The sequence below is a fragment of the Chamaea fasciata genome, unplaced genomic scaffold (genome assembly GCF_029207755.1).
Source record: "Chamaea fasciata isolate MVZ Bird 193981 ecotype frontalis unplaced genomic scaffold, bChaFas1.0.hap1 SCAF_7, whole genome shotgun sequence".
In the NCBI taxonomy this organism is placed as follows: Eukaryota; Metazoa; Chordata; class Aves; order Passeriformes; family Sylviidae; genus Chamaea; species Chamaea fasciata.
The window spans coordinates 59,598,715-59,668,861 of NW_027094092.1; the positions used below are offsets into that span (position 1 = coordinate 59,598,715).

The following is a 70,147-nucleotide window of genomic DNA, read 5'->3' on the forward strand; positions in this document are numbered from 1 at the left end:
GCTGGGGCAGCTCATGGCCTCGCTCCCAGCACAGTCAGGTCACGGCTCAGCTCGTGCAGACAATGCTCAGGCCACTTCTGCTGGAGCAGGACCAGCAGCAGCAGCTTCTGTCCTCTGCCCACTCTGGTCTGTGGCACGAGAGCAGCCTGACAATGCCCTCACCTGTCCCTGCGCCAGGACTGCCTGGACCAGCCAGGAGGAACAGCCCCAGGTGAGGCCTCAGCACCATTTCCACCATGCAAGGAGTGGGAGTTGAGACACAGTGGATCTGTCAGTGCCGTTTTGTGCAGGTGTGAAATCCTAGAATGGTTTGGCTTGGAAGAGACCTTAAAGATCACCTCATTCCACCCCCTGCCACGAGCAGGGACACCTTCCACTACCCCAGTCTGCTCCAAGCCCCGTCCAGCCTGGCCTTGGGCACTTCCAAGGATCCAGGGACAGCCACAGCTTCTCTGGGCACCCTGTGCCAGGGCCTCACTGCCCTCACAGGGAAGACACTCATCCCAATAGCCCATCCATCCCTGCCCTCTGGCAGTGGGAAGCCATTCCCTGTGTCCTGTCCCTCCATCCCTTGTCCCCAGTCCCTCTCCAGCTCTCCTGGAGCCCCTTTAGGCCCTGCCAGGGGCTCCGAGCTCTCCCTGGAGCCTTCTCTTCTCCAAGGAAACAGCCCCAGCTCTCCCAGCCTGGCTCCAGAGCAGAGGGGTTCCAGCCCTTGGAGCTTTTCCAGGGCCATTCCAGCAGCTCCAGGGGCTGGCAGGGGGCAGAGGCTGAAAGAAGGGTCCTGGATCCAACACAAGGAACTGAACTCTGCTGCAGCATCCCAGGATTTCTCCACAGGGAACAGAGCCCAGCAACGGGAAAAGCTGCTGCAGAAACAGCCAGGATGGAGCAAGAGCCCAACCACAAGGCTCAGCCACAGGCAGCTTTCTCCGTGCTGTCCATGCCAGGAGAGCCCCAGAGCTTGATGGAAACTGGAAGCTCACGGACAATGGAAATGTTATTACAACTTCTTCGCAGGCCTATCTGGAAATTCAGTCCAGACTCTCCAAATGCTCCCGGTCAGGGAAGTCAAGCACATGGTGCAGTCCTTCATCCTCAGTTCTAAACACTGAACTTTGTAAATCCAACACTGGACTGTATTTTTTTTTTTTAATTGCTTCTTAGGAAAAAAAACCCAAAACCCTAACATTCATCAAACCTTGGCTTCTCCCTGAACCATCCCATCAGGAAACAGAAATCTGCATTTTACAACTGTTACGTGGAAAAAAAAAAAAAAAAAAGCCTGCAGGCAGCTGAGCATGGCAACACTCAGAACCAACCCACTTCTGGATGCAAAAGCTTGCTCTGTGAAACAATTTTTAACAGCAATGCTGTGCAGGAGGGACAGTTCCGGCAGACAACGTAATAAATGATGTATAAACCAGCCCACGCTCCCCAGCCAGCCTGGGGGGAGGGCAGGGATGGGGTAAGGTAGACAGCAAGTTGTCCTCTGGATTTACCTGCTCCGAGAACCTCGTGATATTATTTTATCCTCGTTGTTCCCCTTGTTCAACAAAAAATGACCAAAATCTCACACCCTGTTCTAAATAAAATGACCTCACTGGCCCCTTATCTAATTACAAAATATTTTCCTCTGACGCTCCATTCCAGCCTCGCAGGGACTTTCCTCGCTGCTGTCAGCCTCAAGTTTTCCAGAGTCTTGGGTGGAGGGGCAGGAAAGCAGCTTCTTTCCCTTTTCCCCTAATCAAAATGAAGCTGAAGGCCTTTGATGCCGATGGCTTTGGCAGAACAACAGCCTGGAGGTTGTTTTGCTGCTGGTCCGGGCGCAGCCGAGGGAGCAGATGGAAGTTTGGGTGAAGCCTGTGCCCCGTTAGAGGATGAAGTCAGGGAGGGATCCCGCTTTTCCTCTCCCTCTTCCCAGCAGATTACAAGGCGGCCGCACCCTTCTTTTTAGATTCCTAATTTCATTCCTCCTGGTTGTCATCATGTCTGCAGTGCAGGGAGGCTGAGCAGCTCCGGGGGGGGGTAGCTCTGACACCCGGTGGGTGGCAGGAGCAGGTGAAGGCAAAATATAAAACCAGCACATCCTTTAAACCGCCCTGCAAAGCCTGAGCTCACCAAACCCACATTTCAGGCTGCCAGGGCTCGATTTTCCTTCCCCCACTGTTAAAGAACAAAAGCCTTCAAACCTTCTTTTGTCCTCCTCAGGTCCTAAAACCAGGCAAGTCACTCCCTGTGAGCCCAGGGCCAGGTGGAGGTGGCTAGCTCAGCCTGGCCCCCACAGCCAGCAGTTTTCCACACCTTGCTGATCCAGCACCGAAGGATAGAGAACAGGATGAGCCAGGCAGGGCCACCCCATCCCTGCCCTTTCCAGCAGCTCCCTGGGGTTGGCAGGGCAGAGGAAATTCCAAGGTGAGCCCCATGGGAAGGTGGCACCGGCTCTTCTTGCACCAGGTCAGAGATTTTGGGCTGCTCCAGGTGGAATGGTGAGAGCCAGGAGTCCATCCATGCCCTGAGAAAGGGCAGAGGAACAGCAACAGCACCAGGTGTGGGGAGAGAAGGGACGCGGCCAGGGCAAAGGCACGGCTGCCACGCTCCGTGGGCTCCCTGCAAGACGGCGGCTGCTCCCCTGACTGAGCTGGATGCAGCTGCTGGACTGGCCAGGGGCCATTCCCAGGCTTCCAAACCATCCACCCTCCGAGGGGTGTGAGGGAGGCTGAGGTCTGGCTCAGAGCAGGGCAGGACAGGAACGATCCAGGGAGATTCTGCCAGGGATGCCACGCTCAGCTCCCGTTCTCAGCGCGAGGAATTGCCGTTCATCCGACACAAACCTCTGCAATTCCCCTGGGAAGCACCGACCCACAGCACGGGGAGGAGAGGCCAGGGCCTGCAGCAGAGCAGGGCAAAGCAATGCAAGGATTCTTCTTGCAAGGGAAAAATTCCATACAGAGCAGATAGGAAAGCTTCCAGCACATCACAGAGCCAAGGCAACTCCACTCTCATCCTGCTGAACGCACACTCCATCCTCGAGCATCCAGGGAACAGGGCAGGTGCCCACACAAGAGCCAAGAAGCAGAAGGAGGAGGAAGTTTTTTGCAAGCTTTCCACACCTAGCACCAGAATTCCCAATGGAAGGAGCCTCTGCTACTCGCAGGGCTGGCAGGAAGGAAAGGAAAAGCTGGAATCTGTGAATGTTACAGCAGGGAGTTCTCCAAGTACTAGATCTTTGGGGGGTTTTTGTTTCTTTGTTAGTAGGAGGACAGGTTTGCTAGAGAAAGCACACTGCACATCTGAACTACAGCACAGCACCAAGTTTCTGCCACGTGTTTTACAGCATTTTTATTTTGGGGCAAAAGTCTTACAAGAGAAAGTCTGGTAAGGCAGATCTAGAATGCACATTTTATTTATGTAAAAAAAAAAAAAAAAAAAACCAAAAACAAACCCAACCAGACAACATGGGTAAGGTTGACAAGAACTTTTTTTTTTATATTCTGACTATACAATAATATTCCTCTCTCTTTTTTTTTTTTTTCTTTTTTCAATCCACTGCCACGCTACTATAATGGATCTGTTCTATAGTCTAAAGTTTCAGGTTGTCCAGTTAAGTTGTCTGCAGCTTCTTTCAACAAGTTGACCTTTACCTATTTAGAGTTTCTTCTCAGAAACATTCATATATTATACAGGATATACAGATTTTGAAACGAGACACTTAAAAACACACACACCTATAGCCGCAACACTGGGATAGCTGCATTGTAGGGGTTACCTTGTTCAGCCAGCTGTAGACTCTGTATGTACAATTAGTTTTTATAGTGTTATTTACAGAGATGGACTAAAAGCTCTCTTTTAATCTAAAAGGTAAAGGCTCTTGTGTTTGAGTATGTGCAGTTTCATAGCCCTGTGGGGGAAAAAAAAAAAATCACGACAATTATATACACTGTAAACAGCACAAGGCATGAGAATCTCCTCCTCCTCCTCCTAATCCCAAACAATCTTGCAGGAAAAGTATTTGTGCACTAATATTCCTCTTCCACCTCCGCTCCTGCTCCTCGGGTTTTCTTATGGATGGCGCGGTTAAAGCTGTGACAGGCGGGGACCCAGTGATTGTCATGGAGACCCAGCTTACAGCCCGGGATGCCCTTCTGGGAGCGGTGACAGCACATCCAGTAGCCAGGCCCGTAGGGAAGAGCCTGGCAGTAGGGCTTGGGGTGCCACCTGCACAGGGACACGTCCCCCTTCACGTATTTCTTCTTGCACTGCTTGCAAGGGTCTTCCCGGTAGCGAGGGTCGCGCACCCAGCGCGAGTCCGCCGGCCGGATGTTGTAGTACTCGATGATGAATTTGAAGTAGTAGCAAGTGCATTTTAGGGCCACCAGGCTCCTGGTGGGAAGCAACCCGAAGATCTTCACGATGATGTGGTGAGGCAGGAAGGCCATGTACTGCTGAGGCTCCAAAAGCTGCTGGATTTTAAACCTGGTCTCCAGAAAGTCATGTGAAACCTGCCGCTTTAGGCAGGAAGCATCAAGTACTTGCAAAGCCCCTTCTGTGGGAGGGACAGAAGGGGCCGATGGCTCTGTAGGGACACTGCTTCTGACACAGGATCTACCAGATGCCAGAGCATCCTCATCCTCGTTTTGGGCTACCTCCCCTGGCTTCTCCTGGGTACTCTCCCGCCGTGGCTGTTGCTCGTGAGCAGCAGGCTGCTCGCCCTGGAGGAAAAACAGCCTCCCTGGGAGTGAATCCTCACCAGAAGCAGAGAGCTTCTCCTTCCTGCACCCCTCCTCTGTCTTGGTGACTGATATACTGATGCATAAGGGCTCCTTCCTAGCAGGATGCTTTGGGAAAATTACAGGCTCTTTCGACGTACAATCAACAGTCGCGTTCTTGCTCTGCAAGGGATCCGGTGGCAGCCTGGCAGCAGCTGGACAGGGGGACAGCAGAGCCCTGGGAGGCTCAATCCGTGTCTCAGTGTCATTCCTGCCAGCTGCCATCGCCAACACCGCGTGGGCAAGCCCCGAGTTCACATTCCCCACCCGGGTATCCAGCCCCGAAGGAAACGGCTGCTGGGCAGAGGCACCGCCATCCCACAGCTCGGTGTCACCCAGAGGGCCACGGCCACCTCCATACCCAGCCTCTGCCACCCCCGCCTCCCCCAGGCCGTCCCCCTGAGCCGGGACCCCCTTCCCCACCTCTCCCTCGGGCTGGGTGCCGCTGGCCAGGAGCACCCTGCCGACGTTCCTGCGGAAGCTGTTGTTGCGGGAGAGGCTCCCGGCCTCGCGCTCGCTCTGCCGCCTCAGGCACTCGGACTCCAGCCTGGCCACCATGTCCAGCACGCGCACGGGCTCGCCCTGGGGCTCCGCCTGCGCCTCGCCCGGCGGGAAGGGCTCGGGCAGGGCGGCCCTGGGCTGGGCGCCCAGCCTGGTGGCAGAGGTGGCGGCGCAGGTCTTGGCACAGTCCACCAGCAGGGCGCTGGCCCGCTGCTCCAGGAATGCCACCATCTCGATGACCGACAGCGAGCGGCCCGGGAAGGCGCCGCCCTCGCCGCCGCCGTCGCTCCCAAAGTGCACCGAGCAGTGCTCGATGCCGCAGGAGAAAGGCTCCGGCTGGGAGCACCTGGCGTTGGCCTCCCTCATTCTTTCCAGTTGGATTTTGGCTTTTTTAAGATCCACCGATTTTTTCCTGCGTTTGGCCGTCCTCCCGTCGATGTCCCACGTGCTCTTGATTTTCATGGAGCCCGTGCGGGTGTTGCTGCTGCACTGCTGGGCTGCGAAGAAGGCGATTTTCTCCTTGGTGTTGCCAGGTTTCACCACAGCCCAGACGTCCAGCGGCCCTTCCCCTTCTTCTCCCTGGTGGATCGTGGCAGACAGGGCGTTCTTCTTTTCCCTCGCACTCGGACCGTCCGCTGGGCCTTTCCCATTCATATTGCACATAGTATTTGGATAAATAATCCCCAGAAGCTTTTGAGATGGAGTCACGAGGGAGGCTTTTGGGAAAACGCTCAGTTTGGTGCAGTTGGTGTATTTTTCTCCTTGCGCCGGTCCCTGGTGGCCTCGCAGGGAATCCTGGCTTATTTCTGGGGATCGCTCTTTCTTCTGTAACTTGAGATATGGCTTTAAGTGCATACCAGAAACCCTGGAAAAACAGAGAGGGAAGAAGTTATAGTTGCAAAATACGCCTGTCTGGAATTAGAGAAGGTGGCCCAGAGCAGGCACCAGCCCACACCTCAAGAGGAACCACATGAGAAAGGAAAAGAGCCACCAAGGCTGCAATATCCACCCCTGAAGAACTTCCTGCAGTAGGAGAGAACTTCCCAGTAGAGAAATCTGTTTCCAGGCAGTTGCAAGGAGAAATCCTACAGTTTAAGTTGTATCAGTTGTCAAAACACAACTAGTGGTTCATTCTTGAGCTAGAGCCATCCTTCTGTTCATTCCTTAATCCAGTTGTAAGGCACACATGGGTCACAGGCTTTATCTGGACATCAGCTGCCACCCACACTCTTCTCAGTAGCTAAAATGCGCCTAAAGCTCAAAAGGGAAATTAGCAAGAATAATTACATTAATCAGAGATCCCAAGGGATGTCTAATCTCCTGGTATCACCCAAAATCACACAGTGGGTTGGGCTGGAAGGGACCTTAAAGCTCATTTTGTTCCATTTCCTTCCATGGGCAGGGACACCTTCCGCTATCTCAGGCTGCTCCAAGTCCCATCCAACCCATGACTGGACGCTTCCAGGGATGAAGCAGCCACAGTTTCTCTGGGCAATGAAACCTTTCCTTTAGCATATCAATAATGGCAAATCTGGTGGTTTTCCCATAAAGGTCCTTACATTGTACATCAGATGCCACTCTCAAAGTGACGGCAGCATGACATCCAGCTGAGGACACCCACTCTCAGAGATGGGATTTTAGAATCAGGAATTCCAGAGCGGTAAAGGACCCCTTGGATTCTGCAGACACTGCAGCACAGCCCCAGACTCCTCTGTCCTGTCACCTCCACAGCCACCTTCCATTCAAAGCTCAGGAACACCAGAACCCGGGTCACTGCCACACAGGGTGCAACCATCAGGAGACTCCAGGCTCTTCTCCCAGGAGTACCACATAAGCACATTACAGAACTAACTATAGATTGTATTTCCACGGTAATCTTTGAGTTGTTGCACTCAAAGGCCTCCTCTTCAGGGATGATCTGGGCTCGAGAGCTGAAGAGCAGCAGGTTCAATGCCACGTTCATCGTGAGCTGACACAGGCACCTTCAGGCACTGAACATGTTTCCCTTGAGAGCCAACACCAAGAGAGTTGTTTAAGTATTTCAACGTTGTAGGTTTCTAGCCTAAAACCAGCTTTTAACTAAACACCTCAATTTGTTGGTCTATAAAGTCCAACATGTTGCCCAAGCAGAGGAAACCTCCAGCACCAGCAGCAACAGTGCTGCCTAACCACTGCTTTCCCTGGAGGTTTGGTTCCTCCTTCTGACCCTAGTGACAAGAAAGGAGGGACAGGCACAGAGATTTTGGGGAGGTACATCAAGAGGAAGGGCTTAGTTCACCTCTCTGGTCCAAGCAGGGCTTTGAAGGCCAGGAAGCAGCTGCTGGAAAGGCAGATGTGATGTTCCTTCCCTCTGGATTTTTTAGGGAGACCGTCACCATGCTCTTGCAACCAGACAATGCCAAAACCACCTGCATCTCACCTAGAGACTGTTGGAGGCAAGAGATCTCAGTGCTGCAGATACACCTACCCAGCCCCTGGGTTAATTCTCTCCCCCTGCCTCCTGCGTGCCAATTCCAGCTCGTTGGAATTAGGTCACCTCCCAGTTTAGTCTCCTCTGCAAAATGCAACTGAGCTACTTTGTTTGCCTCCTCAGTCGGATGCTAAAAACTAAAATAATCTGACAAAAATAGAAGTTCGGGGCATTGAAATAGAAGCATGGAGAGGAAAATGGGAAATGGGGGCTGCTGGAGTTTGCTTTGGCCTCATTTTTCACAGGGGCTGCCTCATTCTGGTCGTACTTCACAGTGAAGCAGGGTCAGGCCACTGATGTGGCCTGGCCAAAGCCCAGCCCAGAGGAGCAGCAGGTGAAGCACTGCAGCAAAGTGCTGCAGAGAACAGTGCCTGCAGCCTTCCCCTCCCTTCCCTTCCAGAAGGACATTTCCCAGACTAGAGAGAGAAAAGCTCCACCCCGGGGAGGAAGAGGTGAATACAATTAAAACGCGACTTTGCATGCTGAAATCTCCAGAGCCAGGAGCAGAAGATCAAATTTCATTCATGAGTTTTTCAATGCCAAGGTGTTTGAAAGATGAGCTGAGCTTGTTTTGAAAAGGCTTTCTTCGAGTAGTTTTCAGGAATCCAGCAGGACAATCAGCTCAACACCCTTCATTAAGAGAAGCTGCAAATGGAGGTGAGACCAGGTATTATATGATTAAAACCAGAACCAAACTGGTTACCCCGACAGGCTCAGGGGACATGTTCAGCCAGCAGAGTCGGTTCAGCTGCTCCCAGCTATTTCTGGTCTATGGAGAAAGACAAAGGGTAAAGTTCTGCCTCACCTATTACAGATTTCTTGTTTAAGGTTATATTTCCTATGTTTCAGTTAGTCCCTGGCTAAGCCAACAATACCATTTAAGGTTGAAAAGTTATAATTTACATAACGAAATTATGCCTTAGTCAGAACTTTTACTGCCAGAATAATTGCCTCATTTGAATTCAGCATTCAGTTCATTGCACACGTTTTAATGGATCCGGAGTTAAAGTAAACCTTCATCTAATAACTTCAGACAGCTATAAAGAGCACTGCAAACTCCACAAGACCAGCTGCCTCCTGCCTCACAGTTTTCCAGCAGCAGGGAAGAGAACTTACATTTTAAAAGCCATCTGAGCAATGGGCCTTACCTGAAAGTGTCACTTGGAAAAAAGAGGCCCCCACCTCACATGCCCTTTGCTGTGGACATTGAGAATGAACTTTTAGGCAGCCACAGCTTCTTCCCTGCATGTCAGCAGCACATTTCATCTCTAGCTCCTAGAATTAGAACAAGGCTTCCCAGCAGAAATTGCTTTGAAGACGAACCAGAGCCCAGTCCCCACCCACAGACTCTCCTGCTTCTCAGTGCTGGCAAGCAGAGAGCTGTGGCAGCTGCAGGTAAGCTTTTAAATATTTAAAACCACCAAAAATAGTTGTTAAAAGGTGAAGTCACATATTCCCTATGACACTTCATTCCAGAATAATTCTGTTTGCTTTCCTCCACCCTTTAAGTTATCAAGCTCTCTAATTTTATCTTTAGAGACAACGACTCTTCAGAAGTCCACGGGAGCAAACATAAAAGGTTTTCAATCCCAAATGTGCGGTTTTAAATTGCTGATAAGAGAGAATTCTGCCAGGAATGATCAGCCCTGAAACAACGAGCAGTGCTGCCTTCATACTGTTATTCCATCCTTAAGCTGATGAAATAAAGGGGCCAGTTTTTCTATTTCTAATCAGCCGTGTCTGAAAAACAGGATACTTGCACTGCTGGAATGACACTGCTGTTTTTATAAGTCGTAACTACAGCTTGTTTCCACTGCAGCTTTATCAAGTTGGTTACTACACATTGTTGATACAGAAATATATTCCTTTGTATGAGCTCAGAGACTCAGACAGCCCTCTTCTCCCCACCCAAGGGAAGACCCATAACCCACTGGTGGGCTCCCCATCCCTGAAAGTGTCCAAATCCAGGCTGGATGGGGCTTGGAACAACCTGATCTAGTGGGAGGTGTCCCTGCCCATGGCAGTGGGTTGGAATGAGATGGCCTTTGAGGTCTTTTCCAACCCAAATCACTCCATGATTCTACTTGCCAAGCTGGCCAGAATCTTCCAGCATCCTTTTGTATTTATGTACGTTCTAAATCACAGCAGCCTAAAACAATAATATATTTGCTTTAGTGGAAACTCCGGAGTTGGAGGAAAATCTGTTAGAAAAGAGTCAGTTTTCACAACTCCTTTGTAAGGTCCACAGAGAGCCTTAATTCCCCTTGCAGCTCCCAGCTCAGGGACTCTATGATGCCCCTGTGAAGCCAAAAGATTTCCTCTGGCCAGCAAGAACAACAACGACACAAAACCCTAATCTTCACAAATAGCATATTCACACTGCAAGTTTTCTGGGCAAAGCACCGGAAGGTTTTATTAGGGTGAAAATTTCCATCAAAACCCCCAAGTTTCCTATGGACTTCTCCTTGTAAACACCAACTCCAGTCGACAAAAGCTCCTCACGTTGCTGACTGCACACCCAGTGCCAACTACAACTCTGAAAAACCCCTCAGGACGCACTAACACAAGGCAGAAGAAAAAAAAAAAATCAACAACAATAAAAAACCCCACACCTCTTGCAAAGCATTCCTCTTCCCTGGCATCCCAGTTCTCTGTCCATAGAGTTTTCCTCCTCCATGAAGAACACTGACAATTAGCAAGGACTGAGCACTGAGTGGGAGTTAACCACGGTCAACCACTTGTTATTTCTGGAAGAGCTTGGTGGGTCCTTTGGGCTCCATCTCCACTACCATTTCCATCCCCTTTGCACTGCCAGGGCAAGGCAAGGCAGACAGAGAGCTGCTTCAAAGGCATTCCATGGATTCTGCCGGGGCGGGAAAGTCCCGGCATGGAAGGAGCTCTGCTACTCGTGGAGTTTGCTCTGGAGCATGGCAAGGGTCCAAGCTCAGAGAAAGGAGGGTTGGGAAGCTCCAGAGCAGGGGCGGGTTTGACTCTAGCAGCTGTGGAAGCATCTGATTTCCTGAAAACCCATTCCCCTTGGAGCAGCAATTGCTCCTGATCCACCTCCCAACACCTCCAAAATGCCTCTTACAGCAAAGGGAGAGCCAGCGAGGATTAGAAGGGGGTTTGAAGGCAAACAGAAGGCATGAAGCTGCTGAAGGAGAGCTCTCTGCTCCACTGGCCAGCCTGGGGCAAGTGGAAGAATGCCAAAACCGTGGGGCAGAGCTGGCCCAGCAGAGCTGAGGAGTTAAATGCACTGTAAGAACCAAACTCCTAATGCTGGGTCCCTCCCCAGCTCGTTCACCTGCAGCAGGTGTGCAGATAACCTGACCCTGGGGGAGACAACACCCAAATACAGCTGCACACAGCACAGCCAGAAATTCCATCCCACAAAGCCCATCACCTGCAGCACACAGAGGTTTTGGGTGACAGAACGCACCCCAAGCCCAACAAAGACCACTTAGAGGGCTCCCACCCATCAATGTCTTGAACATGTTTTACACTAAACACACACACCCCCCTCAGTAAAGCACAGTTGCCTTGGCTACTTGCTAAATTTTGTACCACTGCTTTGCCAGGCTTTTGTAAAAAAGCACTTACCATGAAGGGAGAGATGTAGCAGCAATTCTGTGCTGAGCCTCAGGAAGCTCAAAGCCCTGCTTCCCAACCATACCAGATGAGACACAGAGATGACAAAGCAGAAGGGAACAAAATAAACCAAAATATTTGGAATTCAAGGTCATCAGCTGCTCTAGAAATGTGTAGCTCAGACATGATGGGATGGCACGCGTGGCTGTTGCGGGACAGGATGAGGGGAAATCACAGAGGGACAGCAAGAAAAAAAAATCGGTGGTACTACAGGGCCTCTGCTGAAAGCTGCCCTGAGAAGAACAGGTAAGTGACAAATGTCCTTCTGGAAATGTTTTACCTTTATTAATTTGTTTCCTGATTTATGAAGTGCAAGAAGACCAAGACCTTTCTTCATATCACAGTGCAACAAATTTCTCGTGTTAACGAACCAACACAGAGTGATGCTATTTATAGCCTTCATTTTTGTGCATACGTAATGAGAACACAGGAAAGGTTGCAGAAATTAACCTTGGACCACAAGATCAGTAACAGGCTCAGCATTCAAAAGAAAAAAACAAGCAAAAGTAGAGCTGAAGGCAAGTTATCAGGTTGTCCTTTTGAAACTCAAGACTGAAAGAAACTGGTTCATGAAGTTCATGGGGAGGATTTCACCGCACACAGCATTCTCCAGGAGTCAGAAGGTGTTTTCATTATTAAGAACACATCCCAAACAAGATCCAAAGCAACTCCAACTGGATGCGATCCTTCTTTGTGAAGGATACCAGAAGCAGACACAAGTTTCAGGTCACATCACTTGGAAACTTCTGTCTTAGAGATCAAAAAGTCCAGGAATAAACATGAGAACTGGTGCAGCGTTAAGTCACTGCAGAGATATGTAACAACAAAGAAACAGTGAAAGGTTTTTTTTCAGTTTGTGAGAGAAAAGAGAAACAGGGATGCAAACAAGGGCAGGGCAGAGATCAGGAGTACAACACAAAATACCAAATTTGACTTTGCACCATTTTTAAAGAGGGGAGGTAAGGGTGATGGTGAGGGCAAAAGCCCAGGCGTTAATCTGAACAAGAGCATTGGCAGCGGGAGGATTAGAGAGCTTCATAAAAATTGTGAGGATTGGCTCATCCCAGTCTCAGAATCCAAACCAGATAGGCTCATGCACTGCAGGCCAAGAAACAGGATTTATAAACCTCTTGAAAGGCAACAATAGGAGATAATAAACATGTGGCACATTGGAGGGGGCACTGCAGGGGAGAAAGAGAAGGAGAATGATCACAGCCTCTCCAGGGCTCGTATTCTGACTCCAATATAAAGGTGCTTTGCAAGCAAAGAGGATTAATGTGACACAGAGAAAAAGGGGGAAGAGGGAATAGTTCAATATGCCAGACTAACCTCAAGGTTCTCAAAAAAAAGCCATCTTTTTAGACCAATCTACTATATCTTCCTCACATGGACTTTAGAGAGCACAAAGAGATTTACTGGTTAAGACAGATTGGCAGAGGAATGGGAAAACAGACAAAGGAGCTGGCTTAGCAGCAGACAGCCTCAGGTGATGCTGAATAAGAAAATACCAGCCTGGAAACCAAAGACATGCCTCAAGAATCAGCCCTGGGAACATCTGATTTTGTTAGGAATGACCTCAGGACTAATTCTGCACCCAGAGAAACAGAGGCAGTTCCAAAACAGAAGAGGCACAAAGCTCCAAGTAACAGAAACTGAGGAGGGTTTTGAAATGCAGGCAGTGATGCACCAGCAAGAGGAACATCAATTAATTTTGGAAGTAACTGAGGTGAACTGGCCACCATAGAGACATCCATGAAATAGGGAAGTGGAGGTGATGCTGTGACAGCAGTGAGAAGCCCTCCAGCCAGAGCAGCTCCAGAGCACAGCACACACTTTAACCAGGACTGAGAATATTCTGTGAGGGGCTTCACACTGAGAACAGCAGCAATTGCTACTCAGGAAGCTACTGGAGAACACTTGGGTCACTTAGCAAAACCACAGGTGAGGGTTACAACCCCCTTTTACAGAATGCAGAAGAAGAGGTAAACCACTGAAATTAAGCAGCGGTCCATAGGCAGAAGGAAAATAAAGGAACAGAAACTCAAATGAGTTTATAAACTGTCATGAATGTTCAAGCCTGGGAATAAAAAGAAGGTTCCTAATTGCACAGCAAGATCTGTCATCTTCAGTAATGGCTTAATCTACAGGAGGAGAGAAGAAAAGATGCAAGAAAAGATGTAAATGTTTTTAGGCTGGACTAAGTTCACAAAAGGGATTATGAGATCCTGCTTGGGAAAGTAAGGAGCTGGGTGACCCAGGAAACCTTTTCCAGCACTAAATTACCATGAGACTAACATAGCAAGTATATGCTGTCTACACAACCACAAAGAACAAAGGTTAAAAGTTTGCTTTAAACCCACACAGCCTTTGGAAACCAAAAAGCTGGCGCTCTTCCTCCAGACTGAGGAAGTTTAAGAGCCTTGGTTTCAGAAAAAGAATTAAAAAAACCCCCATACACATATATTTTGAAGTAGTTTGAACTCCAACAAACTGGCATGTCCTTGCATTTGCATGAGGACAAGTTGTTCTGCACGGTGTTCCTCTAAGGAGACACAGTGAGAGGCGTCCATTTAATTGTCACATAAGCACAAGTGTTTGAAATCAATCGTGCATTTCTCCTTAATAAGAGACACAGGAGAGTGAGCAATGCAAAATCTGAGCTTAAACTAATCTAATTACTTAGTCCATAGTAAGACAAACCGCAACAATGACTGCCAGCACTTCCACTTGCTTTAAGCTGCCTGCATGTTTTAAAGCCTACTCTGATGAGCCTTTCGCCAATTAAGTTTTACTTCAAAGTCATGTTTCCCAAACTAATTTACAGCTGTTGCTAGAAAACCCAAGGATTTCTGCAAGTACACTACCAGCTGCAGTGAATCTGTAGTTGTCATTATCAAATAAAAACGTCAAAGAACATTTCTGCCCTTAAGCCATTACAATGTTTCGCTTAAACGCTCCCTGAAAGTCAGAATTCAGAGCAAACGTTTGAGTGACAGCACAAGACAATAGGAGAGGACAAGGAGAAGGCTGAAATCAGTGCTGAATCCTCAGCTGGAGGCAGAGCAGGAGTCTGTTCGTACCGTTTGACTTGATGGAAGGTGGAGGACGTGGAATTCAGCGGTTCCCTGTGGAGGCCAGCTCTGCAGGAACTCTTCATGGTAACGACCTCTCCGGCTAAGGCACGTCGTCGTCACAGCCAGTCCATCCTGGGCTACACCCCAGGCTCCCCCATCAGCTCTGCCTGCCCCACACTCAGCTTCACCGTGTCTCTGCCACCTAAAAGCTGAACAACAAGAGAGCTACGTGAGAAGATCACAAGCACAGGTGATCAGGACATGGAGTTTCCCATGAGAGAAAATCGATATATAAATATATACAAACACAAACATGCTAGGCATGCATAGATATAATAAAAGATACATATTCAGATATAAAAGAACTTAACATCATCATGCCAGTATTGCAGCTGGAGTCCCTGAACACCACCAAACACAAATGAACACGCCCCACCACAGCCTGTCTGCACACACAAGAGTTTTTTTCACCTTATATCCGAATGCAGCGCTACCTTGGCACCTCCCACGGAACACGCTGTCTTCCCAGCTCCGTGTAAACAGGACGCACAAGATCTCCCTGCTTGTTAGCACCACATCAGGCTTTGGAGGGAAGGAGCTGCTAGCAGTGAGATTTGAGGCTGCCAAGGAGTTACGTTAGCTCTCTAATCAAAATAACGTGGTGGATTTTATAAAAGGACAGAAAACATGTCACCACGCAGCCTCCAAGTCTTGTGAAAACTGCCCTGTCTTTGCATCACATGCAGATAAGAACAGATTACACCAAAACAAAGCTGTTCTGCAGTATCTCTTGTTCTCCCCGGGCTGCTGCCTTCTCCACCTTGTCCTTGGAGCAGACACTCTTACCGGCGCTTTAACGCACTTTGATGGAGAAAGAACAACAACCTTCAAGTTGGAACATTAAAGGGAAGAGTGACACAGCAAAAGAGCCCTGGAAAACCTCAAATACTCCAGCCTGAGCTGCCAGCAGATTGTTTTAGAGACCGTTTGCTTCCTCTCTAGAGGATCGTGCACAATGATGCACGTAATAAAGGAATGCCATTTGAGGATGCTAACTATGGAGCTGTGTCCCCAGGGGAGCTGTGATTTAGTGCAGCAGGTTGTTCTCTCCTTTTCAGCAGCTCTGCCCAGCGTTCCTACTGCTGCCCTATCCCTGCTTCTGCAGAGACTGAGCCTCTCACATCACCCCCTTCCCAATGCCTCCCAAACAGAAGAGCCCCCACTACAGCCAGCTCAGCACTGCTCGGCCAGTGTGGTCCACAATCAATGCTCCCATTAAACGCTCCTGGCCTGGAAACCCTGCTCATGGTAGCCAGGAAAACGATGAAGGATGAACTTTCCAGGCAGGAAAAGCAGAAGGTGGTTTAGATCCACCTGACTTGACGTCTGCTACAGCAATTTCACGGTTTGTCTAATGATGGCAAATAAGAGGTTAAGCGTTTGCCTACATTTGAGTAGCAGGAGCCTAAAATAATATATAAAATATTATATAAACACATTCCAGTCTTCATGAAGAAATCTCTGCTGAGCTCTACACGAGGCTAAGAAATGTGTGGGGTGGAGGAGACGGAGGCAGGGCAGTGGCAGAGCAGGAGGAGGAAAGCATGTCCTCTGCTCCAGGGATTCGGGAAGACCAGGAATTAGGCTGCCACGATCAGCAACGGCAGAAACTGAAGCTTTGTAGTTAAACACCATTTTCATCAGACTACCCAGAGTCTCTAACAAGGACCTACCTCTATGAGTGAAACCTAGGCACAAAACCAGCTGTTTCTGATGTTCTCATGCTGTAAAGACATATATATTCACAAACAGTAATTCACAGAGAAGAAAAAGCATTTGCCCAGTGCTTTAGGAAAATCAAACACAAAATCGTTACTTTCTCAGGAACCATCACTAAGAGGCACTGAAATTCTGACTTTTCTCCAAGCTTTTGTCTGGCTCTCCTTCTGGCTTTACTAACACTAGCATTTCAAACTCAGCAGGAACTGTATCACAGAAACATGATTATATCCACACCCAAATAAATGCAACCACACCATTTCAACAATGCCACTCACTTTTCCAATAGCTTAAACCCTCTCCATGGATCCCTGGTTAAGAATATCACACATCTTGCCCTAGTCCCACACCTCTGAAGATCAATTGAGAAGTGAAAGATAAAAAAGCCAGACAAAACTGAAACCCAAAGATATCTTGTTTGCAGTAAAGAGCTGGAGAAACAAAACCATCAAGAGAAGTGGTTCTGGTCAGGAGCAGCCAGAACCCTGATCCAAGCACAGCCATTGTATGGTGAGATTTCATGAGTTTAGGAAGGGACCAGCAACTACTAGAGGGAAGCAAAAGCTGACAAAATAGACACAGCCAAGTTCAGATGTGCACTGCAGCACAGCCCCAACCACAGCTCCATACAAAGCATGCTTTTTCCCCCCCTCTGTAGCTGCTGGGCTATAGAAAAGAGCTGAAATAGACTATTAATGCCAGCAAGCTCCTGACAAGTTCCTACTGTGTGAGGAGTAAAAAGCTGTGCTTGTGAATTAAAAAAAAAAAAAAAAAAAAAAAAAAAGAGGAAAAAAAAAACCAAAAACCCCCAGCATTTAAGCTAGCAGATATACTTACTGCCTTTTAACTACCACTGTTTCTGTACCAAGGCTGATCCTTAGCAGAAGGAGCTGCAGCCGATTTAAGTTTTGCACAGAGTCGGGTACAGCCCGAAAAACTGAAATACAGATGCACAGAGAAACAAAACAGAAGAGGAAGTTAAAACCCTAATCGTGTTCTTCTCCCTCTCTGAAACCACCCCCAAACATATGCCTTTCTGCACAAGATGTGGGAAGGACTTGGGTTTTGGCAGCAGAAAGCATCACATCCTCTCAGCCGCGGACGGCAGCTCAGGGAACAGTCCCACAAAATTCCCGGTCTTATCACCAGGTCTGAACACTGCTGCAGCTTAGGAAAACAAATGTATCAACTCAAGCAGGCTGCAGTCAAGGTCTCCCAGTCTGTGTAGCAATTCACTACAGCTCTTGATATTTTGATAAGTGCAAGTGCAAGTGTGTTTTAGCTGTAGCAACAGTAACTGATCAACAAACCAGTTCAAAGGGTGGGCACATCCTCTCAGAAAATTTACTTTCTTGAAAGGAGGCCTCGGGACTGGATCTGAGCAACAATCGCCCTGCTGGTAAAAACACGTGTAAAAACACACTTGCCCACCCCACCTCCACGCAGGGCAAGCTTTGGGATGTCACTCTGGATCAGCTGGGCAAACAGCACCAGCACACTCAGGATGCAGAAGGAAGCAGCAGCAAGTGTTTCACAGCAGAGCTCTGAGGAGTTAACACCAAAAACAGTCATTTGGGGGGGGGGGAAAGTCAGTGCTGAGGCTTTATAATAAGGTAAGGGTATTTGTTTTCTTGCAAGAACTGGGTTCCATGTCCATTCTCCCACCATGGAGCTCAAGCTTAGGTTACATGACCCTCCTCTCCAAGAGAGTAATTCACCAGATATGAAATTCTGCCATCCCCCAGCCAAGTCACCCCTCAGGATACCTATATCAGCACCAGATTCTCCTAAGCTTTGGCACAAAGCCTTTCCTCATCCCAACACTCCCACTGGGAATGATCCACAGCAGCTCCCAGCCTGGCTCTGACACTGAGGTGATTGACACCCCAGGTCCTCGGCCTCTTAGACACCTATAGGAACATAACCATTTCCTTTTAACTGTTCTTCAGGTAATATCTACGTAGTTAAAACACCTAAAGAACCGTCTTTTAACCCTAAAGGAGCCATCACAGGCATCATTTGCCTTGTGAAACCTTGTGTGCTCAGCTTCCCCTCTGTTTGATTGTCAATCAGATCTGATATCATCTGATCTAAAGGCAACGAAACTGCCACAGGGGCTCCAGCTGGAATTAATGTGGGGGAGCTTCCTTGTGTCTACTCCCACACCAAAACCAGCTGATGGCATTTCTGCTAGGCACCAGGAAGCAGAGCCCTTTGCTCATTTCCCCACCAAATTCACTCCAGCCCTTCCTTCTCAAAGCTCCTCCAAGCTCCCATCCTGGGATCACACCAGACAGAGCAGCAATTTAAGTGAAAACTGCAGATTCCCAGGTAAGCAGAATCAGCAGAGGCCACAAGGATGATGAGGGTCTGGAGCACCTCTCTTATGAGGAGAGCTGGGCCTGTTTAGTCTTTCACACCTTCCCCTTTATCAGCACTGCCTTCCTGTCTGATTTCTCACCTGAAGCCACTCAAGCAGCTGGACTAGGGCAGAATTAACCCCAAGCGGCTGGTTCAGCTCCCTGAACCCACTTACCCCTGACCTGGCAGGAAGTCACAAAGCCCAGCAGCACAAAGTTCTCAGAAACCCAGACTGGACTCAGCCATTTCCAAGCCACACCTGGAATCACGCTGGAAAATGTGTCTGCTACAAAGTGGATTTTAGGTCCTTTCAGAGGAAAGGAGGACTTCTGAATGCACAGTGGGCAAAATCCAGAGTGTTTCAGAAACTGGGAAATGAGCATGTAGAGCTCCAAGGCAACATCTGACTCCTCACTGCTGTCAAACAGCACTACTTGCTGTACTGATAAGCATGTGAAATGCTTATTCCAACGAAACACTACAGGGAGAACCTGTTTTCCTTCCAAGATCATGTCAATAAAGCTTGAAAGGCTCCACATTCATGGCTCACATGTTTTCTCTCTAGGTGGGGTAAGCATTGGAAGGACTAAGTTGTCCCCTCAAAAGGAAAATCTCAGAAGGGAAAAAGAAAATAAAGACAAGCTCTGCTGCACCCTCTTAGCCCTGCATGAGTATTGGGAAAAATAATATGACAAGTCTTTCCCTTGTTCAGCTATTCCTGAAAGGTTTCAGCTGCCTTGCACAATTTGGGTAAGGACATCACTCGCTGTTCAGCTGGAAAGAAGTTAAGAACTGGCTCATTAGACTCGTTCTGCTTGATCCAAGAGGAAAACAAAACCAGTAAATCCCTCACTGGGCAGTGCTGCTGCAGCTCTGGTGACAAACACACGGGGCTCACACATCACTCTGCTTTCTAGAAAGCTGCCTTGGCACCCCTTGGCACCGTCACATGCCCTGAATGACAAAGTGGGGTGAGCAAAGCTCCCGTGAGTGAGGCTGTGGCTGCTGCACCCTCCCAGGGCACAGGCAAAAATCCTCCCTGAACACACCACGCTGAGGCCACGTGACCCTCTGAATTATTTAGCCTATAAAACTACTTCTGTTTTGCCATGCAGATTGTGAATTAATGAAAGCTCAGCTGAAAGGCTACTTTCTTGGGGCGAGAGGAAGGAGAAAGCTTCCAGAAGCCTTCCTATTATAGAAGCAATAGAGCTGGTTCCAAATATAGTAGAGCAGCACTCCCAGAGCTCTGGAGACGTCGTGCCCTGGTTTTGTGAGGCTGAGGTCTCGCTGGATTGCTCCTGCACATGCAAAGATGGGCAGAAAGGACTGCAAGATGCAGAACTGACGTGAAAAGGGAGTTTCAGGACAAACACCGGAGGCAGAAACCCAGACTGCCTCTATGAGAGATCAGCCTGAACACCAGGAGAGAGCCAACCTGCCCCACTTTAGAGAAAGCCAGTCAAAACCAGCAAGAAGAATCTCATCTTTTTCAATAACACAAAATAAGCTTGCTAGAAAAGATTATTATTATTATTATTATTATTATTATTACTATTACAACCCTGACGTGACAGATTAGGATTGTCACCAATCATTTCATCACCCTGTTTTGCCTGTGGTAGCAGGGATCCTGGCTGGAGAGGTGCACTTGACTCACTTTGGCACGCAGAGGGTGGATTTGTTTTTGCTGTGACAGCTCATAAAGTGACCATCACATGCCCTGCCTGACAGAAATTCCTCACCAGTTCACCAGGAACAGTTCGTTAGTGATCCAGCAGCACGGGATAACGATCCACTTTAATTCTTCAAGTTCCCTTCTCCTGTTTCATGGCAGATCTTGTAACAGGACAGAAATAAACTCAGTTGCAAAACTGAATACAAGTGTATCTTTGTGTATTTCTGCGACTGTATACTCCAGCATAGGCCTGGCCTATTGATTGGAAAAGAGTAACAAAGTTAAATGTCACCAGGAAACCAAAAAATCTCCTACAGGACACGACATAGGAAGAAAGGTCCCTGCAGCAGGGCACAAAATGAATAATTGCTCCTGCACATCTCTCCACGGGGTATGAAATGGCTTCTAAAATAGCAGAACTGACTTACAGAATCTAAAGTACAACTGACTTCTAAATAGCCAGCAAATAAATAAATAAAAAGTTTTAGAACTCTGCTAACAAGGAAAACCCCACAGTGGGTGACTCAAGGTTAAGCACTAATTTCATCAGCTTTGAAACTCAATTCACTGAATGAAATATGGCTTTAACAGGTTTCTGTGGCTCTAACCAGTTTGGACCAGCCCTTGGGCTGCCAATTCTCCTTTCTGAGACCACCTCATATTTCCCCATCACAGGTCCAGACCTACATAGTTGAGCAGAATAAGAGGTTTGAGTTTTTTGTTGGTTTTTTGTGTTTTTGGTTTTTTTTGTTTTGTTTTTTTTTTTTACTTCTGTGGAATCTTACACTTTAACCAAAAGGTTACTTTGCGTATTTCTCTGTCCTATACCAATGTGGACACCTTTTCAGCACAAAAGAACCCCAAAAACCCCCAAGCACACCAAACCCATACAGACATGCAAAAGACTCTAAGCAGAATGAGTTTTGTCCACATGGATTCATTCTGCCAATCAGTCCACTGCAGGGCTGAGAGGTTACAATATCCATTAGGCATCTCTAAAGCGTCCAGATTTTTCCTAAAGGTCTCCAAACCCAAATTCAGCAAATCTTACTCATCAGCAGAAACACTAGATAAAATATAACAGTACCAAAAAAAAGAGTTTTAGAAGTAATTGTGCCATTACTTGCAAATATTTGGATAGGCTGAATAAGGCCTTAAGCAACCTGGTCTAGAGGGAGAAAGAAGTTCCTGCACATAGCAAGAGGTTGGGATGAAATGATCTTTAAGGTCCCTTCCAAACCCTTAACATTCTGTAATTCCAGGATTTCTGTCATTCAGATGCCCAAGCTTTTTCTATCATATTCCTGAACACGTTCTATTCTCATACAAGAGCATTTTCTGCTATTTTTAGTATCAATGTCTCATGAATTGTCATAAAATCTTAAATCTTTTCAAACTTTTGCTCAAAGTAGGCCACTGCTGGTGCCCCAATGTCACACTTCCACAGAGAACTATCTTCCACCTCGCAAGGACAATGCCAAAATGCTGAACTCAGAAATCTCAAATTTATAGGTCAGCAGTTTACAAAAAAAGTCTGCTCTGCACTTAGGCAAAGAGCTATCCAAGTATACCCAACTTCAGGACAGATTTCATGCAGAAAGAAGTTCTTCCACAGCACATTTTGGAACAAAATTACATCTGCAAACTTCCACCAGAACAGATTCCTTAGGAACATCTAAAAACAACTCACCCACCCACAAACAAACAAGACACACCACCGCCCACACCCTCTGAACAAGCTTTGGATTCACTGGCCTTTCCAGCCGTGTCTTATAAAACAAAACATAAAGCTCCTAAAGAACCAGTTATAATCTAAGGCCAACAAAACAAAACAAAACAACAACAAAAAAAGAAATCACTAATTAATGTCAGGTTCTAACAAAGCTTCTACTGGAAGAGGTCAGGGCTACCCCAGACCCTTTCCAGCCAGCTCCTCATGTCCCATCACAGGACGTGGTTGAGCCCATCACTGAACCAACTGGTACCACAGAGGAAACATTTAAGAAAGGGTGAAAAACACCTGACAGAGAGACAGTGAAGAAAAACCCCACCAAGGCAGGGAAGGATAAGGGGCACTCCATGGCAGACCAGGTCATGCCCTACAGTGAAACTGCAGAGAGATGTTGGTTTTATCCTTGTTTCTTACTATTATTTTATTATTCTAGCCATCAATAAATGATGGGTTTTTGCTTTGTCCACCACAGCAATGAGTAATCTCATGAACTTTATCCTGACCTTTAAGCTCTCTTGGCAGTCCTTCAGTGACATCTCCAATTCCAGCCTCTGGCAGGCAACAACCTCCTCTGCACCCATCAGGTGGGCAGATGGATGTGTCTGTCCCCTGCAGCAGGGAGCCACCCCATACAATCACTCACAGCTTATTAATGTCAAGTTTTCAGGAAGGACAGGAATATTCCTCCCTGCATGGAGAGCGACCACTTTCCAGTCCCCCTCTTTTATTCACTTCTGACTCCTGGTGAGATGTGGTGCAGACCCCACTGGGACCCCTGATGTAGGGGTGAGTTCAGACTTCCCGAGCTCTCTGAAAACATCCTATTTCATTGAACCCTTAAAGGTTCAGGTTGGAAGAGACCTCAAAGTCCACCCAGTTTCAACCTCCAGTCAAGGGCAGGGACAACTTCAACTATCCCAGCTTGCTCCAAGCCCCATCCAACCCGGCCTTGGACACTTCCAAGGATGGGGCAGCCACAGCTTCTCTGGGCACCCTGTGGGGGGAGAATCACATCCCTCGACCTGCTGCCCTGGACTCAGTTATCCCTCTGGACTGCGAGCACACATGGCTGGCTCACAGCCCTCTTCTCATCCACCAGAACTCCCAAGTCCTCTGCAGGGCTGTCCTCAATGACTTCTTGTCCCAGTCTGTACTCACACCTGGGACCGCCCTGGCCCAGCAGCAGCACCTTGCACCTGGACTTGTTGAACTTGATGAGGTTTCTCATTCCCATGAACGCCACACAACCTTCATACGTTCTCAAACAACTCCCAGACCTGGTGACACAGCTCCTCAATGAGGACACACCTTCTGGAGAGGTGACTCTCAGCCCCAGTTTCCTGGACAGGGAGCAGCCACTCTTTACAACCAGAGGCTTCCAGAGCTCTATTGCCCCCAGATCTCTTTGGGAGGGACGCTCTGACATCGTTGGAGCTGCCAGGAACGAGCACCTCTCCTACAGCTCCAGGCCTGCAGTGTGAAGTCATGCAAGGAAAGAAACAGGACACCAGGGTGTCCCAGCCAGCAGCACAAAGCTGGAATCCTCACCAGTGACAGGAGGAATAGCACAGCGAGGCAGACAAGACTCACACAGCACTTGGCACGACCCCTCGATATCCATCAGCCAGAACCAGGCACCTGCAGAGCTCATCCAGGCACAGACAGAGCAGCAGGAGCACAACAGGGAGGGAACAGGACATTGCTGAGCAGGGCTGAATGATCCCAAAGCAGCATCAGGGTATTTCCCCACCCTGAACTGCTTGGCAGCTTGTAAAAAAGCGCAGAACCCGTTGAAAGGGACCAGAAAGGACTTTGAACACCCAAAGCACAGACACGGCCAAAGAACTCAAGATGAAGACAGAAGGCAGCCAAGAGGACACACCAAAAATCCTTCCCACACAAAGTATCACCTGGGCTTACAGAAATTCCCAAGAGAACGTTATACACAAAACATCTGCAGAACCAAGTCAGCTTCAAATAAACCCAGGGGTTTTGACTGGTAAACTGCAGCAGAGTCCAACATTAAATACAGTATCTGATTGCATGAATGTTTCAAAGGACTGTTTAAAATCTAAGCTGATCTGGAAACTTACCAATTCCACAGATCTTTAATCTTTTTCGTAGCTCTATTTTGAAAGATTTTTCCCCCCATTAATAACTCAAGAATTACTGAAGTAAAAAATAGTTTGATATTTTCAGAGCTTTGCAGTCAATACACCTAGCAACTGACACAATTAAAATTTCAGAAATCCTAAGCATAGCACAAATTCCACTGTAATTCATTCTTAAGGAAAAAAGAAAGGCCCCAAAATAGCACTGAAATTTCAGTAAAGGACAACTTCTGCACGCTTCTGAACTATGACAACTTCTGCTTTCTGCTTCTGCCTTTCCCTTTTCACATTTCCTTCTCAAAATTCAGTGGCACAGACCTATAAGGAGACACCAGAAATAATTCTAGTGCAATTCTTTCCAGTTAATAACAACTTTGGAAGTATGAACTTTTCTAAAGTCCACCGAAAACATCAGACTGGGGTTTGTTTCACAAGAGTTGAAACTTTCTTTATGAAAAAACACAGAAAACAAAATCCTAGAATGGTTTGGGTTGGAAGGAACCTTCATGATCACCTTGTTCTAACACCCTGCCATGGGCAGGGACACCTTCCACCATCCCAGGGTGCTCCAAGCCCCGTCCAACCTGGCCTTGGACACTTCCAGGGATCCAGGGGCAGCCACAGCTTCTCTGGGCACCCTGTGCCAGGGCCTCCCTACCCTCACAGGGAAGAATTCCTTCCCAATATCTAATCTAAATCTCTTTTATTTTAAAACTGTTCCCCCTTGTCCCATCCCTATCTGCTCACGGAAAAAAGTCACATTCCCTCTTTTTCCCAAGTCCCCTTAGGCACTGGAAGGGGCTCCAAGGTCTCCTCAGAGTCTTCTCTTCTCTAGGTGAACACTCCCAGCCCTCCCAGCCTGGCTCCAGAGCAGAAGTGTTCCAGTCCTCAGAGCATCTTTGTGGTCTCCTCTAGACCCGCTCTAACAGGTCCAAAAAATAGCTTTATAATCAAAACAGAAAAGGAAAAAATACCTGCATTGCTCTCTAACCCAATATTCCCACTGCTCCCTCCAGCACAAACAGTATTTTCTTCTCAGAGCTTCCCCCTCTTGGGCAAAAAGGAGAAAATATGAAAAAACCCCACCAAATCTCTAAGAAGTGAAGCAGAAAATAAGGACCCACAGCTGTGGTTTAGAAGGGATGGTTTAAGTGAGGTAGCTTTGGAGCTGGGGATTGTGAGTGGCCCTGCTGTGGAAATCCTCAGCACTTTACGGACCAAATGTGCCACTCCAGAGCTCTCACTTACCACTCTGGCTTTCAACAACCAATTCCCTCCCAAAAGCCAGCTCAAACACCGAATGACCAAAGCAAACACCAATCTTGAGCCCTCACCATTTGACATCTCTCACCAATCCTCTATGACCTTACAGGAAATAATTTCAAACAGCTCTCTCAAGAAAATAAGTTTTGAGCCTGAGTTTTTTCCATCCTGAGCCATCCCTGCACTATTTCATAGCTCTGATAATTATACCACTGACTAAACTTCCAACTGGGAATAACTGTTTTTATCATCACTATTAAAAACAGTCCCTCACACTGCTAGGAATCTGGAAATTCACTGGAGCTGCATCCCACCCTTTGGCCTCTCAAAACACTACAGAGCAATCAAAGTATGTGCTGAAACCAGAGGATCCCTGTGCTGAACAACTCCTGTAATTTCTGGGTAACTGGAACTGCTTCCTAAGCCAACCATGGAGGCTTGGTTATTGATTTTAGAGGGGCAAGTGGCACCAGAGCTCTGAAAGTCAAGGTTTTCCATACTGGACTGGGAAAGTTCATTTACTTTTAGAAATGAAGCAGTGACATGCATGCTAAAAAGCTTCTCACATTCACTTAGTTTTGTAGTTTTTAATGCTTTTTTAAAAATAATTAAAAGACAAAAGATGATCTGGAGTTTTCCTTTCCTAAAAGCACATTATCTTGGTTTTTACACCTTGGCCAGAAGAGTGACCGGCAGCTCTCAGAGAAGCAGCGAGATGCAGGAAAACAAGAGTTGAAAGAAAAGTGGATTTAAAAAACAGCTTTTAATTATCTGAAGGTACGGTTGCCAAGTAGACAGCAAAGAGGCTGTGCATCACTTACAGATGGGAAAATTCCCCCAGGTTGATTTCACAGCCAATTACAGTGGATTAACCTATTAGGACGAGCAAAATAGATATTTTTATTTTTCTTTTGTGGATGCAAGTTTCAACAGCTTGAAAAATCATCGCCACTGGTACTTTGATACACAGGATCAGCAATCTGTTTTATCACACTTCAAGTCATCACCATCCATAAACACACCCCAGAAAAAACCTCACCCTCTTTTTTAATGCATCTTCTGTCATTACTTCCTTCTCAGGGAACGGTATCTCTCTTGGCTCCCCACTTTGAGTATCACTTCATATATCAATACTTCTTTTGCTGTTGTTAAAGAGAAGCATCGAACACCTTCAAGCTGTTTTACACACACCTTTGCACTCACATTTATTATTATATCTGCCAGATGCCACTGTAAAAGGCATTTGTCAAACAGAAAAGCAGCAAAGCACTGATTTTCAGCTTTTCAGGATCCCTCAGCTAAATCCTGGGTGTGCCTACTTTTGTTTGGTATCAAGTTCCTCCTGCTGGCTCCACTGCAAGAGCAAACTACAGGGATAGTTAAGTTTTTCCCCACCACCAAAAACATCTGTTCCTTCTCCGAGTTCTGCAGACTTCCTTCCCCTTGACCATATCACAAAGCCTCTCTTTTCAGCAAGGCTGCCTTCTTGATAGTCCATCACCATTATCTTCTTGTTCTCTGCAGAGCAGCTTGAATCACTGGGTCTCGCAGAGCTTCCAGTCCTTTCAGCTCAAGGCCAGGATCTGAATTCAAGCATCATGATTTACACAGAGGGTTGTTAGGCTCCTTTCCCTGACTCTTTTTTAACACTCCACAGTTTCCTGTCCTGGGAAGCAAACAAACTGCGACAAGAAATGCCAGTTTCTGTTAAATAGCCTCAATTCCTGTGACACCGAGCATTTAAAACCATTACCTTACTTCCAAATCTCACACTGTAACAGCTTTTATCCCACAAAGTGCAGAGATGAGCAAAAATTCCTTGAGCACCAAGGAGTGTGAGCTGGTTATTTGCTGCATCTCCCAGCACTTCTAGTTAACATTCAGGCTTGGCACGACCCACTTGAGTACACAGCACAATGTCACCCCACTGCTCAACCTAAAGGCACTTTTTTTTAAAAAAAAAAGAAATAATTTTATTTTAAGGGTGCATCAGCTGCTCACTGAAAGTGGGAATGCTTCATTTAGCACACGCACACTTGTTAAACTGCTCGCAGCATGCAAATAAAACCCCACATTGTGCAAAAGTCATTCAGTCTCCCCATCCGCAGATATGAGCCGTGGAACCGCGGCCAGGAAAGAGAAACTTGGAACAACGTGCAAATATTTCAGTCCCTTATTCCCAGTATTCACATCCCAGGCTAAAGCCCACAGCCCTGTCATGCTGAGGGGTGACCACGTTGGAGAATCTGCCCTGTGCAATGGGTGGGAAAACGCCCATTATCTGTCTTGCCCCTGGACTGCACCCTTTTATTTGTAGTTATTACTGCAAACTGCCTTTTTTTTTCCAGACAATGGTTGTGTTATTATAGGTACCTTCATGCCCTGCCAAAGCACATACACACAGCAATTCAGAACAATCAGCCTTGTTTTCATGGGAGCAAAGGTTGCAGCCAAATGAAATGGGTGGAGAACACATTAAACAATCTTGGAATCTGCTAATAGGATATAGGAAAATGTGACCATAATGCAGATGCGGAGTTCCCCTTTCACCTTCCAATGTTATGGATAAAATAAAAGCTTTGGAAAACCAATTAAACTGTTTGAACAACATTAAGCAAGTCAAAGTGTTCTCAGGGTCCTTACAAGACCACTGAGAGGTTCTTTAAAATTAAAACAAAGCAGTGCCCCTTCAAAGCTCTGAAACCAGAGAGCATTTCCCACCCCAGAAACAATGAACTCTTCCACCACCTGTTTGAAAGATATAGGAGACCTGCAAGTCATCTGCTTGTCCATGGTGAAGAGAAGCTCATCAAGACAACTGCTCCTGTCTTAGAGACAAAATCAGCCCCTCCTCTAAGAAGGGAATTTTCCCACTGAGGCACCTTGGCTGGTCAGCTGTAACCTGCATTCTCCCTCGTTTGCTTTTGAGATGTGCATTAGTCAGCTTTCTCCTCCACAAATCTGATTGTGCCTCTGCATGATCGTGCACTGAAGTCATGTCCTTGAGCGTGTGACATCAGTCTGTTGCCATGGCAATACACAGGGCAGTCCAAAATTCAGTATTATGGCATCACTGCGGGATCAGGCAGCAGAACAAGCCGACGCCTGAGAGCTGGTTAATGCAGCACGAACGGCCAGGACATTTCAATCTAAATGTTAAAGTGTAACTGCACTTCATCACAATATTCTTCATAAATATGCCCAGAAGGCTCAAGAAAGACAATCCAGAAGGTCACTGAATTGAAGAAACAGGCAAAGCATCATGCATCACTAAAAAGAAGGGCAATATGTTTCCAAGGATGGCCACCAAGTATGAAGAAAGCTTAGTTCAGCTCTCTGAATAGAAACCACCATCTGTTCCTAAGGCAACACCAGAGCTGCCTAAAGACATCATCCACAGAGGAACAGGGATGGCCCCTCAGCTCCCCAAACCAAGTGTTAGGTTGCACCCGGTTTTTCTGGAAATCAGAGACTGGAGGATCACAGCACTGTCATCCCTTTCAAAGGGACAGCATTACATAAGACACAGTTCTTCAATTCCAAGCTTTGAAGCAAAGATCAGCGCATCATTAACCCAACCTGTAACAAAGCCATGTAGTTAAAAAAGGGTGGTACCTTCCAAGAGATGTTATTCCATGTAGGGTTAGACATTACAGTTGTGTAGGTTCCTTGCACACTCACGAGAATGGCATTTCTGAAGAGCAAAAGGGAAGGAAAAAGGAAATTAGTGACACAGTAACGGTGTTAACAAGCACTACCCAGCTCCTAAAACCCCAAGGATCCGGTTTGCCCAGAGCAAAGGGCACACGGGAACAACAACCCACGCTTTGCTGACGTGGAGAACCACCAACTGAAGATCTTCAGTGCTGACTGATCGAGTACACCCCAAAAACAGCCCAGCAAAACTACAGGTAGCTGGGCAGAAGCCAATTCGGCACCATAAGAGCTCAGGAAGCACAGATAGCAGAGAGGAGAGACCGCAAAGCCTCCAGAAGCCACAGTGGACCCCGTTCTTTACCCATTCCTCTGTACCCATCAAGCACACATGTTTTGGGGTCTGGGTGTGGATTCCCAGTGGCTGCTCTGACACCCAAATTCCTCAAGCCCTTGGAGTGCCAGTGCTCTTGGACGTCAGCTTCCGTGCAAGGCAGCCCCTCCCCGTACGCTCGGCTGGTTTCATTTCGCCTCCTTCCGCTTTCCCTTATTAATCCACGCGTCTCCAATAACTCAGTCAACACTTCCTCCTGCAGAGCTGACCTCCAGCCCTGCCATAACCCCAGATCCACCCACAGTTTCTTAATGCTGCCATTAACCAGGCACATTTCATGTTCTCCACACGGATGTAGCCCTCACCCACTTCCAACCCCTCCACCCATGTCCCTGGCTGTAATTACCCCAGCCCTCGTTATCTAACACCCAACACAAGCCTTGGGGCTGGGATCAACTGTTTGTTTGGCTCTGCAGTGTCACACACCCCAGTGGTGTTGTATAAATAAATTCCACAACCTGTTGGAGCCTGAGCTTGATCGAGACTTGAATTATCCCAGTTCCCAAGTGACTGCTGCAAATACCTTCGCTCACTCCCCGCTCGCTTTACGCAATCGGCCACCAAGGCAGCTCCAGGGCCAAACACCACGCCAGCCAACTGCTCCCACAGAGCACCACTGCACAGAAAGCAACTTAAATCCCTCCACTTTTCAATATAAACTGCAGATTACAAAGGGATGAGACAGGCAGAAGCACACAGCTCTTAGAAATGTGCCTCCGCTTGTCACCGGAAGGACAAATTCCACGTGCCAGTGTCACCTCTCAGCCACCAAAGCAGCCAGGCTTTGCCACAACCCTGAACACTCAGCAGGTTACCCGGTCACAAGCCTGAAGTACCAGGGAGGATGTGATTCTGGAAGCAACTTTGAGCCAAATGGATTTCAGAGCAAAATAAAGCCAGCAGGCTTCATCTCCATGGAGCTCCTGCAACACAACATAGCCTTAGCAAGTCACTCAGGGCAGAGGTCTTTCTTATTAAGTACCTAGTAAATTCAGATTAAAGTCAGACAGCTTTTCCCCCTCCCTCATATAAAAATCAGATGCTATCCAGCTCCAAGGAATCAATCCAGCTCCTGCAATAAGAAAAACCTGCTCACAGCTACATGACACCACACACGATCCACAGGATTGTGGCCCTTCAGGTACTCATTAAAAACCTTTTCCCTAGAAAAGTCTCCAGTAACCATTCGCCTTCAATTCATTTTCTGCAGTGAAGATGGATGGTAACCAAGTACTGGATATGGAAGCACGTGAGAAGTCCCAGTGCAGCCCTCCCAGGTCATAAACACACCAGTGCAATCCCATGGACATTGACCAAGTACCCACCTGCTCCCATGTGCTGATTCCAACATCAGAGGGGCCATCAAAGCCCTGAGCCAGACACCAGGAAGACAGGAAGGAAGCACCAAGGCACTCCACGACCATTAAAAAGAAAACAGAAGCCAGAGAAGAGCCAAGGCTGGGTGTATGTGATGGTGTTTACAGGTGGAGGAACTCTGGCCACTCACAGCAAGGAGCTGTGCTTTGCTGATGCTTCCTGACTACCCAGCCAAACCTCCTGTCCATAGGTGAGTCCCTTTCCACCTGGATTACCTTTGGAGCAGCAAAAAAGACATCACAGCCCATTTTTTGGCTTCTTTTCCCTACAAAGTCTAGGCATCCAACCTCTTAAAAAGGCAGCATGGCACCTGTGCTCCCACGAGACTCACATCCTAAAACCTTCTCCTAAACAAACCATGAGCAGAGAGCACTGTGAGCCAACACCCCCAGCAGGTGGGGGTCAGGCAGCCCTGCCAGGTTACACTTCAGGCTAGAACCTCATTTTTATTCAGGCAACACCAATCCAGCCTGTCAGCCTCCTGCCCCTGCAACATCAGGGGCCAGCAAGGCATTCGGGAGTCTGATCAGCTACAGACTCTCAGGAAAAATGTTATTTTCCCTCAATATGAATAAATGAACGCCTCTTTTCACAAAGAAGGTGATGCAGCCCATCTCATTCAGTAAGTCACACTGTTCCTACCAAAGCGTGGATCCACTACAGTACACAATGCACAAGTTGGTTTGCAAAGCATGTCTGGGCCTTTCCCTCTGAAAGCCACCTTAAAAATGTAAAACTCAATTAAGGGGGCCTTGTACTCTTTAATCCTTTGAAATTCACCTTATTTATCCCCAGAGCTTAATGCTGCAGTTGGATCTACACAATCGACCAAGTTAGAACCAAGCCTGAACTCACAAAACTATTAACTTTTACGAAGTATATTACATTTTCTTTCCCAAAACGTTGAACCTGCTAAGAAATAGCTGCCTTAATGCATTCCCATCCTCCCATTGTCCTGGAGTGAGTTAGCAGGCTTGCAGCAAAACACAGGGAGAGCCAAGCACACTCTGCCTCCTGGCCAAGCAGAGCCTGCAAGAACAGACCCCCTTTGGGGCAGCGACAGTTGAGGTCAATTTAATGGGAAAACAAACTACTTTTCCATTCAAGTCCAAAGCAGAGACAAAGAATTTTATGTGGCTCAGATTGCACAGTCAGCTGTCTTTTTAGGAACGGATCAGATTTAATGGTTCTGTGGCAGCCCAGAAAAAATGAGCCTGAAGAGAGTTTAAGGTTTGGCCAGCACTGCACTGTGCAAAGTCCAGGCACTTGTCTGGGGTGCTCTTGTGGCCTTAAAATTGGTACCTTCAAGTCATCATCATCAACAGCAGTTCCAGGTATTTCATGAGACCCTGGCAGAGGTTGCCCAGAGCCTGGAAATGTCCAGAGCCAGACTGGATGGGGCTTGGAGCAACCTGGGATAGTGGAAGGTGTCCCTGCCCACGGGAGGGGGTTGGAATGAGATGGGCTTGAAGGTCCCTCCCAACCTAAACATTCTGGGATTTTATGATTTCCCAGGGTTCAGCTTGGAATACAAATTCACTTGTACCCCATTTCAAAGAAAGGCAAAATCTCTCTCCCAAGCTCTGCCTGATAACTCTCTTTTGCATCACGTGGGCTGCATTTAGCACCATTTCTACACCAGAGAAGCAAACTGAGGCAATGCTTCAACGTGACCACCCTCACCACAGGGACTCGTATTCTGAAGCAGCAGAGAAGTGCTCAGGCTCTTTCACTTGACTATTTCAGGGCCTAACACAGACAGAGAAGCTCATTAACATGTATTGCTATGGAAAGGAACAGAATCCAAACCTTCACTGGTTTATATCTAAACCCTCTGAGACATCTAATGTCAAAGCTAAACAGATCCTCACCTGGCAAACATTTGGAGAGCCTTCAACTGAAGCTTCCAGGTAAGGGAATGCAGTACTTAAGGATATTTTTGCTCCATACACTGGGGACATACCTCTAACACAAAGCCCAGAGAATCATCATGACAGCTGCAAAAACAACTTTTGTCCTGGCTAACACTCACATAACGAAATTACAGTTTCACTCCAGGGAAAAAGGAAAAAGCACTTAAGTTTTGTTTAGATTGAAGTGCTGTGAGCCACGCCACTTATCTGCTATCAGAGCAGATTGCAGGGCTGCTCCGATGATTATTCTGTAATGAAGTAACTGGAATTGGAAGGTATGCAATTAGTCCTATCTCCTCCTCCTCTGCCACCCCCCTATCAAGAAGAAAACCAGCACAGACGTTATCACCTCTCCCTGGAGCTCTGCTACCCTCATCACTTAAAATACCCACAAAGCAAAGTAGGGCTGTCACTTACAAGCTGCTAACAAGCCTGCCTTGGCCCTGACTGGCAGCAAAGGTGATATTCTCAGCATCTCCCCAGGAGAAAGTTACAGGGTTACCTAATGGGATGCTTTCTCAGGTACCCACACACACATATATATTAAGCTTAACATGCCTGCATTTAGCTATTTTAGTAAAAGCAAACCACTTTTGAGAGGGGAGACAAAAAAAAACAACCACTGCTGCTCCTAGTAGCTTTAGGTTAAAGCATCTCTCAGTAATCCTCCTGGGCATGCCCAGTGGGAAGGGAATATATTAAACTCAGGACACAGGTATCACTTGCTGGCACTCTGGGTAGTTTGACTGACTCCAGCCTGGCTCATTTTACCCGGGTCATTTACCTTTCCTTCCCCTAAAGAGCTGTGCTTTATGTCTGCAAAGTGGGATGTTGCAGCTTTCCCATAACTGCAGCCAAGGGATGGAAGATGCAAAAAGGGCCCAGACAGCCCACAGCCAAATGGAAACTCAGTGAATCTCTGATCCCAAACTGCAATTCTGACAAAATACAATCTGACATTTATTCAGGCTCAAAAGCTCACTCATCTCTTCCCCTCCACCCCAGTGATACCCGTTGGTCTAATTAAAGACAAGGCTTCTCTCAGCAGCCTCTGCCTTACACATATCCCAGGAAAGTCTCTCTACCTGTGACCCAAGGAACACAGGGGAGAGCTAGGAGATAGGGGCCATTCCCCAAACCCTTAAAAAGAAAATAAAAATATAAATATTAAATTAAAACACCCTTATAACCACCATGAAAGCAGCATTAACAAACTTGTTCTGTATAGGTCCATTAGAGATGCAACAATTTTCACTCAGTGAAATTCACTCAGTTGAGTGACTTTCACTCAGTTTTCACTTGTTCCTCAGCAATTTCTTTCCTAAGTTCTTCCCAACTTCTGAAAAACATTTTCCCAAAGAAAATGGGCCATCCCTGCAGGATGCACTGGTGCCTTCACTTTGCTGGATTCAGTCAGGTCAGGGATGAAGCTGTGTTAACCTCACAAAATCTATACACAACCCTTCCCTCTGCTTCATACATCTACTGATCCAAAAAGAGTAAAAAGGGCTAAAAAAAAAAAAAAAAAAAAAACAAAAAAAAAAAAAAAAAAAAAAAAAAAAAACCTTTAAAGGCAAGAAGAGTGTGCAGAATGCTGCAGAGACATTTGCTACAAAGGTATGTAAACTGCTGCTCTTTATCCTACAATTTACCCCATGGCCTCCAGCTGACACATCAGCTGACACCATCTTAACAACCCCATAAGTAGCTAAAGCTGAACAAAGCAATCATCAGAAAAACTGGTTTAGTCCACTGCTGGTGGCATCCCATGTCCTCTCCATGGAGGAAGCATGACTCAGGCTGCTCTGGGCTCCCATCCACAGCACAGGGCTGCAAAGCTGCGTTAAAAAGAGAATTCCCAGTCACTTCTTACCAAAGTCACGTCTCCAACTCCCTTCTGCTGAGGGACCAATTCGAAGCGAGTTGGTTTATATTTTAATATGACTACATCTGCAGTCCTACTGCATCTAAAAAAAAAATTCCATGAGCACTTTAAGAGAAATACAGGAACTTCTTTTTTTTTTTTTTTTTCATTTAACACCATGGAAGATGGATTCATTGCTATCAGTAATCCTCCCACAGCCCCAGTTTCAGAAGCGGCAGCAGATTCACAGAGATTTCAGCCGCAAAAACAAGCGCTCTTTGCATCATTTCATTCATCTGTTTATTAAGATCAAGTTACCTCATTTAAAAAAAAAAAAAAACCAACAAAAAAAACCCAAAACACAATAGTAGAGTGTCATCCTTCTTTAGAAAGGAAATTAAGTAAAAAAACCACAAGGAACTAACAGTCTGTCCCACACCTGTTGGCAAGCTCTGGTGCCATGATGGATAAATGGAGGCATATAAACTCATTTTCAGGCAACAAGATTTAAGGATTTTTTTTTTTTTTAATAGAATTCCCTTACCAAGTGCCTCAAGGTACCATGTCTTGCATGCCCTCAGTGATCAGCAGTGGATCCTCCTCTCCCCAGCATCAGGACATGTACAGGAGGTCAGGAAGGGAAACCAATAGGAAAAATCACAGCAGACATCATGGCAAAGCCAGAGCTGCCTTTCAGCAGGAGAAAAAGGGGCAGTTTTGCATGTACATTTACAGGGAGCTTGTCCCAACCTCAGGAGTCAGGGTGGGAAGAAGCACAGAAGCTCTGAAGACATAAAAACATCAAGAGGCACAACACAAGAGCAAAGGCTTCATGATGGAAAGGATTTTTAGACTTTGCAATAAAGGTGAAGCTCAGAACAAAGATCTCAACGGAGAGTTTCATAAACTAAAAGAGAACTGGGGTGCTCTGGAAGCGCATGAACATAATCCACAATGCAACACCAGCCACTATCACTGATGCACAAGTCCTGCTTGAACCCAGAGCCCAAACCCTTTTTTTTCAAATATAGCCTCCAGTATGACACAACTCAGAGAGCCAGACCACAGGCACAGGCCATGAGCTTGTCTTTGAAGTTCAGATACACCAGAAAATTACTTCACCTCCCTAAGATGCAGAGGGGATAGTGCTGCCTTTGATGCTACAAGACGTTTTGGTCTTAAGCTGCCCAAGGACTTCAAGTTGCTCTCTGGGCTGCAGCGTGGCAACACCCAAGCCTACACATACACACGAACATAATTATGCCTGGTCTAGACTTGGGGGGAGGGAAATAAGGAAAAAAAAAAAAAAAGAAAAAGTATTTTCAGTGATGTTAGCATGCAAAGAAAATAATAGTACATACAAGGAAACCTCTAGGGTGACTTATGAAGAAGATTTTATGCTTGGCTTTCTGCCAATTAGAGAGTCTGGCAACATAACCCCGTTCATCCCGAGGAAGAAACTGCATTTTTTAAGTGGTCAACGGAGCAAGAGGGATGAGGAAAGAAGGACAAAGACTCGAGAGTGCAACAGCACAGAGCAACACAGAAAGTTACTGATGGTACTGAGACAGAAAGTGGGCACAAATAATTCAAATTTTATAATTAATCCAGTCTATTGCCTCCAAAAGAAAATCAGCATGTAACAGCTGACTCCGAATGACAGCATTCCAATAAAGCAGACAGTATTTTTTTGCTATAAAATTCCAACTGCTTCAATATTTTACAGATTATCCGCCTCCACCGACTGCCAACCAGCAAAATCAGCAAAAGGTGGAGGTCACAAAAACAAAAGCAAACCAAGTGGAAAAGGCATGGCTAGACACCTTGGGAAGCTGAAAATGTGTCAAAATACTGCCTTTGTGTAAGAAGGAACATTTAGGAGCTATCTGCAACTATGAATTTACATCCAAACTCTTTGGAGCTTAAAAAAAATTCACATAATAAGACCAGCTTCTACCAGGATAAGGACCAGACTTGACATGCCCCAGTTTCCCCAAGGTTACTTTTGGAAACGCATCTACTCTTAAAATATTTCAAGTGCTCTTCTCACACTGCAGAAGAGCAACCAAAACCTACCTTCTAATTTTACTTTTTTAGAATTTTTTTTTTGTTGTTACAAGAACTTAACTTTAACACTTTTTTTTTAAATCTGAATGACAGAAGGAATTGTGTGTCACATTGCAGGCTGAAAGTCGGTGGAAATGGCAGCAAGCTGCTGTTGCTTATATAAGGTCATTGCAAGGAAAAGAAAAAAGAAGCTACTGAAGCTTTCAAAATCAAACCCTGTAAAACACCAAAACCACAAAATGAACCAGAAGTAGCTTAGGAGTTGCTAGGGATGTTTAAAGTTAATAAAAATTCTAAATTAAATGGCTGCCGCTTTGGTTTGCCAAAAAATTATGCAAATTTCCAAAGTTCATACATAGTAATTAGCACAGCAAAAAAGCAGGTCCCAAATAAGTGATGAAGTTAGCCTCGCTCTTATTTCTCCAGCAGATGGAATTAGCTATGTGTGAAGCTAATTTTTTTGCAATTGAAGATTAAACATATTATCCTGAATATCAATTCTGCAAGTGCAGCACATTGGAGACATTCATGGAAGAGCAGGAATATGCAAAAGCCAGCCTGAATCCTTCCCTTCCATCATTCTCAACAGGACACTGAAGAGGCTGGGGGAGGGTTCACATATTTAAGACATCGTTTTTCAAACTGATTGCTGACAACTGGGCTGAGACAAGTTCTCTCAAAGTACATTTAGAGTTAATAGTCCAAACAGGTTTTTCCAAAGAAATAAGTCTGCCTCCGACTAAAAATACATCCTCTCTTGATGTGCTAATTGACAGATCACAAAAAGTCACCCAAACTGCAAGTCCAAACAACATGTGTCAGCACAGGCTCCTGGGTTTGCCCATTCCCTCAACAAAACCAGGTTCAAAGGTGTGTCCACCACACACCGTGTGATACAAATTCACCTTTTCCATTCCTATTATGGATTTGCCCCTGACTTCACACTTAGAAAGACACAACCTTCCCCTCAGCCCTGGAGCTTTTCAGCAAGGGTTGAGCCTCGTGTGTGCCCTTGACCAAAATACTCCACCGGTGTTCCGTTTTCTCAAGTTAATTTCTTGACCTCTGCAGCCCAGAGTTCCTCTCAAAGACTCTGAAAGACCCAGCAGTTTTTCCTCTCTTGTCAGGCTGCATTTTATCTTCCTTAGAACAGCACAAGCCATGAAGGCTCATATCAACACATCCATCCAGTTTAGGGGGCACCACCCAGGAGTCCTGAGAAGGTGCAGGCGAAAGGCAAGCAAAACCAAGTTACTGCACTAATCACGAAGAGAGTGGATCAGCTTCTTCCCAAACACCAGCTTCCAACCAGAAAACTGGTAAAAGAAGTAAAAAGAAACTACAGGTCTCTTCTTACATGAATAGTACTTTCAGGCAGCCCAGAAGAGATTTCTAGAATCTCTCTCTGTTAGACAAAGAAAGCAAAACTTCCATAATTAAAGGAACATAGGGAGGGGAAGGTAAAGTTTAATGTTAATTTCAAAGTCGACTAAGCGACACCCTGGATTGAATACTATTAACCAAAATTGTACAAGTTAAAAGTGGATGTACTGAAAGCAGCAGAAACCCTGCCCGCAACAAAATGAGAGTTCTCTTACAAAAATACTTCTGTGGCCAAATGAAACACTGAGTTTAAATAAGAAAGCAAGCACTTACACCTATCGTGCTCTCCCCCTCTTCCTTCTCATCCAGGGAGTCTCATTTATCTCAAAGCAATCAAAAGAAAACGCTTTGATTTTTTTTTTAAGTCAGAAAAGTTGCAGAAATTACAGCCCTGTCTGGCACGAACAAATCATATTTCTGAAACCAAAAAGAAGATTCTCCGAGTTAGGGGAAGGGCAGAAACAGTCCTGAATAACTTACTTTGCATAGCCCGATTCCTGCCAAAACAGTCCTGTAAATCCCATGGTAGTTCAGATAATTTTCATTCTTAGAGGAAAGAAAAAAAAGCTAGATTGTACATTAGCAACATTAATTGTGTGATATGACCTGAATGATGCAAGAACAAGTAGTTAAGTGAACCACAGCATCTGCTGAATTTTTAATCACTAGTTGTTTTGCTGCAAGGCAGAAGAGCACTGTGTATCGGCTTCCAAGCCCTGCACGGAATGGCACATTAGGACAGCAAGATTTGAACTGGCAGGAATTCTGCCTCCCTGCTACCCAAATGCCATCACTTCGCTGGGAACTGCAGACAGAGCAGCTTCTAAAGCAGGATTATTTTTTAATCACACAGGGAGAAAAAAAAAAAAAACCCTATTTGCTGCACCCCAAGATAGCAGTCAGCCATTTCTAATTTTTTTTTTTTAAAGCTAACACTTTATTAACAGCCATTTATGTGTCTCTCTGTAGAGTTTTTTTCTCCTCCCCAAACAGCTCTAAGCAGTCATGTGGCTGCCCAGCAGCAACTTGCTACCAAAGAGGTGGTTGAAGCTGGGATGTGTAGGAAGGTGATCTATGTAAACATTCCTATTAGCCCTGTACTGCAACAGGAGGAGCAGCTGCAACATGTTGGGGCACACCTGAGCTATATTTAATCCATCTCTCCCTGCCACCCATTGCAATGATGCTGCAGACACCCAAATTCGGACAGCCAGGTCACGGAACCACTGATGCTCACCCTGTACCTACACCAGACAGTCCTGCTGTAATTTCTCTTTGGGTGTTTGACACCCCAAAACAGTTAAACAAACCAATCACCGTGCCTACAGTGCTAAATACAGCTCCAGTTATGCTCTAGGCATAAAATTGCAACAGCAGGATTAGCAAGTGATACAGCAAATATTCCCCTTCCACAATAAAGACCCAAAAAAAGGAGAAAAGTTATTTGGGGAATAAACACTAAATCCACAACTACCATGTGAATTCCAAACACAAGTCCCACAGTCACAGGCAGAATCTGAACTAGGGACAATTATTCTGTTTCATATTTTAGGGGTGAAAAAAGGACATCTGAAAAAAAAAAAAAAAAGAAGGACAACATTCCTACATTAAAGAAAGACATACTGACTTTAATAGACTCTAAGTTTAAAAAGTTAATAGAATCAAAATAGCTTAGAAAACAAGGCCAGTAAAATATGGTACAAATAAAAGTGGAGCAGCCACACATACCAAAGCAGCATTCCTGTGCCCTCCTTCCTGCAGAGCTTACAGAGCTGGGAAGAGGATCTCTAACCCATTACTTCCACTACACCAGTATTTCCTTCAAAAGCTCAAATCTATGGATAGGAACATCCATTGATAAATCCAATGACCAAATAATCCACAAGAGACAAAAAAATCCCAGCAGACAAGGGCAAGAGAGATGCTTCCCAGGCTATATTATTTTTCATGACAGGTTTAGGATCAGTCCTGTGTCTTCCTTACAGGCTCAACCATCAGGTCCAAGAAAAGCTGCTCTCCTCTCTGAAACCTGCAACAGGAATATAGAAATGTGCCCTATCTGCTGGGAATGCAACAACCTCTGTGTGAGGATTATACCAAAATGCTGCTTTGCTTATGCTACAGGGCAGCAAGAAGTGAAAATAACACGTGGTGATGAAGGTGTTAACACCTGGAACCTCAGGGAGTGTTAGAACCCAGCCATCCACTACACAGTGCTCACCTTCACATCACCCAAACCTAAGCTGGCACCTCCACACCCCAAAACCACGGGAGCTGCACACCAGCCTGTGAACACCGTGATAAGCAACCGCAGCACAAGCTTCGAGATGAGCTTCCAAATTTAAGAGACACAGAAAGATGTTTTATAACCTCTAAGACACTCAGCTGCAGCTTAGCACTTAACAAGCCACTCACAATTCTTCACAATCCTTCTCCAAACGGAGGAAAGATTTTAAAGAGCATTTAGTGCAAGTGAAACATCCCCAGCTTTCTCCTCAGCCTCTGCTCGCTCTCCAATTAAATACGACAACTTAGTCATACTGAGCATGCAGGATGATTTTAAAACAGTGGTATTAAATCAAATCCCACAACTTTTCACAGCTATTAAATTGTTACTTTGTCATTAGGAGGGGAGATTTCGATAAGCACGATGCAATTAACAGACAGTGCCTTTGTTACCAGGCTGCTCGTGATGAAGCCCAGGCTCCTTGACATTCCATTTCTTCCCCTCAAAGGCTCTGTGCCACAGCAAAATTTATGGGTTTTAGCATGTAAGAGGTGAATTGGGCAGGTTACCTTCAAAATCAGTCAATAAGGCCCTTTCACTCAGGCTGGGGGGAGGCGGGTGGCTGCTGGAAAGCAACACAAGGCGCTCCCTTCCCCCTCCCCTCAGGACCCAAAAATGCTGCGTTCAAAACACTCCCATCCCCTGCAGCAAGGGATTAGCCATTTATTAAAAAGGAATCAAAACACTGTAAAAGGCTCCCAGTTAAGATTTCAAGAGGGGGGAAAAAAAAAAAAAAAAGAAAAAAGAAAAAACTCAACCAACATTAACACCGGGAGAACCAGAGCCACATCAGGAATTCTTCTGGGCACCGAAGAACAAGCAGCTCAACACACAAGCAGGATGTCGTTCGTCCCAAAGATGCTGATCAAATGGCTCAAAAGGAGGTCAGAATTAGATTAATTCTTTTTTTTTTTTTTCCCCTCAGTCATTTTGCTGCCTCCACGCTGAGCAGTAACAGCATGCACAACCGACAGGCATTTAGACTTTGGACTTTTAAGACAACTACCTACCTCCACGCTTGTTTTTTAAGGGGTTTTTTGGCTCTTCTCTAGGGGTGACAGACAATTATAATGGCCAATTATGTAAAACCTTTCATCCGAGAAAACACGAAGCACTACGCAAACACTCATTAAGACTCTCGGCTGGAGCCTGCGCCGCACGTTCGCCTGTTCCACAGCTCCCTTGGATATCTCCAGCCACCAAAACTGGACGCCGAGCGCTGTGGCAGGGCCAGGACAGCGCCCAGCAGGGCAGAGCCAGCCCCTGGAGTACTTCCACGGCCTCGCAGGCGGGTTTTACAGCCCGCACCACGCTCCGGGCTGCTGCGGCTCAGCTTTGCAGCCCCATCCAAGCCGGTTCTTTAAAAGCAGAGCAGAGACACGCGGCTGCTGGGCGTTGTACGAAGCACCTCGCAGGACGAGCCTCAGAGCCACTTGTCCGGCTGACCCAAGCAGATTTTTTTCCAACTGGGAGCCGCATGGCACAAGTCAATAACCTCGGTTTACTGAAGAAATTAAAAGCTACGCTTATTGTTTCGAGTAAGGCCTTGGAGGAAGTAATTCCGAGAAGAAATCACTTCCACTGTAATTGTACTTTTAACCTTTCCTTAGGTTCTTACGCCATCCCCACGTGAAGGCGTTATTCAAGAATTACCACAGTATCTAATATTGGGACACCATGTAAACGTGTCTCATTAAAGCTCTTTTCGGATCACTGTTTATGTTTAGCGAGTTCACAACCCCTCCCTTCTGAAGGGCGGCTGATCGATGCATGAACCACGGGGGGAAGCCGTGCAGAAAAAAAACACAACGAGGAAGTGATTGCAACTCAGGAGACCAAAATTTGGGGGGGGAAACACGCGGTTTGGGGGGGTGGGGGAGAGGGTTGCTTTTAAAAGAAGGTCCGCGAGAAGACTGACCCGCAGGACGCGGGGGGAGCTCGGTCTCCGCGGCCACGCGTGGGACGGGCGCGTTACGCAACCGCGTGGGAGCGGGGATGCTCCGCGCCCCGCACGGTGACCGGGGACACGGCACCGCTCCCGGGAGAGCCGCGGCAGCGCTGCCAGCCGCGCCGGGGAGCGAGCACCACAAAACCCCCCACCCCGGGAGGCCGGGAGCGGGGCGCGGGCGCTGGGGGAGCACCGCGGCCAGAATAAAGCGAGAGGATCAAATAAAGCCAAGCGGAGCGGGGACGCAGCGCGGTGCCCTCGGCGCGGCCCCGTCCTGCGGGCGGCAGCGGCCCCTCGGCGGCCCCGCAGCCGCCATGGCCGGCGGAGCGCGGGCGCTGCGGGCGGGCCCCGCTCGCCGCCCGCCGCCCACCTGCCCGCACCGCGCCGAACCCAGCGCCCACCCGCCCCTGCCGCGCCCGCGGGAGCCTACCGGGAGCGGGGCCGGAGGACGGGCCGTGGCGGAGCCGCCAAGCTCGGCTCGGCTCGGCTCGGCCGGATCCCCCCTGCGCCCGGCGGCGGCGGGAGGAGCCGGGCGGCCGCGCCAATCCGGGGCGGAACGGGGCGGGACGCGGAGCCGCCGGGGAGGGACGCGGAGCCGCCCCCGCGCCGCGCCAGGCACCGGCCGCTCCGCCGCGCCAGGCACCGGGGGCTCGGCTCGGGGCGCTTCCCGGGATCCTCGCTCCTTGCGAGACCCTGTTGGAAACCAGCGAGTTCCAAGGCAGCCCCCGGCGCTGGCGACCCCGTGGCTCCCCCGCTCTCGCCGGTGTGCCGGGCTTGCAGCTCACCGATGAGGTTTAGCCACCAACGTGGCACTGGAAGCCACGGGGGTGCAAGTTCCCAGCCCGCTGCGGGGCACCGGCAGCTTATCAGTGGATTTAGTCTAGTGATAACGAGCTAGAAATCTATAAGGTCCTCTACAGGAGGCCAAAAAAATCGTTCGATAAACCTCCTGGCTTAGAAACCTACTGAACTCCCGACTGCAGGGCCAGAAGAATCACAGAATCAATTAGGTCGGAAACGACCGCTGAGATCATCGAGTCCAACCCATGAGGGAACGCCACCCTGACAACCAGATCATGGCACTGAGTGCCACGTCTAGTTTCTCCCTAAACACCTCCAGGCATGGTGACTCCACCATCTCCCTGGGCAGTTCATCCCAAAATAGCTGCAGGGAGGTCACTGGGAGTGTCTCTCCTTACTAGAACCCCACCAGCATGGTGCCAGCCTTGTCAGCTTGTTTTGCCAATGTTTCCTCCCCAGCAAAATCACTAAATACCCTTTGCTGTCATCTGGCCATGGCAGAGGAAAACATGAGCTGCTGTTCCTGCTGTAGATGTATCCACAGCAGTGGTTTGTCATGCAAGTGTCATCCCAGCCATCTTCTCTGTGCAGTGCTCAGGAAGTCTCAGCCTGCGGGGAGAAAGAGAAGGGCACTGGAGAAATTCTCTGAAACCAAAGGTATTGAGAACAAAAGACAAACACACTGGGAAGGCACTGGGAAACATTGGGAAAAGAGGAATTGAGTGGTGGCATCAGATGGTAATTTGAACCTAAAAGGGTTTCTACAAGAAGGAGCTTCCCCTCTCCTTAAATGATTTTGGCACATCGTTTCCACTGAGATGGAAGCAGGCAGCCAGCTGAAAAGGCCTGGTTCCTTTCCAGCCCAGGGAACAGCAGAAAGCTGTTCAGAGGATGTTTGGGTCGGATATCAGGAAACGCTTCTTTCCCCAGAGGGTGCTGGGGCACTGCCCTGGCTCCCCAGGGAATGGTCACTGCTCCAAGACTGCCAGAGCTCAAGAAGAGCTTGGAACACGCTCTCAGGCCCAGGGTGGGATTGTTGGGGTGTCCTGTGCAGGGCCAGCAGTTGGTCTGGAAGAATCTTGTGAGTCCTTTTCCACTCAGGATATTCCACGACCCAATGACTCCCTGACCTGCTGGAGGACAGCACTACTTTCTCTATACACTGCTGAGAGGAGATCCTTGAGACTGTTCCCAAGCTAAAAGCAGCGCAAGTGTGTCAGCACAGCACTGTGCCGTGACAGTCCTGATGAGGGGCAGAGCTCATTAGCCGAGGCCCAGGATCACATTCACACGGTGTCTCAGATGGCTGAGATGAACCTCCCAAAGTCTCTGGAGGCCCTTTTGACACTGGCTGCTGGATACAAAGCGAGGGTGGGAGGGAAGATGAAGGTAAGTTGAATTGCTGAAGGTCAATTATTAGATCAGGACAGAAAACAGCCCCTACTGTTCTCACCCGTCCAGTGCTTTCTCCACTGGACTGTAACAAACCACAGAACAACAACGAGATTTCGCTTCTGCTGACACAGTGGTTTCCTGTGTTCCAGGGGAAAATTCTATATTTTAGTATAGGACCAAATGCAGATGGAAAAAAAAAAAAAAACCTATTTACTGGCACAGCCCCACGGTTTGGTGGCACACGCAGTGAGATGCAAGATATCCCCAGATGACTTAGAGGGCAATAAAATATGTGCCCGGTCACGCTAGAAAAACGCCCCACAAAGATACGGCCCCAATCTTTTACTGTAAATTGATAAAGACAGTGAACTGCCATTTGCTGCTAAGTGATTCCTAATGATTAAACAACCTTTCTCCTCCCACCCCCTCGGGGCATTTAGTCATACTATAAGAAAGATTTTGCACATTGCTTAGCTTAAATGGCCATCTGGCCCTTCTGCATTTCAGTAGCCTTGAACATTAAAAAAACAATAGATAAAGAAAAGCAGTCCTATCTTATCGAGACCTGGAGAAGTTGAACTGTGTCAGAGGAAAGAGGATTAACCAAGTCCTTACAGCTCTTTTATTGTTTCCATCTTGATTAGCAGTGATATTCCTCACAGCTTTGTGTCTCTAAACCAAGAGAAGAAACTGTCCCTTACTGGCTGTATTCATTTTAACCATGAAACACAACTCCAGCAGTTCCATCCGGCTTCCACAGGAGGTGTTCTGCTCCTGGGCAATGGAGGCACATGCCAAAAAAAGATACAGGTTTTCAGTCAAAATTTAAAAAAAAAAAAAAAAAAAAAAAACCCACAAAAAAAAAAAAAACCAAAAAAAAAAAAACCCCTGGAATTATTGTGCGAGTAGGGAAGAGGATGCTATTTTCAGAGGAAAATGTAATGGTCTTGGCCTAACTCAGAAACCTGCTTCCTGCTGCTGAGACTTCATCTAATCCCACCCCACTAAGTGGTTTCTTCATCTGCTTTTGCTCAAGGGGATAAAAACACCATTTCCCCAAAGCAACCCACTCAAAACCCCTGGAAACAAAAAAAAAGTTTGGTCTCAACTCAGCTTATGATTGGCTTATGGTTGAATCCAGCATTTCTTCTGGGATTAATTCCCACTCCCCTCTTCACCATGGAAGAAAACTAAGAAGGGTTGAGTCTGTTTGGAAAGAAGTGTGATATCCTTAAGAATGTGGCCTTGGGCTTTGAAGGAAGAAGGCAGCCGAGGATGCTTTCACCTGCAGTGCTGGAGCAGCTTTGTGAGTGAAATCTGGAGCAGCAGGGAACATTTGGTGCAAACACCCTGTAAATAACAGAGGATGTACAGATATGCTGAGGTAAAACCACTCAGGCTGTGTTCCCAACTGCCCTTTGCATGCTGACATTGCTAGTTTGCATTTTTGTGAAAGCTGGCAGCTTACAAATGTGCTACAACATCCAGCTTTTGGGTATCAGCTGCCAGAGTGCAATAGAATCTCCAGAGTCAGGTACCTCACCCTTCTGTTTATAGCCCAGAGAGAGAGAGAGACACTTCCCAAGGGCAAGTGGAAACTCCCACCTGGGAGCAGAGAGCAGAGAGAAGGAAACATCACATGAGGGCTGTGTTAGAGTCACTTTGCACAGCCAGTGTAGGAGTTTCCATCAGCTCAGGATCCTACACTTTGGGGTTTAGGAGTCTGTCAGTGCTCTTTGAAGGATTGGAGCAATAACAATTTCTGTTTAACACCGTGGGTGTCAAGGTTGCATTTGATGTTATTTGTTGTGTGTGCTGATCTGGGTGGTGGAGAAATGCCCAGGAAAGGGAAGATACTCTCCAGACTCATCCAGGCGAAACAACATCAAACATCTCTCTCTACCTGCTTGGACCATGCCCTCCTCCCAGGCTGAGGCACTGGGGGGTGGCTTCCTCCCATTCCTGGTAAAAATGGGCTGCAGAGCAAAATAAACCTCACAGAACAGAGCAAGAGGCTTTACTGTGTTCCCTAGTTGCTCACACACGGGAATTTCACTTCTATTTTCTTCTCCTAGAATTCGTTCTGGTTTTTAAACTAGCAACAACTTCAGATGAAAAGCCTGAGCAGAAGTGGGCAGAGCAGTCAATGCATCATAATGAATTTGCTGTTCAATACTTGACTGAGAGGTTATCAACTAAATTTGGCAACCTGTGCCCTCTGCAGTGTCTTATTTTGCCCCCAGAAGACTTTCTTTGCATGCAAGTGGCTGTGGGGTACAGCTTTATAACTCCATTTACCTGTACTTTCACCAAAAACATGATCAGGAAATGTAATTATTTCAGGGCTAAATCTGAGGATAGATTTCCCTACACACTCCATATTGCTCTTCATTTGTGCAAGGGTGGGGAGAATCATCTTCACAAAGAACAATATTCCGTGGGAAGGAATGAAGAGCAGAAAGAGCAAGTTAGCAGATTGCCACCTAATGACCTCCTCAGTACAAAATGTATGGGATAATGACAGTTACATTGCCAAGAAATAAAGAAATTCAAATTGGTTCTCAAAGCTCCGTGGCTAAAATGGGATATTATCATAAAATCATCAGGTCTGTATGAGAACAAGGAGTTTAACCTTTCAGGCATGGCTAATATCTGCATAGGATAAATGAGTTTAGAAATTCATATCCCTTGTTTATTTCTATGAAACAGTAATATATTTATTCCTCTTAGCACAATATTTCTCTTAGCACAACAAAATCAGGAGCCATCAGGAATTTGGCTGGAAAACACCTGACTAGAGTGTTTTATCTGAAGTGACATCACAACACTTTAAAATCTTGGCGTTACTCAAACGCACCGAGACCCTCATGGTGACCTGAATATTGTCACTGGGAGGCGCATGCAGCACGTTAAGGAAACCCATTCTGGCTGTAACTTACCTGGCTCAGGTAACACCTGCAGAGGTGCCCAGCAAACCCAGGACTGCTACTCGGGTTCCTCAAGGGCCCATCATCGCTCCTGTTGTTATTTGAGCTCCCGAGATTAGGCCCAGGCTGTAGCCAAGCTTCCTAAATTTTGTATTCACACCCAGGACAATGGAAATCACAAAGGTGCCAGTCCAGATGCTCCGAGGAGCAAACAAGTGTTGTTTCAGGTATGGAGTAAGAAAAAAAACCCGAATTTTAGTTGAAATGATGACACTTCTAAACTCACTTTCTCCCTAAAACTCGTGTTTCAGCATGGCTCACATCATTGGACTATATCCTGGCATAAGGTAAAATTGCTGAATGTCCTCAAATTCCACTGCCATGGGAGGAAAAGTGGAGTAAGAAAAGTCAGCAAACACCGAGGACTGCATTGGACTGGACTCTGTACACTCCACAGACCTGAGCTCCTGTGGTTCCGTTTAATTGGATCCTTTTCAAACCATCACTTTGGCGGTGCTCAATAACCTCCATGCTGATCTTTTATTACCTCCAGCAAATAAATGACCGCGGGATTAGGCTGGGCGGTCAATATTTGTAACCTTTGCTGTAACCTTTGTCAGCCTGTGCAGAAACGGGGGGTGACTTTTCCCCGACTTCTCTCCAATCTGGGACGCCCACAGCCACTCACTCTGATCGTTGCCGTGGGGAACAGCTCTGTGCTCTCACTGCGGTGCTTAGTCCATTCGCTGCTGTCTTAAAATCGCATTTCCATACAAAATTACTGATATACCCGTGTAACGTCAGAGGGGAACCCGCATTTCCAGGCTGCTGGAAGGGCACGGCTGTCCTCCACCGCTGACCACCGCTCCTGCTGCTCAGCACTTTCCCCTTTCCAAACACTTTTTTTTTTTCTTCTTTTTTTCCCCTATCCAAACGCCGTCCCCATTTTCGCAGTGCCACCAAGCGGATGGTTCCCCCGTTAGCATTTGAATTTCCCAGGGTACCGCTCATAAACAAACACAGGATTTCTCCAGTAGCTGAGAACGGCGTTAAACATCCCAGCAAACCGCGGGGTTGGTGCGATGCGGGTATGGCAGCGTCGTTAATAAAAACCACTCTAATAATAATGTGTTTGTGGCCCTTTCAGAACAGCGGAGACGCGGCTTCGGCTCCTGAGGAGGCGGCACAGTGCGGGTATTAAGGTGTGGACGCAGACCTTGTGGGCTCCTGGAGTGAGTGCAGGGGAGGACGACAGCGGGACCGGAGCATGTCTCTGATGAGGAAAGGCTGGGGGAGCTGGGGCTGATCCCTGTCTGTCAGTGTCGGCAGGGACGGCTCAAGATAGCCCAGGTTCTGTCCTCAGAGATGGACCAGCAATGGCACCAGGGGAACGAGCAGGAACTGATGCCCACAAGTTCCACCTGAACATGAGGAAGAACTTTCCCAGCTCTGAACAGAGGCCAGAGGTGATGTGGAGTCTCCCTCACAGGGGACACAATCCTGTGCCCTTGGCTCTGGGATGACCCTGCCTCAGCAGGGAGATTGCACCAGACGAGCCATTGGCGTCCCTTCCAGCCTTGTCCGTTCTGGGATTCTGTGGGTGCTGGGAGGGATCATCACTGTCCCTGGGTCCCGGTGTGAGTGAGGGCTTTGCAAGCCCAAACCGGTGCCAGGTGACCGCCGGGTTGGGCTGTCCCCGGAGCCAGGTGACCCCCGGGCACAGGTGACCCCCGGCGCCACCTAAGGGCCCCGAGCCCCGCGGGCCGCCAACAGCAGGTCTGGCCCCCGCGCCCTCAGCGGCTTCCCCTCCCTCAGTCCGCCAGCCAATGAGCGGCAGGCGCGGGCGGGGAAATTCCCCGAATAGCCAATAGAAATTAAGAGCGGCCATCGGGCTACCAATAAGCAGACCGCTGTGGTGTTGCGGCGCTGCCAATCACAGGCCGCGGGTGAGGCCAATGGGAGGTGGCTGTCCGGGGCTGGCCAATGAGGGTTGGCGGGTGAGATTTGAAAGCGAGGCGGGGCGCGTGGAGGGCGCTGCGCGGGGCCGGGGCCGGGGCAGGTAATGGCGGGCCCGGCGGGATTGGGGGGCCTGGGGCGGGGTTGGGGAGTCCTGGAGGGGTTTGAGGGCTCCGAAGGACCTAGACTTCCCGGCAATGTGCTCGCTAAGGGGTCCCGGAGGGCGGTCTCGCCTGGCGGAGGGCTGTCAGCGGTGCTTTTGCTCTGGGTTGGGCTGGGAGCAGCCGAAGGCGCTGGCGGGAAAGGGGCTGAGGGGACGGTCCTGAGGCGGCCCCACACCGCGGGGTCTGGGGGTGAGCCCCACAGGCTGCTCCGAGCCCCGCGGCCAGGCTCGGAACTGTTGAGTCCGGGTTTTACCCAGTCTCTACCCGCTTTAAACGTAGCGATGTTTACTCTTCCTTCTCTCTTTTCTCACTGTTCAAGCTAAAAAAGCACCGAAATGTTTCGATGCTCATATTGTCTTTTGGTTCTTAGCGTGTTGCTGGTCAAAATGTCTCCTTTCCTTCGCTTTATTTATCAAAATAAACGATCAGCTTTAATTGTTGGCGCTGTATGTTAGCCAGTCACAAATCTTTTGCGTAAGCCCTCTGTCCCTTTCTTGCTGATAGTCTTCACTTGAGTTTATGCCAATTTAAACACCGATTAATCTTCTAGGCTCCTGTTTGCCAAGATACTCCACGGGCACAGTAACCTGGGAAGAAAAGGAGACAGGTATTTTTGTTCTAAACGCATCTTTGGGATATTGAGCATGACACACATTTTTGATGAGCCCACAGATATCACTGATAACCTTGCTGTACTTAACGTGTCTAAGGGTAAATTTAGGAACTTTGTCCTGGAAAAGGATGAGTGTAGAGACTTAACTGCTGCTTTGAGGAGTATTTATCATCCACTGGGCTCAAAAGCCTGCTGCTTCTAGGACACAGATAGTAGAGGTGTATTCCCACTGTTTTCTTTATGGCTTTCTGTAATGCCTTGTAATTACTAACAATTCTGTAATGACTAATTCTGTAATTACTAGCAGGATCAGTTCACATATGATTGTTGGAGATGCTCATGAATTAACCTCCCTTAATCCCTTAAATGTAAAGCAGGGCAAACAAGACCTATGAACTGCAGTGGAGTTTTTTGCACTCATCATTAAGTGGCATTTTTAATCAAGTTCTGAAAGCTGGAGTGTAAGATATTCACAAATCAGGTGGTGCTGGCATGAACCAGCTCTTCCAGGATTGTGTGGAAGAGATCCAGTCCCTGATTTGAGTTTGGATTTTTATTCCCCTTTGCTCTTTAACTTCCATGGACTGTTTTTTCCTCTCCTGCAGCACTGAACATATCAGAAAAAAAGGAGCAAAATGCACTGATTTAGGCTTCTGTCCAGTATCTGTTCTAAGCAATTCCAGGAGGTTGTGCAGGTGCTGTTGGTGCTGTGCAAGTTCCCCCCTCCACGAGGTGGGGAACAGGAGGCTGCCACTGCCAGCACTGATGGCATCTAGACAGGCTTGGGCTGTATTCCTTCTTCCAACAGCTCAGGTTCTCTCCTTGGCTGCTTTTCCCATGTGTAAATATGTAGTTTATTTCTGCATTATTTCTATTTCACTGCTTTTTCTTCTAACATTTGGGTTTCCCAGGCTGCTGGTTGGGTTTTTGGCTTTTGGTAGCACATAGATGGGAAGGGGATGGGGACTTTAAGAAATCCTGTACACCCATTGTCAAGGCTTTTCAGTTCAGTTCGCTGATGGTTCCTTCATGCTGTCCTGAAATGAGGAGCCTCAGTAAATGACTAATTAACCAGTGAGTTAATAACTGTTGGGTATTTAGTTTAGCTCTGTCCCCCTGCTTACTGTGAAGCTGCTTCCTGTTAGTGGTGGAAGATGAGATGTGTGAAAGACCATGGCTGAGGTGGAAAACCCTTGACAAGTCAGGTTTCAGTGGGGATGCAGGGGATAACAGAATTCCAGAAGGATTTGGGTAGGAAGGGACCTTAAATCCCGTCTTGTTCCCATTCCCTGCCACGGGCAGGGACAACTTCCACTAACCCAGGTTGCTCCAAGCCCCATCCAACCAGGCCTTGAACACTTCCAGGGATGGGGCAGCCACAGCTTCTCTGGGCAACCTGTGCCAGGGCCTCAGCACCCTCACAGAGAAGAGTTTCTTCCCAATATCCCATCTAACCCTGCCCTTTGTCTGTTTACCTCCATTCCCCCTTATCCTGTCACTCCAGGCCCTTTTCCAAAGTCCCCGTCCACCTCTCCTGGAGCCCCTTTAGGTACAGTCAGCAAACCAACTGACAGTTGGCTTAAGGCTTCCTCAGGTTAAAAAAGATGGGAAAAAATGCTGGTTTGAAATAACCACTATTGTGTTGCAGCTACATCCTGGTTCTGTGTACTCTGCTGCAAAATTCCTTGCTATCAGATAGGTCTAATCTAAATGGAATGTTGCTTCCAAGTATTGTCCTTGCAGCCTTGTCATTTACTTGCTCATCTCCTTAATGTGGAAAACAGGTGTGGAGGAAGGAGCCCAGCCAATCCCAGGCATGGGTGCAGTGTCCCCTCACTGTGTGTCAGACTTGGTGACTGCTCAACAACCAAAGTGGGATGAATAAAAAGAACAAGAAATTGCTGAAAAAGTCATTGCTGAAATTGTCATTTGAGTTTTCTCTGGTCACATATGGAAATAAAGAATTCAGGGCCTTGCTCATAATGTGCAAACTAACAAAAATGGGAAAGGAATGGTGACAGTGTTTTCCTAATCCCTGTGCTTGTTGTCTAAGGTCATCAGGATGGCTGCCACCTCCCAGTTTGCCAGTAGGTACAAGAAGGATTTGAGCACAGAAGCCCTGAGGACCAAGGTTGCCCGCAGGAAATCCATCCTGCAGAAGGAGAACAGGCACAAGCTCTTCCAGAAGGGCCGGCAGCTGGGGCTGGCAGATGTCAACGTCCAGCTCTCCAAGGAGAGGGGAATTTCCGAGCTCAAGGAAACCAGGGAATTGTGCTCTCAAGAGAACAGCAGTGTGAAACAGAGTAAGTCAAGATTTGCCTTTTTGTAGACTTTTTTTTCTTTTTAAATGTTAAAAATTTTAAGTGGGTTTAGTAGCGTTATCACAGGAACCTAATAGCAGTTAACATTTTAATTTGACCAAAAAGTTTAAGATTTAAAACCCTATCAGCTTTTCCAAGTGTTAAAATCAAGACAATAAAAGCTTGATACAGCTGTACCCTCCTCACTACTCCAGTGGTATGAATGAAGCTTTGCTCTGATTTGTCTGCAGCAGCTAAAGGAAGAATGCCTTTTGTTGTTAACATTCAATAGGCAATGCCTTTATGATTGCTTTGTCCTTTGAGATGTGAAAAGCTCCAATCTAAAATACCATCTCACATCTAACTGATGCCTGTCATGTGCTTAGCAATGGGCAGTTTTATATTATATATACAATTATTAATGGGTAAATGTGTAGTATGATCTTATTTTGCAAATGGTTAGTTTTTGGCAACTTGTTTTGCTCTCCGAAAATAGGGCCTGCAGATATGCTGAATTCTGCCCCTTGGCTCTCCTGGATGCTTGTGGTCTAAGAAATTAAGTTAATATTTTAAGGTGTTAACAGTTTTTTTTTCAGAAATACTTTCACCTTTAGTATTTTGATAGCAGAAGATTATTGCAGGATAGTAATTTTTTGAAGATTATTGGAATGCAGTCTGTATGTAATACTATCAAATATGAAATTTAATACATTTGTCTTGATTATCTTTCATAAATATCAACTTTAGGTGGGTATTAATTTTTCAGGTAGACATAATTCAAGTTTGGCATCATCTTAAGCTTTTATTCTTTCATTTAACTTCTGCTTCATTTATTCTCAGCCTGAGTTGGACTTTGGTATCTAAAGCTTGGTTTTCAATGACATTGCAAGTGTTTAAATAGAAAAACTGGTACAAATCAACCAAATAAGAAGGTGAAGTGTTAATTTTCTTACCAGTAACCTTGCAAGCCTGTGAAATGGGAGTGAATTGGTAGTAATCCTCAGGTGGATATTTGGGGAGATCAATTTGCAAGCTGAAATTTACCCCTGAACTCCCTTTTAGTGGGAAGGGCTAAAACAATTTAGATATTCCAGTCGGTTCCGCTCTTGGATTTACATTCCTCTTCTACCTGGGAAAAGTTGATTGGAAATTCCTGACTTCTCATTGGCTCTGAAGCATCCTGATGATGTTATAACTTGCCTGCCTTGCATGTCTGCTGCAGAGCAAGCCCCAGATGCAGCCACCAGGAGGATGAACGAGCGCAGGGAGATGCTGCAGCGCTACAAGGAGGAGAAGGCGCTTCGCAAACTGCAGGAGCAGAGAGAGAAAGCCAAGAAAGGGGTGTTCAAGGTTGGCCTCTACAGACCACCTGCACCTGGATTTCTTGCACTTGCTGCTGAGGAACCAGCAGTAGCAAAGCCAAGAGAGAAGGAAAGCAGGGTAATGTTTCATACCTAAATTAATTGCATCTGTGAACTCTGCTTCAGTTGCTGTTTGTGTACAAGATGTGTGTGTTATTCCAAACAAGCTGTTTGTTTTGCAAATGCTTTACTAATGTTTGTTATGGTAGGGGAGTAATTTGGCTCATTCTCTTTTTTTTTTAAACAAAGCTAGGAATAGTACTAATGATATATGGATTTTTGTATTTGTGACTGTGTTCAGTTCAAAAACTGGAATGATTCATCCACAAGTGAAAGAGCCTATGTTATTTTAGAACTAGTGACTTGTTCATATTTAGTCAACTCAGCTTTGAAAGCTTTCCAGATTGCACACTTGACCCATTTTGCACAGACATATTGCTTTTCACACTTATGCTTCTTGCTCAGTCTCTCAGTGACAAGGGGAAAGAGGAGTTTGACTCTCATTTCCTTGGGGATGTTTCCAGGCAGCTCCTGCTTTCTCTGGAAGGATTACTCGATCAAAAGCCAAGATCCAAGAAGGAAAAACTATGATACCGACTCTGATCCCAACTGCATCTAAGTCTTCTACGGTTTGTTTTATATATTTAAACTTCAGTGCATAAATTTAGAGAAAGGGATGCAATTTCAGACTCTTTACATGTTTTATTAGATCAGTGTAAGCAGAAAAGAGCACAGGTTTTCCAGATCTGTTTTTCAATCAAGTTTTTCAAGATATTTCAACTGTTGCTTAAATATTTTTCTTCACTCTTTCTCTGACCATTTATTAATTAGTTGAATAATGCATGGTAACATATCCCTAAACCAATCCGTTTTAAGTTATCCTTAATGTCCCTGTACCTTTTGAAGCCCCCTGTGGCAAATTATATGACTTTTTCCTTTACTGTAGTCTAGGCTAGATGGATGAGGAAAGAAATCAGGCTACTGAATTTCTGGAAGTCTGATACTTCACAAAAAAACTTGATTTTTTCTTGTAGGTCAGTGCCCACGGTCAGAGCCTGCGCTCCACACGGGCAGGACATAAAGAGATGAATACAGTCAAAGTGGCTGAAAAAGAGAAAGGTATGGAAATTAACCGGGAAGTTGGGGTTTTGGGGGGGAAAGATCCACAGTACATTTTTGGGTGTAGGAAGGAAGCAGGAGATTTCAAGGTGGCCATTGCTACCAAAGGCAGCAGCTGGCAGATTATCAAGTGTGTGGCTCCGGGGGGGTCACATGAAGCTTGTTCCCTCCATAGGCTGGGGGAAATGGAATGCAGAATCCTGAGAGTCCTGCTTACTGATTATTCCCCCTAGGAGATGGAAAAGAAACAGGTCAGTGGGCAAATTGCACAGCTGCCAGATGCCTCAGATCCTGGAGCTGTGCAGAGGTTTCTGTTTGCCTCAAGAATAATATCACAGGTAGTGGCTGCTGTTAGAAAAGAGCAAGTGCCTTCTGTTTCTGTCACTTTTTCTGCCACATTTACAGGTATTTCTTAAGAAAACAGCGATTAAAAAAAATAAAACCCACACCAACCTGTGCTACTTTTAAGGGATTATAATACTTGGATCAGAAACTCTTCCTCATAGCTCAATGGTATCCTTAAGTAGATACAATCAAGTCATGTGGAATATTGATGTTAATGCAAAATATTCAGTAATGCAGAGTGAAATGACTTTCACATCATTAATCAAATCAGCAAGCAGCAGACCTTTATTTAAATAAATTTCAGTAGTGCCTTTGGTGAATACTGAGAAGATATATTATTAGTGTTTGATATAACAATTAAAATGCTTAATTTTTGCAAAATGTTCATCCATTAATTTTTTTCTTTTTCTACATCCATTTATTTTTTCTTTCTAAAACTGATTATTTCTTTTGTACTGAACCAAGGATATGCATTATATCTACTTAAACTTCACTGCCCGTGGCAGGGTGGTTGGAATGAGGTGATCCTTTAAGTACCTTCCAACCCTAAGCATTCTGTGATTCTATGAAACACCAATATAAAAATGTTTGGGAAGTGAATGTTTGATAAATCCAATGTTGTAGTTATTTACCCAGTAATTTTTTCCCAACTTTTCATTCTAGCTTCTACAGAGTCACAGCTTGACATTAAAGACAGGAATAGCATTAACAGGAACCAAGTGGGGATTTCACACACAGAGGGAATGGAGTAAAGAGCTCCCAAGAAATTTGTCTGTGCAGGAAAATGCTGTCATTTTAAAAGCCTGTTAGAAACAGTGCTAAAATACAAAGATGAAAATGATTAAGATGGATAACATGGTGCATGAACTTGTCATGTTTTATAAAATATTTCAGAGCAAATTAGTCCTGAGAGTACTTTGTTAGATTGCATTAAATTCTGACCTTGGAAATCTTTCATATAATGGCCAGGGCATCACTTTATTATACCAATGGTTTGCTTAAGCTTCCAGCTGTGCAAATAACCATGGCAAAGATATTACTCTAAAAAACTTCATCTGTAAAACAGGGAGGGCCTGGACTCTGGTTGCAGGGAGCAGTGGGAAGCATTCCTTAAGCACACTGGTACCTTGATGTAAAACCAGCTCCAGGCAGGATCCCTCAGTGTTTTGCCTGGATGCCAAGGCCAGGCTGTGCACTGAACTGATCAAAAGCACCCAACCCTGTTCATTCTGGCAAACCCCTGCAATTGATAACTGCTGGTGCATTTTTCTGATTTCTACAAAATGGAAACTTGCAGTTATTGCTTGAGTGCAGCTCCTTATTAAACTTGGAATCTCTGGGATTAATCTCTCTTGCAGTGTTGCAGACTGCAGCCCAACCAGCCCCAAGTGTGAGAGTCACCAGAGCAGCTGCCTCTGCAGCCAGGCAGGTGCTGAAACCAACTGCTGCTACTGCTGGTAAGTGAGGCAGGGTTGTGTAGCTCAGCTGTACCTTAAACTGCATTGGAGTCATGCCAAATTATCATCTGAGAAAAGGATTAAATGCTGGATCACTCAGACTCTTGTCTGGAGCTCTAGTGCGGTATCTACATCAACATTTTGAAACCAACGCTGGACAGTTTCCCACAAAACCCATCAATGTGGAGCATCCATGTCCACATGGTCATTACAAACTCAAAGAACAAAGCCAGAACTGGTAAAGATTGGCACTTTGGTGTGTGGCTGTTTATGGCCATGTAATCACTAAATGTGTAGGCAGGAACATCTCTGGAAGAGATGAGAGCCTTTGTTCTTCAGGTTAGGAATTTCTCTTTGTGTTTGCCTGTTTACTAGAATTAAATCCACCAACAGAATTCCTATGCCATATAGAAATAAAAAATCTTAACTCAAATTGGCTTGACACTTTTCAGCCTTTTAGGAGATTAAGTGACTTTTATTTTTACTATATGGCAACATCTAAAGATTGATGACTTAATGAATCTGTTTTCTTGGTGATACATCTGTTACTAGGCTGTTAAATCCTAGGCCAGGTTTTCTTTTGAATGAAACTTTTGCAATGCCATTTCTTCCCTTTAGCCGCCTCCCACCCAAAAGAAATAAAAACAGTCTCTCCCTGTCTTTAGCAACTGGATTTTTATGGCAGTGTTTTGGTGAAAGATTACATTAATCAGATGCCTTTTTGACCTCTGGCCGTGTCTCTTTTTGCAGGTAACCAATCCCAGAGAAAGACAGCAAATGTAGGAAAGCAGAAGAAAGCTGTCAAACCTGATCCCATAAAGGTAGGTCATGTAACAGTTGAAATGGAAAAGCAGTAAAACTTTTTTAAGAGCCAATAACTGTGTCATTGTAGCTGAACTGCTCGAGCATGACAGCAGTAATTTCACTAATAAACTAGAATTTGGGAAGGAGTTGTATGTATTGAGTATTGATGCTGCCATATTTTAAATATTAGGATCAAATTTAGTGCTCATGTAGAATCGCAGAATACTGTGAGTTGGAAAAGACCCAAAAGGATCATCCCAACTCTCCTGGCCCTTCACAGGACAACCCCAAGAATCCCACCATGGTTATGGATGTGACTGATAGGTGATGTGATTACTAATCAAGATCTGGACAATGATTTAAAATAGACAAGAATTTCCTGCATTACATATATCTGATATTTTAACTAGTCAAAAAAAACCACCCCAAAACTGCTTTGCTGGTTTAATCAAGCAGCTGTAAATTTTGTCCAGCTCCTTTCTTTTCGAAGTGTATTGTGAATGGATCCTTTTCCTGCTCAGAAGGAATAGCTTAGAAGCTAAGAAATAAATACAGTTTTAGGTTCTGAACCACTAAAAAATAAAGCTGGAAATGCTATTCTCTGCAAGGTAGAACACTATTCGCTGCATGATTTACAGCTGAGGGCAGTCATTGTGGTTCTTGTTGTCATCACTTCCAGAATTTTTAATGCATTCATATGCACACAGTTCTGTGCAAGAGCTATCCATGATTTTTTCCTTCTTTTGCTCCACTCTTCCCTCTCACACCTCCCATCTCCACCTTGTTCCTGTAACTGCAGCTGTGCTTTAGTGTGTTTGAGATGGTGCAATCACACCCAAACAGAAGGTAAGAGCACTTGTGTCTTCCTTGGACAAACACCTCTTCTCAGGCAGGAATCCTTACCAGTTGCTAAACTCTTGCTGTAACCACAGGCAGCTCATTTGAAAAGCTTGGTTAAAAGCAAAATTCAAGGTTTACATTCCTAGCAGAGGTGACTGAAGTATAACAAGACTTTCAGTGGTTTGAAGATGCATATTTTCTTGAAAAACACCCAAAGTTTTTCTGCCTGGCTTGAGCTAACAATCTCAATTGGGCATCTCAGAAATGTGTTTTGTGTGACTATCTGGTCACTCATCTCATAAGAATGTGAATTATTGTTTAATTTTTTCTCCTCTTTTAATGACATTCTGTGGTACTAACTGCACTTGCCTTGGGTTGCATTCCTCAGCTATCAGCCTATTCCAGCTTGTTTTTCAGTCTTTGGGTTGGAGTATGTGCATAAACTATGATTATTCAACAGGCCTAGTTGGATTTAGAGCCAATAGTTCTGCTCTTGAGGATTTTACCACCTTAAAGCTTTCTTTTTCTAGCAGTGGGAGCAAGCATTTGCCAATTTTAATTATTGTTCTGGTAGGTGAGGTGTTCTGCTTTAGGCCCTGGGGTGGATTGTTGCATTCTTTGTAGTGAAGTGTTATTTGTGTCTCTAGAATGATTTGCAGGTATCAAAAATAATGGGACTTTTTGGTAACTCATCACTTCTGCCCAGGTGTGCTTTTTTAGGAGCTGATTTACCTTAAGCTGGTCCCTTCCTGATGGCTTTCAGACACTCATGTTATAATTCAGCCCATGCCTATTGCAAATGCATGATGGATTTGATGATTTGCTTTGTCTGTCTATGCTGTTACAGGTAATTTCTTCTAAACATGAAGTGGAGACAAATACTGGAGTGGATCCAGGAGTGAAAAGTTCTGCAGCTGATTCCAAACACTCAGTGCCAGTAGAACTTCAGCAAGAACAAACCTCAGTGGAAAACAACAATTTTTCTCCAAGGAGACCCAGAACACGCTCCTTTGCACCTCAAAACTTTGTGTTTCAGCCTCTGAGTGGATTGGCAACCTACACTGTGACACCCATGTCACCTTCAAGGGCAGATGCTTTTTTGACACCCAGTGCTGTGTGGAATTTTTCAAAATCTCCAGTGTAAGATTCCTCCTTCTAATGGGGCCTAAAATGCAAGTGAACCTCTCTGTGGGGATGCAAAAAACCATTTTTCTGTAGAGAGATGTATTTTGTAACGAAGTGTTGTGGTGTTGTAACACCTGATCCTTATGTGGTTTCTATCATTGCTTAAATATGGGCTTAACACAACAGCAGATAGGGATATAATCCATAATTCTGTCCATGCTTGGGGAGCAGCTGTCAAGGACTCTGCCCTCTTTCTATCTGCACAGATTTATTTATTTGAGTTCTTTGGTGTTGTGTGGAGGTTTGCCTTCTAAACTGTGCATTTCTGTGAAATTTGCCATATTTGATGTCACTTTCTCAATGTGTCTTAACTAAATGTACTTGGGTTTGTTTCCAGCAAAATATTCGAAAAATCCAGTGAAACTAAAGCACCAAGGCCTAATTTAAAAAGTCAAACTTCACCTTCTGTTAAAGGCATTCAAGGGCAGCAAATGACCCCAAGTTTGAAAGGAGGAGGTAGGAAATTCACGTTTTGTTTATTCTAATGCTTTGGATTCTCACCAGGTTCTGATCAAAATCCTTTCATGTTTTTCAGCAGGTGAAACAGATGAGAGAACTTCCACTCAGACATCAAACCAAGCAACTCCTGTCCCAACAGCACTTGCAGTGAAGTCAGATGATACAGGAGAGCAAGAGCATGATGTGCCCTATTTCAGGTTTGGATTCACTTGTTTCACTTCCCTGCTGTCCATTTGAAGGTTCTTAATACAAATAATGAGATTTCTTCTAAAGATCAGCTTAATTTAATAGTGATTGGTGTCTGCCAGCTGTGACCTGAGCAGGCAGACATTCTTGTCTTCCTTTTTGTGCCTTGAGTGCAAGGAGAGAATGTAAAATTCTGGAGACCAACACCATGTCCTGAGGATCATGAGTTTGAAAGCAGCACAGAGGAAATCGCCCCTCAGCCACTCAGCAAAATAAAACAGTTTAATCTTCAGCTCAAAAACTGTGGCTTCTCTGAGAGCAGAATGATAGTAGCCATTAAGAGCCACAAGTCAGGAAAAATCTCCAAGTCCTTCTTTTTTCACCGTCCCTGTATTTTCAGAAACATTCTTCGGACTGAGACGGAGAGGCTGCTGTCTCAGTGCCTGCAGTGGGAAGGAAACCTCGAGCTGGACATTCCAGAGGATGGTAAGAGTGAGCTGCAATAGGCACTAGAAGGGGGAATGGGATAGAAGGAAGGACATGTGTCTTCTGTTTGCATAATAGCAGAAAACAAAATCTGCAGAGCCGTCCTAGAGAAAGTTTAGAGGTGTATCTGCCCCAAGATACAAAATGTCTCCTATTCCTAAAATTTGTGTAGCACTTGCCGTGATGGTGACTGATGAAGTGAACGAAGTGCACATCAAAATAGTTTTTCTCTTGCCAGGCTGAAGTGTATTTAAATGCATGAACTTTAACCAAGCTGATTTTTAAAACTAAGATTAGTTTTTAATGTGGAATAAGTGCCCTTATCTGGGAAAATAGAGATGACTCCGGAAATACTTACCTTTAAGACTTCAGAGAGTATTTTTTTTTTTTTTTGAAAGAAGCAACTTCAGAGCATTTCTGTGCACAGGAAAGCTCCATCTGCATTGTACTGCAGGTTTGCAATAGATGGGACAACAAGTTGCAGATTCCTCAGACATTTATTTATCCAAGATGTCCTGGATTTTTTTGTCTTTTTTTTTTTGCCAGCTAAAGACCTGATTCGCACCACAGTTGGTCAGACAAGGCTGCTCATAGGAGAAAGGTTCAAACAGTTTGAAGGACTGGTTGATAATTGTGAATTTAAACGAGGTGAAAAAGAAACAACCTGTACAGACCTGGATGGATTTTGGGATATGATTAATATTCAGGTATGTTAGTTGCATGTTAACTTAGTAGGATAATTTGATGGAGTTATTTATGAACCAAGTATTAAAACTTTTTTTTTTTAATATTTAGGTTCTTTTTTTTATTTTTGATGTAAAAAATGCAGGTCCTTATTTTTAACACCTTGTGACAGTGAAAAGTTGCAGCTGGGATACTATGGCTTTTAATTCATGGACCAGTTCTTCTGTTGTGTCTTCTTGTGGCCTGTCTGTCTGTCCCTGGAAGGAATATGTTTGGCCAAATCTTATTCTGTTTTGGAGTGAGGATACAGTCACAGTCTCTGCCTCCCAGTCTTTAAAAAATTCCTGGAGCTCACCTGGAAAGTAGGGGTTCATGCTTCAGTATGAGAATAATGCAGAAACTACAATAACTCTGTTTAGGGCTGAGCTTAGGTGGTAGAAAACCTTCATCTCTTTTCCTTTGTTGATGCTTTCTGTAGTTTCAGAATGAAATATAATCTGAATTATCAAAAGGGCTCTCAACAGTATTTGTAAATCAGCACTCAACAAAGGAGTTTGTAAGTAGTTAAATGCAGAGACAGATTTGTTATGGTCCTGGTCATAGGTTTGGACTTCTCTTCAGGAAGCCTAAGAGTTTGGTCTGCTTCTTCAGAGGTATTTGAGAGATATTTCCTGTGCTTGTTTGGATAAAGGTTATTTTACAATGCATTCTTTTGCTTTCCTTAAATGTGACCAACAGATTGAAGATGTGAATAAAAAATTTGATAATGTGAAGAAGCTTCAAGACAATGAGTGGCAGCCACCTGATGTCCCAAGCAAGGCAGTTGTTAAGGTATGAATATCCCCTAAAGCACATCTTGTGCGGCTTCTTTAGATATATTGAATATTAAGTGAAATTCCTCTCAGGGTGCACCCTTCTCCCTCACCTCTCCCACGTGCACTTGTATTATTTGGTGGGTTTAATCCCAGTTGCCTCTTTTGGCTGGTAAGATTAGAACTAAGAATTAACAATGACTTTTTTGGAGTAGCTGGATTCTATGCTAGTAAGACAAATCTCTTAAATTTAGGATATAAATTTACCCTTCAGATGTAAAACAATTTATCTGGGCCACTGACTTAACTGGAAAGGAAACCACACAGGAATTAGGGAGTGACTGCCAGTTTTGAGCAGGGAGTGCTCAGTGATAATGGTGCCCCATTAAGCCAGCATCATGGGTGGCTTTAAACTGCTGCTTCCCTAAGCACAAATGGATCTGACACTCTCCAAAATAAGTTAGTGCTTACTGCCAAATAAGCTGTAACGTGAATTGTTTTATCTACTCTTTGGTTTGAAATATGTATTTGCTTCTGACTGTGGAGTTGTATTTGCATTGCCTAAATTCTGTGCAGTTCCTTGAGACTGCTTAACTAATCATAACATGGAGATGAAGGTGGGTAAGAAACGTTAGGCATGGGAAAACAGGGAATGTGGTCTGTGGGAGCTGCCCATAAATGCCAGAACGTTTCAGGTGGTACAAAACAAAACTTCCCTTGGAAAACTGAATGCCAAGAGAGACTTCACTGAGTGCCTGGAGTCTGTCTTGTGGTTACACTGTGTCCCTGCCACTAGGAGTCCCTGCATCCCAGTGCTTCCAAAATCTTCCTGAATTTATTAGGAAAAAAAGTTATATTGAGGATTTTTGAACTGCAGATTCATTCGAAAAAAAATTCTTAATGTTGTCATCACAGACTTACCTTAACAGCTGGCTGGTAGCCCAAGAGATGCTGGGGATGTGCAGAGGCCTTGATGTATAAAACTGTAGAATTGTTGAGGTTGGCAAAGTCATCAAGTCCAACCATTCCCCCAGCACTGGCAATGCCACCACCGACCCCTGTCCCCAAGTGCCACATCCACACAGCTTTTAAATCCCTCCTGGGATGGGGACTCCACCTTGCCCTGGGCAGGCTGAACAACCTTTACAGTGAAGATATTTTTTGTGATATCCAATCTAAACCGTCCTCTGGTGCAAATTAAGTCCAGTTCCTCTCATGCTGTTTCTTGTTCCCTGGGAGCAGAGCCCGACCCCCTCCTGTCAGGGAGTTGTGCAGAGCCAGAAGGTTCCTCCTGAGCCTCCTTTTGCTCCTTGCTGTGACTGTGGCAGCAGCACCTGTCTAGAGGCTCATGTGTAGAATTTCCAGGTGTGATGACCCAGCTTTCTTCCCATTCCAGAAAAAAGCAGTTCCAAGTGGAGTGTCCAAACCCAAGGTGGAAGCAGCTGCCAGAACTGCTGCCCAGACCCGCCTGGCTTCTGTGAAAGCAGCCATGAGGGATAAAATGAAGCAGGGGGAAGCTGCTGAGGGCACGCATCAGGAGAGGCTGCCAGAGGCAGAAAAAGTGGCTTTTAAAGGGGGATTTTTCAGGATTGAAAGCCCTGTGAAAAACTTTTCAGGTAGGTGAAGCTTAATCATGGTTTCTGTGACCTGAAAGTGCTGAAGAGAGTTGAATCCATTTCATTGTGCTGTTTATACTGGCTACAACTCCAGTGCCGGTCACACTGTTTCAACCAGTGACTAATTTCATCCAAAGTAAACTCGTGTGCATGAATGTGCTGATTTGAGTGGTTATGGCAGCATGAAATCCCTGCTTAGACAGAGGTGAAATAGCTGGTTCATGTTTTTTCCAGCAGAAATTTAATAATGAAATTCTAATCTGAGCGTTCCCGGATTCCGCTGATGAACATCTTCATCAAAGTCAATGCCAGCTCACATCCTCTAATTGTTGGACAGGAATTGGGATTTTTTTTTTTTTAACTAAACTTCTTGCAGTGCTGTCTTCAAACTGCACATGAAGTCCACCCATAGTCTGTGTTCATGGTTAACAAGATTGTAGCATAATCCAGTTTGCTATAAAAGCTGCTTAATAGTCCAGGTTTTTTAACAGGTACTCAAAATAGAACTTTATATTCAGCATCTTATCTTATTGACATCTATGTGCAGCCAGTATTTCCAGTAATTTTGCTTCTCTCACATTTCTAGTTCATAATTTGATTTTAAATTCCCTTTTTCTGGGCGTAGATCTCTCTTCTCATCACAAAATTAACAATTCTTTTTCATGCGCCTCTTGTTAGTAGGGGGGAACTCCTGAAAAGCTTTGAGCAACACTGGGTTTAAGCCAACTCCAGCAGAAAATCTGTTATGAGCATCAGTTCTGAACCTGTGTCTTTTAAAGTCTATTAAAATTGCCTAATTTGAAAGATGGGAGTTAATCATTTCAATTTCTCCTTGCAAGTGTATGTAAGATTTTCATCTCATATTTGTTTAAGATGATTGAGCAAGCAGAAAACAATTGTGTCCCTGGTTAGAATCGTAATGATCAGGTCATTTCAGCTTCTGGAAACTGCTGTAGGAATGAAACATTAAACACATTTTCCAGCTTTGCTTCCAAGGACCCCTGCAAAACTGGCAAATCCGAGATCTTTGCTCCTGAGCAATCCTTCTCCTCTCTGTGACCCTGAGGATGCACCTGCAAAACAAACCCCATCAGGCCTCAAAGGCTTCCACCCAGCACAAAGCTTGAAAATGGACCAACTTCCCACAGAGGAAACTCCCCCATTGGATCAACTCCCTGATGGTCTTGAACACAGGTAGGCATGTTAAAGCAGCTTTTAATTACCCTTGTACAAATCATTTTAGAGTTGGAACTGAAAGATATGATTTTAAAACCCATTAAAGGTTACCTTTCAATTTGGCAGTGATAAAGTTTTTGCAAAAAGTACTTGTGACTTTTCCTTCCCTTAAGCAAACATTAAGTGCTTTGCCCAAATGTAATTTTGCTGCTGGGGTAGAATTGTTTGCCCAGGAAGTTTGATGTAGCTCGCCTGTGCCAACCAAGGCAGCAAAATTGCAGAACAAATTGTGAGATTAGTTGGACAAGTCAGAAGATGATTGTGAAGGTGATTGATGAAGATGATTGAGAAGAGTGAAAATGTTTTGGTTTCTCTTCCAGCATTTCTGTGGTTGCAGATGAAATGTGTCTGGTTGCTGGCACAGCAGAGGGAAATAAGGTAAGTCATGCATTGTTCATGGATGTGCTTTAAATATTCTGTTATTACTAGCAAAGGAAAAATTGTTTTGATTACCCCAGACACTTGGACTTTTGATAAAATCCTCACTTAGAAATCTTGTGTATTCCTCAGGGCAATGCTTTTTACCTCTGAGTGGACAAAGGTAGGGACTGCTGCAGTTTGGGGACCTTGTCTTGCTCTTCAGAGCTGTATTTTGGAGGTCCTGCCTGCTCCAGGAGGACACTTGTCAGTTGGACAAGCAGTGTTCCTAGAAGTCCACCACCTCCTGGTTTCTGGTGTGGTTCTTTCAAATGCTTGTGCATTTATGGACCCTGACTAAAAGCAACAGCACCCAGTCCTCAGAGCATTGGGCTCTAAATCTCCTTAAAGGTGTAGCAAGAACTAATCCGAGTGTCAGAAATCCATGTCCTGAAATATCTGAGGACTTGGTGACATTGTCTGTGTTTGAGTAGCCTTAAAAAAGCGGGAATGTGGCCTCTGATTTGGATGATCCTGTGCTACCACTCAAAGTCAGTGCTTTGGAGTCAATCATCCTTTAGTAACTTCCATTGGAAACGGAGTCTTTCAATTTTATTTGTTCCTGCTTGGCTCTGGGCATGACTGCAGCAGTCGTTTTCCCTCCCATCCCCCTACGTATATTTTTTTAAAATCCTGGTTACTATTTTTTTATTATGCCTTTTACTTCATCCTTTTTCTACCAAAATGTGAAATTGCTTGTGGGTGATTTCACTCTGGGGGAACATTTCAGTGTTGCTGACAGGTTTTTCTGGTAGAAAAGTCATCAGATAACACTTGAAGTTCAAAACCTTCTTTCCTGTGGAAGAACTTCCTTTGTACTGTCAGAGGGATTTTCAGGCTTTAAAAAGGGTGTTTGGGATATGAGTCACAGCCTTAAACCCTGCCTGTGCCTTGTACAGTGCCTGAAGTTAAAACTCCATCTCTCCTGAACTGTCCATAAAAACTGTGGGTGAGATGTGTGTACTTGGTCTGACATAACAAGGAGTGGCTGGGAACAGAGAAAATCCCTGTTTTCCAGGTTCTGGGAAATTCTAGCAGTGAATCAAAAGCAGTGGATGATATGGAAGAGATGGAGCTGTCTGCTGCAGAGCAAGGGCAAGACATCATCATGTGCAGCCCAGTGAAGGAGACAAACCTTGCTGAGTCTGGAGAGCCACAAATGCATCAGACAGGTGCTTATCTTAGAGCTGCATGGTGCAGTTTGGGTGGCATTGCTGGGGCCTTCTGGTTGTTCTAAGGATTTATGATAATCTGAATATTACTCTTGGAAATCAGTGTCAGCTTGGTTTGTGTGTGCTGTTAGAAAAGCCTCCCTTAGCTGGTGTGACTTAAACACACGTTCCACATGAGCAAACAGTTCCCCTGGACTTCTCTGTACAGTTTCTGAGTGATATGTGAAGGAGAAAGCTAAAATATAAAGAAATAAATACACTTTAGAGTTTGGATTTCTTCTTTTAATACATACAGAAAACAATACAAGTTTTTCAGCTTTGGCAGCATCAGACTAACTTAAAAAAAAATTGTATACTTCTTTTTCAGATGTTTCATGCAGTGATTTGACACTCATTGACAGAAATCCTTTTGATATGGTAAGTTGACCTTGAAGTTTATTTGACTAAGACCTGCTGCATGTTGCAGGACTGTTCACCTTTGCGGCAGACTCAGTTACTGCACAAAGAAAATTAAACTCTTAAAGATGTTATCGAGCCAATTGATGTAACTTCAAATACAAACCACATTCCAGCTGTCTCCTTGCTTGGGCTCACACCAATATTCCTTATTGCACATGATGAGTGTAGGATGAATCAAGACGTTTGTAGCAGGACAATGTCTGATTCTTGTCAGATTGAGCCTTTAAATTGTGTTTCTTACAAATTTCTGTGTAGATATTTACTAACAGCCTTTTTTTTTCCTTCCTGGAATTTTTAAAGTCTACCCCAACTCTTTTTTAATCACTTCAGCAGTTAGGGCTGGAAGTAACACTCAGCAGGGAAAAGCAGGTGTGCAAAAGCTTTCACACTTAATAGAGCTAATAGAATCCTACCTTTGGGTGTAGGATTTCTTGTGAAAAATCCTCTTTGAAAAATGGATTACTGACTGAGTAAAGAGTGCCTGTTTTCAACACGGACCATGTATAATCACTTTTTGTTTTATGCCTGGGAAATAAGCTTGCACAATTACTTTTGGGGGGTATCAGAGTCCTTCTAGTGCTCTGTGGTTTAAGTGCTCCTCAAACACTGACTCCACACTCTGGCTCCTCCCACAGCCAGTGCTGGATGCCGAGCTTCCCTTCACTCCAGTCAAGAGCAAAGCCCAGAAGTTTGCAGCAGCTGAAGTATTCAGTGACCTCATCGTGTTTTCTCCTGTTGGCCCCTCTGGGGATCAATGAAAAGTGACTTTAAATGCTAAATATGTAAATGCTAGCAACAGGAAGCCCACAGAGGGTGTCTGGAACACAGTCTGCTACCCTGGAACTGTGTGGACAGAGGAGGAATACCTGTGGTAATGGATCTGATCATGGGGTTTGTATCATTTTATGGTGCAGCTGTGATGCACCAAGCTCTGCTGTATGTCAGTAGTGGGCTGTGTTCTGGTGATCCCCGCTGTATCCTCTGGCTGTAAATTCTGACTGCAACCTGAAGCATTTTTATCTTGGTATCATTTAACGTATTTGCTGTCTCCTCCAGGTTGTAAAACTGTTCACCTTTAAACTTTTCTATGCTGACCTGACTGACCTCATGATTTATTGTTATTACAAGGTGCCCACCCCACCAGCTGTGCCTGTGCCCTGTTTCTGCTGGGAGGGCACCTGGGATGAGTGAGACCCAGCCTGTTCCCTCCCCAGGACACTCTGCCATGCTCTGGGGGTACCTCTGCACCCTCAGGCTGCAGTGTCTGCTGTGTTATCTCCTGCCTCAGCACCAGCTCTGGCAGTGTTGGATGCAGGCAATTCTTTCCTGGGAAAGTTTTCCTGCTGTTTAACAACCACTGGGTTTGTAGTATCAGAAACTAACTCAGAACAAGGATTTCTAAGTCAGATAATACCTTTTCTTTGTGATGTATTAAAATAGGCATTGATATTATTTCCTTTAAGGAATAAGTTTTCTACTTGTTTTTGGCATGTTTATGTTCAGTCTCTTCTCTCATCTTATTCCTTGTGCATTCCCAATCCAGACTGTGACATGTTTGTGCATAAGGAACATGCCAGTTCTATAGACTCTGGATTTGAGGAGCAGCATTACAGTACCACCAGCTGTTACATTTTTAACAAATACCTCACTGGGCTTCTTGTACCGGTGACCTGAGTGTATGTAACACACACATCCTTCCAGCAGCCTTGATCCCAGACCAAGCAAAGATTTCAGTCCCTCAGCAGAAAGTGTTGCTGCCACTGCCAGGGGAGCTCGTCTGGCTTAACCTGGAAGCTGTGTACTGATTACACTGAATAAAGAGAGGAAGCTGATGTGTGCTGGAATCCATTTTCTTCATTACTAAACTCCAGTTCTAGGGATCCTTTCAGGTATCTTTTAATGACTTTCCTGCTGAGGAATGGTTTGGGTTGGGAGGGAACTCAAAGTCTGTCAAGTTCCAGCCCCTGCCGTGGGCAGAGGGCAGGGACACCTTCCTTGGAGGTTGCTCCAAGCTCCATTCAGCCTGGTCTGGACCCCTTCCAGGGATGGGGCAGCCACAGCTTCTCCATGCTGGTGGTAGCAGTGTGCTGCTCTAGACTGCTGCATCTGCTGGAAATTTTAAGGACTCTGCTTGTAACTTGGCACTCAGAGTATAAAAGGAGTCACTGTTATAAAACAGCGCAAACCACGTCAGAGAAAGCTTTGGAAACTTCAGTGGTGGCTGTTGCACTGTTCTTGTTTTCCAGACAAGACTCCAGTGACTCACAGCGAAGGGAACATACTTCTGTTTTCTTTTTTTACCAGCCTGACTCACGGGGTGAAGTTGCCAATAAACCTCCCCACCCTTGAAACTGGTCTTGACTCACAGTGGGGTGATGAGTGTGGAGCAGCACAGGGCTCGTGACCCGTTCCATGGAGTAGGGATGGGATCTCTCCCTGGGCTGGGAAATGCACCTGGGACACTCTGCTTTGGCCCCCCAGCTGGGCAGAAATGAAGGACAGGGATGGCTTCTCCAGCCACAGTCTAGCAGAGAGATTTTGCTTCCTCCAGCTCTGAACCCTCTCCCGAAATACCTCATCCTGGTCAGGCTCAGGGGAGGATGTCAGGTTTTCCCTGTGCTTCCTACAGGATTGCTGCCCCTGTTCACAGGACCAGGGGCAGAAAGCCACAGGCTGCTTCCCAAGTTCCTCTCCACAGAAATCAAGCTCCTTGTTGCTGTTTCTGCAGCAGGCATTCAGCTCCTTCCAAATCAGAGCTCAGCTTGCCCCGAGGGCGTCGCGTCATTTGAGATATTATTAAAACCAGATTTTACAGGTTCCATGTTTTATTAGCTCACAGTGATCTGGTGAGAAGGCACTTTTGTTACACCACGGAAGGAGCACAGAGCTGCCCCCCAGTTAAATCATGGTGGGCACGACGCTGGTGAGGGCAATGTCCCCGTTGATGCAGAGCTTGGTGACCTCGTTCAGCCTCTTCTCACGGAAGTTGTACTGCAGCAAGTGAGCGTCGTTCGCGGCCACCTTGAAGTGATCCGTCTCACAAAGGATCTGGAGCTGAAGGAAAAACCCCAAATCAGCCCCAA

General features: G+C 45.9%; 3 protein-coding genes across 13 annotated transcripts in view; 1 reads left to right on the plus strand and 2 right to left on the minus strand.

The window, feature by feature from the left end:
* Positions 1-3,046: 3,046 nt before the first annotated feature.
* On the minus strand, positions 3,047-42,797 carry FBXO34 (F-box protein 34). Of its 9 annotated transcripts, XM_066189090.1 has the most exons (6): positions 42,701-42,797; positions 28,999-29,077; positions 17,076-17,175; positions 16,193-16,243; positions 14,466-14,668; positions 3,047-6,132 (listed from the first exon to the last, which is right to left on the minus strand). In XM_066189090.1, the coding sequence occupies exons 5-6, from the start codon at positions 14,540-14,542 to the stop codon at positions 4,017-4,019; spliced, it is 2,193 nt and encodes a 730-aa protein (XP_066045187.1). In that variant the 5' UTR covers positions 14,543-14,668; positions 16,193-16,243; positions 17,076-17,175; positions 28,999-29,077; positions 42,701-42,797; the 3' UTR covers positions 3,047-4,016. The 9 variants fall into 9 exon arrangements, with proteins under 9 accessions (XP_066045187.1, XP_066045186.1, XP_066045191.1 ...); XM_066189089.1 differs by lacking the exon at positions 16,193-16,243; XM_066189094.1 differs by lacking the exons at positions 16,193-16,243; positions 42,701-42,797 and adding an exon at positions 41,333-41,515.
* A 6,541-nt stretch (positions 42,798-49,338) lies between these two features.
* On the plus strand, positions 49,339-68,896 carry DLGAP5 (DLG associated protein 5). 3 transcript variants are annotated; one of them, XM_066189100.1, is made up of 20 exons: positions 49,339-49,390; positions 50,064-50,120; positions 52,180-52,429; positions 53,649-53,866; positions 54,312-54,416; positions 54,822-54,906; positions 56,610-56,708; positions 57,459-57,529; positions 59,200-59,492; positions 59,875-59,993; positions 60,073-60,193; positions 60,583-60,668; positions 61,215-61,375; positions 62,091-62,183; positions 63,561-63,780; positions 64,764-64,974; positions 65,337-65,394; positions 66,452-66,605; positions 66,973-67,022; positions 67,700-68,896. In XM_066189100.1, exons 3-20 carry the CDS (start codon positions 52,189-52,191, stop codon positions 67,820-67,822), a joined length of 2,508 nt encoding a protein of 835 aa, XP_066045197.1. In that variant the 5' UTR covers positions 49,339-49,390; positions 50,064-50,120; positions 52,180-52,188; the 3' UTR covers positions 67,823-68,896. The 3 variants fall into 3 exon arrangements, with proteins under 3 accessions (XP_066045197.1, XP_066045199.1, XP_066045198.1); XM_066189102.1 differs by having other exon boundaries at positions 60,076-60,193; XM_066189101.1 differs by lacking the exon at positions 49,339-49,390 and adding an exon at positions 49,435-49,452.
* Positions 68,897-69,871: 975 nt separating this feature from the next.
* Positions 69,872-70,147, minus strand: part of LGALS3 (galectin 3) — a 4,743-nt gene continuing 4,467 nt past the window's right edge. Inside the window, exon 7 of the mRNA XM_066186958.1 lies at positions 69,872-70,118. Coding sequence (XP_066043055.1) covers positions 69,963-70,118 — 156 coding nt within the window. The 3' untranslated portion in view covers positions 69,872-69,962. The remainder of the gene's footprint in view (positions 70,119-70,147) is intronic.

What these genes read in the sequence shown, in the direction of transcription:
- FBXO34 (XM_066189092.1), bottom strand. Translation starts at nt 14,542, where the DNA reads ATGAAGAGTTCCTGCAGAGCTGGCCTCCACAGGGAACCGCTGAATTCC. An exon ending in ACCTTCCATCAAGTCAAACG is followed by an intron (nt 6,133 to 14,465) that starts GTACGAACAGAC and finishes CTGTTTTTCCAG; the next exon opens with GGTTTCTGGTATGCACTTAA.
- DLGAP5 (XM_066189100.1), top strand. Translation starts at nt 52,189, where the DNA reads ATGGCTGCCACCTCCCAGTTTGCCAGTAGGTACAAGAAGGATTTGAGC. An exon ending in CTGCATCTAAGTCTTCTACG is followed by an intron (nt 54,417 to 54,821) that starts GTTTGTTTTATA and finishes TTTTTCTTGTAG; the next exon opens with GTCAGTGCCCACGGTCAGAG. An exon ending in GCACAGCAGAGGGAAATAAG is followed by an intron (nt 65,395 to 66,451) that starts GTAAGTCATGCA and finishes CCTGTTTTCCAG; the next exon opens with GTTCTGGGAAATTCTAGCAG.